Source organism: Cinclus cinclus, chromosome 21, assembly GCF_963662255.1.
Source record: "Cinclus cinclus chromosome 21, bCinCin1.1, whole genome shotgun sequence".
Taxonomy (NCBI): domain Eukaryota; kingdom Metazoa; phylum Chordata; class Aves; order Passeriformes; family Cinclidae; genus Cinclus; species Cinclus cinclus.
Genome location: NC_085066.1, coordinates 11162659 through 11234747, shown reverse-complemented (window position 1 = coordinate 11234747; position 72089 = coordinate 11162659).

Here is a 72089-nt window from a genome sequence, read left to right as displayed (position 1 = left end):
TGAATCATTTGATTCTTGGCCTCCATGGTGTCATAATGGTTCCTTGATTCTATTGTGCCCCATGATTTCACAATTCATCCCTGCCCCTTTTAGGCCCATTGGTGTCACAAGGGATCATTAGATTGTTAGCCTGCATTGGGTCACAATGGTTCCTTGCTTCTCTTAACCTCTGTGGTGTCACAATGCATCCCATGCCCTTTTAGCCCACTTGATGTCACAATGAATCATTTGATTCTTGGCCTCCATGGTGTCATAATGGTTCCTTGTTTCTATTGGGCCCCATGCTGTCGCAATTCATCCCGGGCCCTTTTAGGCCCATTGGCGTCACAAGGGATCATTAGATTGTTATCCTCCATTGGGTCACAATGGATCCTTGCTTCTCTTAACCCCTGTGCTGTCACAATGCATCCCATGCACTTTTAGGCCACTTGATGTCATAATGAATCATTTGATTCTTGGCCTCCACGGTGGCATAATAGATCCTTGCTTCTATTGGTCCCCTTGCTGTAACAATCCATCCCTGGCCCTTTTTATACCCCCTGGTGCCACAAGGGATCATTAGATTGTTAGCCTGCATTGGGTCACAATGGTTCCTTGCTTCTCTTAACCTCTGTGGTGTCACAATGCATTCCAAGCCCTTTTAGGCCACTTGGTCTTACAATGAACCATTTGATTCTTGGCCTTCCTGGTGTCATAATGGTTCCTTGCTTCTATTGGTCCCCTTGATGTCAGAGTTCATCCGTGGCACTTTTGCGCCCCCTGATGTCAAAAGGGATTCTTAGATTGTTAGCCTGCATTGGGTCACAATGGTTCCTTGCTTCTCTTAACCCCTGTGGTGTCACAATGCATCCCATGCCCTTTTAGGCCACTTGATGTCACAATGAATCATTTGATTCTTGGCCTCCATGGTGTCATAATGGTTCCTTGTTTCTATTGGGCCCCATGATTTCACAATTCATCCCTGCCCCTTTTAGGCCCATTGGTGTCACAAGGGATCATTACATGTTTAGCCTGCATTGGGTCACAATGGTTCCTTGCTTCTCTTAACCTCTGTGGTGTCACAATGCATCCCATGCCCTTTTAGGCCACTTGATGTCACAATGAATCATTTGATTCTTGGCCTCCATGGTGTCATAATGGTTCCTTGTTTCTATTGGGCCCCATGCTGTCACAATTCATCCCTGGCCCTTTTAGGCCCATTGGCGTCACAAGGGATCATTAGATTGTTATCCTCCATTGGGTCACAATGGATCCTTGCTTCTCTTAACCCCTGTGCTGTCACAATGCATCCCATGCCCTTTTAGGCCACTTGATGTCACAATGAATCATTTGATTCTTGGCCTCCACGGTGGCATAATAGATCCTTGCTTCTATTGGTCCCCGTGCTGTAACAATCCATCCCTGGTCCTTTTTATACCCCCTGGTGCCACAAGGGATCATTATATTGTTAGCCTGCATTGGGTCACAATGGTTCCTTGCTTCTCTTAACCTCTGTAGTGTCACAATGCATTCCAAGCCCTTTTCGGCCACTTGGTCTTACAATGAACCATTTGATTCTTGGCCTTCATGGTGTCATAATGGTTCCTTGCTTCTATAGGTCCCCATGCTGTCAGAGTTCATCCGTGGTCCTTTTGCGCCCCCTGGTGTCAAAAGGGATTCTTAGATTGTTAGCCTGCATTGGGTCACAATGGTTCCTTGCTTCTCTTAACCCCTGTGGTGTCACAATGCATCCCATGCCCTTTTAGGCCACTTGATGTCACAATGAATCATTTGATTCTTGGCCTCCATGGTGTCATAATGGTTCCTTGATTCTATTGTGCCCCATGATTTCACAATTCATCCCTGCCCCTTTTAGGCCCATTGGTGTCACAAGGGATCATTAGATTGTTAGCCTGCATTGGGTCACAATGGTTCCTTGCTTCTCTTAACCTCTGTGGTGTCACAATGCATCCCATGCCCTTTTAGCCCACTTGATGTCACAATGAATCATTTGATTCTTGGCCTCCATGGTGTCATAATGGTTCCTTGTTTCTATTGGGCCCCATGCTGTCGCAATTCATCCCGGGCCCTTTTAGGCCCATTGGCGTCCCAAGGGATCATTAGATTGTTATCCTCCATTGGGTCACAATGGATCCTTGCTTCTCTTAACCCCTGTGCTGTCACAATGCATCCCATGCACTTTTAGGCCACTTGATGTCATAATGAATCATTTGATTCTTGGCCTCCACGGTGGCATAATAGATCCTTGCTTCTATTGGTCCCCTTGCTGTAACAATCCATCCCTGGCCCTTTTTATACCCCCTGGTGCCACAAGGGATCATTAGATTGTTAGCCTGCATTGGGTCACAATGGTTCCTTGCTTCTCTTAACCTCTGTGGTGTCACAATGCATTCCAAGCCCTTTTAGGCCACTTGGTCTTACAATGAACCATTTGATTCTTGGCCTTCCTGGTGTCATAATGGTTCCTTGCTTCTATTGGTCCCCTTGATGTCAGAGTTCATCCGTGGCACTTTTGCGCCCCCTGATGTCAAAAGGGATTCTTAGATTGTTAGCCTGCATTGGGTCACAATGGTTCCTTGCTTCTCTTAACCCCTGTGGTGTCACAATGCATCCCATGCCCTTTTAGGCCACTTGATGTCACAATGAATCATTTGATTCTTGGCCTCCATGGTGTCATAATGGTTCCTTGTTTCTATTGGGCCCCATGATTTCACAATTCATCCCTGCCCCTTTTAGGCCCATTGGTGTCACAAGGGATCATTACATGTTTAGCCTGCATTGGGTCACAATGGTTCCTTGCTTCTCTTAACCTCTGTGGTGTCACAATGCATCCCATGCCCTTTTAGGCCACTTGATGTCACAATGAATCATTTGATTCTTGGCCTCCATGGTGTCATAATGGTTCCTTGTTTCTATTGGGCCCCATGCTGTCACAATTCATCCCTGGCCCTTTTAGGCCCATTGGCGTCACAAGGGATCATTAGATTGTTATCCTCCATTGGGTCACAATGGATCCTTGCTTCTCTTAACCCCTGTGCTGTCACAATGCATCCCATGCCCTTTTAGGCCACTTGATGTCACAATGAATCATTTGATTCTTGGCCTCCACGGTGGCATAATAGATCCTTGCTTCTATTGGTCCCCGTGCTGTAACAATCCATCCCTGGCCCTTTTTATACCCCCTGGTGCCACAAGGGATCATTAGATTGTTAGCCTGCATTGGGTCACAATGGTTCCTTGCTTCTCTTAACCTCTGTGGTGTCACAATGCATTCCAAGCCCTTTTCGGCCACTTGGTCTTACAATGAACCATTTGATTCTTGGCCTTCATGGTGTCATAATGGTTCCTTGCTTCTATAGGTCCCCATGCTGTCAGAGTTCATCCGTGGTCCTTTTGCGCCCCCTGGTGTCAAAAGGGATTCTTAGATTGTTAGCCTGCATTGGGTCACAATGGTTCCTTGCTTCTCTTAACCCCTGTGGTGTCACAATGCATCCCATGCCCTTTTAGGCCACTTGATGTCACAATGAATCATTTGATTCTTGGCCTCCATGGTGTCATAATGGTTCCTTGATTCTATTGTGCCCCATGCTTTCACAATTCATCCCTGCCCCTTTTAGGCCCATTGGTGTCACAAGGGATCATTAGATTGTTAGCCTGCATTGGGTCACAATGGTTCCTTGCTTCTCTTAACCTCTGTGGTGTCACAATGCATCCCATGCCCTTTTAGGCCACTTGATGTCACAATGAATCATTTGATTCTTGGCCTCCATGGTGTCATAATGGTTCCTTGTTTCTATTGGGCCCCATGCTGTCGCAATTCATCCCGGGCCCTTTTAGGCCCATTGGCGTCACAAGGGATCATTAGATTGTTATCCTCCATTGGGTCACAATGGATCCTTGCTTCTCTTAACCCCTGTGCTGTCACAATGCATCCCATGCACTTTTAGGCCACTTGATGTCATAATGAATCATTTGATTCTTGGCCTCCACGGTGGCATAATAGATCCTTGCTTCTATTGGTCCCCGTGCTGTAACAATCCATCCCTGGCCCTTTTTATACCCCCTGGTGCCACAAGGGATCATTAGATTGTTAGCCTGCATTGGGTCACAATGGTTCCTTGCTTCTCTTAACCTCTGTGGTGTCACAATGCATTCCAAGCCCTTTTAGGCCACTTGGTCTTACAATGAACCATTTGATTCTTGGCCTTCCTGGTGTCATAATGGTTCCTTGCTTCTATTGGTCCCCTTGATGTCAGAGTTCATCCGTGGCACTTTTGCGCCCCCTGATGTCAAAGGGATTCTTAGATTGTTAGCCTGCATTGGGTCACAATGGTTCCTTGCTTCGCTTAACCCCTGTGGTGTCACAATGCATCCCATGCCCTTTTAGGCCACTTGATGTCACAATGAATCATTTGATTCTTGGCCTCCATGGTGTCATAATGGTTCCTTGTTTCTATTGGGCCCCATGATTTCACAATTCATCCCTGCCCCTTTTAGGCCCATTGGTGTCACAAGGGATCATTACATGTTTAGCCTGCATTGGGTCACAATGGTTCCTTGCATCTCTTAACCTCTGTGGTGTCACAATGCATCCCATGCCCTTTTAGGCCACTTGATGTCACAATGAATCATTTGATTCTTGGCCTCCATGGTGTCATAATGGTTCCTTGTTTCTATTGGGCCCCATGCTGTCACAATTCATCCCTGGCCCTTTTAGGCCCATTGGCGTCACAAGGGATCATTAGATTGTTATCCTCCATTGGGTCACAATGGATCCTTGCTTCTCTTAACCCCTGTGCTGTCACAATGCATCCCATGCCCTTTTAGGCCACTTGATGTCACAATGAATCATTTGATTCTTGGCCTCCACGGTGGCATAATAGATCCTTGCTTCTATTGGTCCCCGTGCTGTAACAATCCATCCCTGGCCCTTTTTATACCCCCTGGTGCCACAAGGGATCATTAGATTGTTAGCCTGCATTGGGTCACAATGGTTCCTTGCTTCTCTTAACCTCTGTGGTGTCACAATGCATTCCAAGCCCTTTTCGGCCACTTGGTCTTACAATGAACCATTTGATTCTTGGCCTTCATGGTGTCATAATGGTTCCTTGCTTCTATAGGTCCCCATGCTGTCAGAGTTCATCCGTGGTCCTTTTGCGCCCCCTGGTGTCAAAAGGGATTCTTAGATTGTTAGCCTGCATTGGGTCACAATGGTTCCTTGCTTCTCTTAACCCCTGTGGTGTCACAATGCATCCCATGCCCTTTTAGGCCACTTGATGTCACAATGAATCATTTGATTCTTGGCCTCCATGGTGTCATAATGGTTCCTTGATTCTATTGTGCCCCATGATTTCACAATTCATCCCTGCCCCTTTTAGGCCCATTGGTGTCACAAGGGATCATTAGATTGTTAGCCTGCATTGGGTCACAATGGTTCCTTGCTTCTCTTAACCTCTGTGGTGTCACAATGCATCCCATGCCCTTTTAGGCCACTTGATGTCACAATGAATCATTTGATTCTTGGCCTCCATGGTGTCATAATGGTTCCTTGTTTCTATTGGGCCCCATGCTGTCGCAATTCATCCCGGGCCCTTTTAGGCCCATTGGCGTCACAAGGGATCATTAGATTGTTATCCTCCATTGGGTCACAATGGATCCTTGCTTCTCTTAACCCCTGTGCTGTCACAATGCATCCCATGCACTTTTAGGCCACTTGATGTCATAATGAATCATTTGATTCTTGGCCTCCACGGTGGCATAATAGATCCTTGCTTCTATTGGTCCCCTTGCTGTAACAATCCATCCCTGGCCCTTTTTATACCCCCTGGTGCCACAAGGGATCATTATATTGTTAGCCTGCATTGGGTCACAATGGTTCCTTGCTTCTCTTAACCTCTGTGGTGTCACAATGCATTCCAAGCCCTTTTTGGCCACTTGGTCTTACAATGAACCATTTGATTCTTGGCCTTCATGGTGTCATAATGGTTCCTTGCTTCTATAGGTCCCCATGCTGTCAGAGTTCATCCGTGGTCCTTTTGCGCCCCCTGGTGTCAAAAGGGATTCTTAGATTGTTAGCCTGCATTGGGTCACAATGGTTCCTTGCTTCTCTTAACCCCTGTGGTGTCACAATGCATCCCATGCCCTTTTAGGCCACTTGATGTCACAATGAATCATTTGATTCTTGGCCTCCATGGTGTCATAATGGTTCCTTGATTCTATTGTGCCCCATGATTTCACAATTCATCCCTGCCCCTTTTAGGCCCATTGGTGTCACAAGGGATCATTAGATTGTTAGCCTGCATTGGGTCACAATGGTTCCTTGCTTCTCTTAACCTCTGTGGTGTCACAATGCATCCCATGCCCTTTTAGCCCACTTGATGTCACAATGAATCATTTGATTCTTGGCCTCCATGGTGTCATAATGGTTCCTTGTTTCTATTGGGCCCCATGCTGTCGCAATTCATCCCGGGCCCTTTTAGGCCCATTGGCGTCACAAGGGATCATTAGATTGTTATCCTCCATTGGGTCACAATGGATCCTTGCTTCTCTTAACCCCTGTGCTGTCACAATGCATCCCATGCACTTTTAGGCCACTTGATGTCATAATGAATCATTTGATTCTTGGCCTCCACGGTGGCATAATAGATCCTTGCTTCTATTGGTCCCCTTGCTGTAACAATCCATCCCTGGCCCTTTTTATACCCCCTGGTGCCACAAGGGATTATTAGATTGTTAGCCTGCATTGGGTCACAATGGTTCCTTGCTTCTCTTAACCTCTGTGGTGTCACAATGCATTCCAAGCCCTTTTAGGCCACTTGGTCTTACAATGAACCATTTGATTCTTGGCCTTCCTGGTGTCATAATGGTTCCTTGTTTCTATAGGGCCCCATGATTTCACAATTCATCCCTGCCCCTTTTAGGCCCATTGGTGTCACAAGGGATCATTACATGTTTAGCCTGCATTGGGTCACAATGATTCCTTGCTTCTCTTAACCCCTGTGGTGTCACAATGCATCCCATGACCTTTTAGGCCACTTGGTCTTACAATGAATCATTTGATTCTTGGCCTTCATGGTGTCATAATGGTTCCTTGCTTCTATAGGTCCCCATGCTGTCAGAGTTCATCCGTGGTCCTTTTGCGCCTCCTGCTGTCAAAAGGGATTCTTAGAGTGTTAGCCTGCATTGGGTCACAATGGTTCCTTGCTTCTCTTAACCCCTGTGGTGTCACAATGCATTCCAAGCCCTTTTAGGCCACTTGATGTCACAATGAATCATTTGATTCTTGGCCTCCATGGTGGCATAATTGTACCAGGGTTTACTTGGGCCCCATGCTTTCACAATTCATCCCTGCCCCTATTAGGCCCATTGGTGTCACAAGGGATCATTAGGTTGTTAGCCTCCATTGGGTAACAATGGTTCCTTGCTTCTCTTAACCTCTGTGGTGTCACAATGCATTCCAAGCCCTTTTAGGCCACTTGATGTCACAATGAATCATTTGATTCTTGGCCTTCATGGTGTCATAATGGTTCCTTGCTTCTATAGGTCCCCTTGCTGTCAGAGTTCATCCGTGGTCCTTTTGCGCCTCCTGCTGTCAAAAGGGATTCTTAGATTGTTAGCCTGCATTGGGTCACAATGGTTCCTTGCTTCGCTTAACCCCTGTGGTGTCACAATGCATCCCATGCCCTTTTAGGCCACTTGATGTCACAATGAATCATTTGATTCTTGGCCTCCATGGTGGCATAATTGTACCAGGTTTTACTTGGGCCCCATGCTTTCACAATTCATCCCTGGCCCTTTTAGGCCCATTGGTGTCACAAGGGATCATTAGATTGTTAGCCTGCATTGGGTCACAATGGTTCCTTGCTTCTCTTAACCTCTGTGGTGTCACAATGCATCCCATGCCCTTTTAGGCCACTTGATGTCACAATGAATCATTTGATTCTTGGCCTCCATGGTGTCATAATGGTTCCTTGCTTCTATAGGTCCCCATGCTGTCAGAGTTCATCCGTGGTCCTTTTGCGCCTCTTGGTGTCAAAAGGGATTCTTAGATTGTTAGCCTGCATTGGGTCACAATGGTTCCTTGCATCTCTTACCCTCTGTGGTGTCACAATGCATCCCATGCCCTTTTAGGCCACTTGATGTCACAATGAATCATTTGATTCTTGGCCTCCATGGTGGCGTAATTGTACCAGGTTTTAATTGGGCCCCATGTTTTCACAATTCATCCATGCCCCTTTTAGGCCCATTGGTGTCACAAGGGATCATTAGATTGTTAGCCTGCATTGGGTCACAATGGTTCCTTGCTTCTCTTAACCCCTGTGCTGTCACAATGGATCCCATGCCCTTTTAGGCCACTTGATGTCAAAATGAATCATTTGATTCTTGGCCTCCATGGTGGCGTAATTGTACCAGGTTTTAATTGGGCCCCATGCTTTCACAATACATCCCTGCCCCTTTAAGGACCATTGGTGTCACAAGGGATCATTAGATGTTTAGCCTGCATTGGGTCACAATGGTTCCTTGCTTCTCTGAGCCCCTGTGGTGTCACAATGCATCCCATGCCCTTTTAGGCCACTTGGTGTTACAATGAATCATTTGAGTCTTGGCCTCTATGGTGTCATAATATTTACATGTTTTTACTGGGCACCATGCTTTCACAATGCATCCCTGGCCCTATTACAAGCCCTGGTGTCAAAAGGGCTCATTAGATTGTTAGCCTGCATTGGGTCACAATGGATCCTTGCTTCTCTTAACCCCTGTGGTGTCACAATGCATTACAAGCCCTTTTAGGCCACTTGATGTCACAAAGAATCATTTGATTCTTGGCCTTCATGGTGTCATAATGGTTCCTTGCTTCTATAGGTCCCCTTGCTGTCAGAGTTCATCCGTGGTCCTTTTGCGTCCACGGGTGTCAAATGGGATTCTTAGATTGTTAGCCTGCATTGGGTCACAATGGTTCCTTGCTTCTCTTAACCCCTGTGGTGTCACAATGCATCCCATGCCCTTTTAGGCCACTTGATATCACAATGAATCATTTGATTCTTGGCCTCCATGGTGTCATAATGGTTCCTTGTTTCTATTGGGCCCCATGGTGTCACAATTCATCCCTGGCCCTTTTACGCCCCCTGGTGTCAAATGGGATCCTGGGATTATTAGCCTCCATTGGGTCACAATGGATCCTTGCTTCTCTTAACCCCTGTGCTGTCACAATGCATCCCATGCCCTTTTAGGCCACTTGATGTCACAATGAATCATTTGATTCTTGGCCTCCATGGTGGCGTAATTGTACCAGGTTTTAATTGGGCCCCATGTTTTCACAATTCATCCATGCCCCTTTTAGGCCCATTGGTGTCACAAGGGATCATTAGATTGTTAGCCTGCATTGGGTCACAATGGTTCCTTGCTTCTCTTAACCTCTGTGGTGTCACAATGCATACCATGCCCTTTTATGCCACTTGATGTCACAATGAATCATTTGATTCTTGGCCTCCATGGTGTCATAATGGTTCCTTGTTTCTATTGGGCCCCATGGTGTCACAATTCATCCCTGGCCCTTTTACGCCCCCTGGTGTCAAATGGGATCCTGGGATTATTAGCCTCCATTGGGTCACAATGGATCCTTGCTTCTCTTAACCCCTGTGCTGTCACAATGCATCCCATGCCCTTTTAGGCCACTTGATGTCACAATGAATCATTTGATTCTTGGCCTCCATGGTGGCGTAATTGTACCAGGTTTTAATTGGGCCCCATGTTTTCACAATTCATCCATGCCCCTTTTAGGCCCATTGGTGTCACAAGGGATCATTAGATTGTTAGCCTGCATTGGGTCACAATGGTTCCTTGCTTCTCTTAACCTCTGTGGTGTCACAATGCATACCATGCCCTTTTATGCCACTTGATGTCACAATGAATCATTTGATTCTTGGCCTCCATGGTGTCATAATGGTTCCTTGTTTCTCTTGTGCCCCATGCTGTCACAATTCATCCCTGGCCCTTTTACGCCCCCTGGTGTTAAATGGGATCCTGGGATTATTAGCCTCCATTGGGTCACAATGGATCCTTGCTTCTCTTAACCCCTGTGGTGTCACAATGCATTCCAAGCCCTTTTAGGCCACTTGGTCTTACAATGAACCATTTGATTCTTGGCCTTCATGGTGTCATAATGGTTCCTTGCTTCTATAGGTCCCCATGCTGTCAGAGTTCATCTGTGGTCCTTTTGCGTCCCCGGGTGTCAAATGGGTTTCTTAGATTGTTAGCCTGCATTGGGTCACAATGGTTCCTTGCTTCTCTTAACCTCTGTGGTGTCACAATGCATCCCATGCCCTTTTAGGCCACTTGATGTCACAATGAATCATTTGATTCTTGGCCTCCATGGTGGCATAATTGTACCAGGGTTTACTTGGGCCCCATGCTTTCACAATTCATCACTGCCCCTTTTAGGCCCATTGGTGTCACAAGGGATCATTACATGTTTAGCCTGCATTGGGTCACAATGGTTCCTTGCTTCTCTTAACCTCTGTGGTGTCACAATGCATCCCATGCCCTTTTAGGCCACTTGATGTCACAATGAATCATTTGATTCTTGGCCTCCATGGTGTCATAATGGTTCCTTGTTTCTATTGGGCCCCATGCTGTCACAATTCATCCCTGGCCCTTTTACGCCCCCTGGTGTCAAATGGGATCCTGGGATTATTAGCCTCCATTGGGTCACAATGGATCCTTGCTTCTCTTAACCCCTGTGCTGTCACAATGCATCCCATGCCCTTTAAGGCACGTGATGTCACAATGAATCATTTGATTCTTGGCCTCCACGGTGGCATAATAGATCCTTGCTTCTATTGGTCCCCGTGCTGTAACAATCCATCCCTGGCCCTTTTTATACCCCCTGGTGCCACAAGGGATCATTAGATTGTTAGCCTGCATTGGGTCACAATGGTTCCTTGCTTCTCTTAACCTCTGTGGTGTCACAATGCATTCCAAGCCCTTTTAGGCCACTTGATGTCACAATGAATCATTTGATTCTTGGCCTCCATGGTGGCATAATGGTTCCTTGATTCTATTGGGCTCCAAGCTGTCACAATTCATCCCTGGCCCTTTTACGCCCCCTGGTGTCAAATGGGATCCTGGGATTATTAGCCTCCATTAGGTCACAATGGATCCTTGCTTCTCTTAACCCCTGTGGTGTCACAATGCATCCCATGCCCTTTTAGGCCACTTCATGTCACAATGAATCATTTGATTCTTGGCCTCCAAGGTGGCATAATAGATCCTTGCTTCTATTGGTCACCGTGCTGTAACAATCCATCCCTGGCCCTTTTCATAACCCCTGGTGCCACAAGGGATCATTAGATGGTTAGCCTGCATTGGGTCACAATAGATCCTTGCTTCTCTTAACCTCTGTGGTGTCACAATGCATTCCAAGCCCTTTTAGGCCACTTGATGTCACAATGAATCATTTGATTCTTGGCCTCCATGGTGGCATAATTGTACCAGGGTTTACTTGGGCCCCATGCTTTCACAATTCATCCCTGCCCCTATTAGGCCCATTGGTGTCACAAGGGATCATTAGGTTGTTAGCCTCCAGTGGGTAACAATGGTTCCTTGCTTCTCTTAACCTCTGTGGTGTCACAATGCATCCCATGCCCTTTTAGGCCACTTGATGACACAATGAATCATTTGATTCTTGGCCGCCATGGTGTCATAATGGTTCCTTGTTTCTATTGTGCCCCATGCTGTCACAATTCATCCCTGGCCCTTTTACGCCCCCTGGTGTCAAATGGGATCCTGGGATTATTAGCCTCCATTGGATCACAATGGATCCTTGCTTCTCTTAACCTCTGTGGTGTCACAATGCATTCCAAGCCCTTTTAGGCCACTTGATGTCACAATGAATCATTTGAGTCTTGGCCTCTATTGTGTCATAATATTTCCATGTTTTAATTGTGCCCCATGCTTTCACAATTCATCCCTGGCCCTTTTAGGCCCATTGGTGTCACAAGGGATCATTATGTTGTTAGCCTGCATTGGGTCACAATGGTTCCTTGCTTCTCTTAACCTCTGTGGTGTCACAATGCATCCCATGCCCTTTTAGGCCACTTGATGTCACAATGAATCATTTGATTCTTGGCCTCCATGGTGTCATAATGGTTCCTTGCTTCTATAGGTCCCCATGCTGTCAGAGTTCATCCGTGGTCCTTTTGCGCCTCTTGGTGTCAAAAGGGATTCTTAGATTGTTAGCCTGCATTGGGTCACAATGGTTCCTTGCATCTCTTAACCTCTGTGGTGTCACAATGCATCCCATGCCCTTTTAGGCCACTTGATGTCACAATGAATCATTTGATTCTTGGCCTCCATGGTGGCGTAATTGTACCAGGTTTTAATTGGGCCCCATGTTTTCACAATTCATCCATGCCCCTTTTAGGCCCATTGGTGTCACAAGGGATCATTAGATTGTTAGCCTGCATTGGGTCACAATGGATCCTTGCTTCTCTTAACCCCTGTGCTGTCACAATGCATCCCATGCACTTTTAGGCCACTTGATGTCATAATGAATCATTTGATTCTTGGCCTCCACGGTGGCATAATAGATCCTTGCTTCTATTGGTCCCCGTGCTGTAACAATCCATCCCTGGGCATTTTTATACCCCCTGGTGCCACAAGGGATCATTAGATTGTTAGCCTGCATTGGGTCACAATGGTTGCTTGCTTCTCTGAACCTCTGTGGTGTCACAATTCATTCCAAGCCCTTTTAGGCCACTTGGTCTTACAATGAACCATTTGATTCTTGGCCTTCATGGTGTCATAATGGTTCCTTGCTTCTATAGGTCCCCATGCTGTCAGAGTTCATCCGTGGTCCTTTTGCGCCCCCTGGTGTCAAAAGGGATTCTTAGATTGTTAGCCTGCATTGGGTCACAATGGTTCCTTGCTTCTCTTAACCTCTGTGGCGTCACAATGCATCCCATGCCCTTTTAGGCCACTTGATGTCAAAATGAATCATTTGATTCTTGGCCTCCATGGTGGCGTAATTGTACCAGGTTTTACTTGGGCCCCATGCTTTCACAATTCATACCTGCCCCTTTTAGGGCCATTGGTGTCACAAGGGATCATTAGATGTTTAGCCTGCATTGGGTCACAATCGTTCCTTTCTTCTCTGAGCCCCTGTGGTGTCACAATACATCCCATGCCCTTTTAGGCCACTTGGTGTTACAATGAATCATTTGATTCTTGGCCTCTATGGTGTCAAAATATTTCCATGTATCTATTGGGCTCCATGCTGTCACAATACATCCCTGGCCCTTTTACGCCCCCTGGTGTCAAATGGGATCCAGGGATTATTAGCCTCCATTGGGTCACAATGGTTCCTTGCTTCTCTTAACCTCTGTGGTGTCACAATGCATCCCATGCCATTTTAGGCCACTTGATGTCACAATGAATCATTTGATTCTTGGCCTTCATGGTGTCATAATGGTTCCTTGTTTCTATTGGGCCCCATGCATTCACAATTCATCCCTGCCCCTTTTAGGCCCATTGGTGTCAAAAGGGATTCTTAGATTGTTAGCCTGCATTGGGTCACAATGGTTCCTTGCTTCTCTTAACCCCTGTGCTGTCACAAAGGATCCCATGCCCTTTTAGGCCACTTGATGTCAAAATGAATCATTTGATTCTTGGCCTCCATGGTGGCGTAATTGTACCAGGTTTTAATTGGGCCCCATGCTTTCACAATACATCCCTGCCCCTTTAAGGACCATTGGTGTCACAAGGGATCATTAGATGTTTAGCCTGCATTGGGTCACAATGGTTCCTTGCTTCTCTGAGCCCCTGTGGTGTCACAATGCATCCCATGCCCTTTTAGGCCACTTGGTGTTACAATGAATCATTTGAGTCTTGGCCTCTATGGTGTCATAATATTTACATGTTTTTACTGTGCACCATGCTTTCACAATGCATCCCTGGCCCTATTACAAGCCCTGGTGTCAAAAGGGCTCATTAGATTGTTAGCCTGCATTGGGTCACAATGGTTCCTTGCTTCTCTTAACCTCTGTGGTGTCACAATGCATCCCATGCCCTTTTAGGCCACTTGATGTCACAATGAATCATTTGATTCTTGGCCTCCATGGTGGCATAATGGTTCCTTGTTTCTATTGGGCTCCAAGCTGTCACAATTCATCCCTGCCCCTTTTACGCCCCCTGGTGTCAAATGGGATCCTGGGATTATTAGCCTGCATTGGGTCACAATGGATCCTTGCATCTCTTAACCACTGTGGTGTCACAATGCATCCCATGCACTTTTAGGCCACTTGATGTCACAATGAATCATTTGATTCTTGGCCTCCATGGTGGCATAATAGATCCTTGCTTCTATTGGTCCCCGTGCTGTAACAATCCATCCCTGGCCCTTTTTATACCCCCTCGTGCCACAAGGGATCATTAGATTGTTAGCCTCCCTTGGGTCACAATGGTTCCTTGCTTCTCTTAATCTCTGTGGTGTCACAATGCATCCCATGCCCTTTTAGGCCACTTGATGTCACAATGAATCATTTGATTCTTGGCCTCTATTGTGTCATAATATTTCCATGTTTTTATTGTGCCCCATGCTTTCACAATTCATCCCTGGCCCTATTACAACCCCTAGGTGTCACAATGGATCATTAGATTGTTAGCCTGCATTGGGTCACAATGGTTCTTTGCTTCTCTTAACCTCTGTGGTGTCACAATGCATTCCAAGCCCTTTTAGGCCACTTGGTCTTACAATGAACCATTTTATTCTTGGCCTTCAGGGTGTCATAATGGTTCCTTGCTTCTATAGGTCCCCATGCTGTTACAGTTCATCCGTGGTCCTTTTGCGCCCCCTGGTGTCAAAAGGGATTCTTAGATTGTTAGCCTCCATTGGGTCACAAAGGATCCTTGCTTCTCTTAACCCCTGTGCTGTCACAATGCATCCCATGCCCTTTTAGGCCACTTGATGTCACAATGAATCATTTGATTCTTGGCCTCCATGGTGGCATAATAGATCCTTGCTTCTATTGGTCCCCGTGCTGTAACAATCCATCACTGGGCCTTTTACGACCGCTGGTGTCACAAGGGCTCATTAGATTGTTAGCCTGCATTGGGTCACAATGGTTCCTTGCTTCTCTTAACCCCTGTGGTGTCACAATGCATCCCATGCCCTTTTAGGCCACTTGATGTCACAATGAATCATTTGATTCTTGGCTACCATGGTGTCATAATAGATCCTTGCTTCTATTGGTCCCCGTGCTGTAACAATCCATCCCTGGCCCTTTTTATACACCCTGGTGCCACAAGGGATCATTAGATTGTTAGCCTGCATTGGGTCACAATGGTTCCTTGCTTCTCTTAACCTCTGTGCTGTCACAATGCATTCCAAGCCCTTTTAGGCCACTTGATCATACAATGAACCATTTGATTCTTGGCCCTCATGGTGTCATAATGCTTCCTTGCTTCTATAGGTCCCCTTGCTGTCAGAGTTCATCCGTGGTCCTTTTGCGCCCCCTGGTGACAAAAGGTATTCTAAGATTGTTAGCCTGCATTGGGTCACAATGGTTCCTTGCTTCTCTTAGCCCCTGTGGTGTCACAATGCATCCCATGCCCTTTTAGGCCACTTGATGTCACAATGAACCATTTGATTCTTGGCCTCCATGTTATCATAATAGTTCCATGTTTTTATTGTGCCCCATGCTTTCACAATTCATCCCTGACCGTATTGCAACCCCTGGTGTCACAATGGATCATTAGATTGTTAGCCTGCATTGGGTCACAATGGTTCATTGCTTCTCTTAGCCCCTGTGGGGTCACAATGCTTCCCATGCCCTTTTAGGCCACTTGGTGTTACAATGAATCATTTGAGTCTTGGCCTCTATTGTGTCATAATAGATCCTTGCTTCTATTGGTCCCCGTGCTGTAACAATCCATCCCTGGGCATTTTAGGCCCCCTGGTGTCACAATGGATCATTAGATTGTTAGCCTGCATTGGGTCACAATGGTTCCTTGCTTCTCTTAACCTCTGTGGTGTCACAATGCGTGCCAAGATCTTTTAGGCCACTTGGTCTTACAATGAATCATTTGATTCTTGGCCTCCATGGTGGCATAATTGTACCAGGTTTTAATTGGACCCCATGCTTTCACAATTCATCCCTGGCCCTTTTAGGCCCATTGGTGTCACAAGGGACCATTAGATTGTTAGCCTCCATTGGGTAACAATGGATACTTGCTTCTCTTAACCTCTGTGGAGTCACAATGCATTCCATGCCATTTTAGGCCACTTGATGTCACAATGAATCATTTGATTCTTGGCCTCCATGGTGTCATAATAGTTCCTTGTTTCTATTGTTCCCCATGCTGTCAGAGTTCATCCGTGGTCCTTTTGCGCCCCCTGGTGTCAAAAGGGATTCTCAGATTGTTAGCCTGCATAGGGTCACAATGGATCCTTGCTTCTCTTAACCCCAGTGGTGTCACAATGCACCCCATGCCCTTTTAGGCCACTTGGTGTTACAATGAATCATTTGAGTCTTGGCCTCTATTGTGTCATAATATTTCCATGTTTTTATTGTGCCCCATGCTTTCACAATTCATCCCTGGCCCTATTGCAACCCCTGGTGTCACAATGGATCATTAGATTGTTAGCCTGCATTGGGTCACAATGGTTCCTTGCTTCTCTTCACCTCTGTGGTGTCACAATGCATTCCAAGACCTTTTAGGCCACTTGGTCTTACAATGAATAATTTGATTCTTGGCCTCCATGGTGGCATAATTGTACCAGGTTTTAATTGGACCACATGCTTTCACAATTCATCCCTGGCCCTTTTAGGCCCATTGGTGTCACAAGGGACCATTAGATTGTTAGCCTCCTTTGGGTAACAATGGATCCTTGCTTCTCTTAACCTCTGTGGTGTCACAATGCATTCCATGCCATTTTAGGCCACTTGATGTCACAATGAATCATTTGATTCTTGGCCTCCATGGTGTCATAATAGTTCCTTGTTTCTATTGGGCCCCATGCTGTCAGAGTTCATCCGTGGTCCTTTTGCGCCCCCTGGTGTCAAAAGGGATTCTTAGATTGTTAGCCTGCCTTGGGTCACAATGGTTCCTTGCTTCTCTTAACCCCTGTGGTGTCACAATGCATCCCATGCCCTTTTAGGCCACTTGATGTCACAATGAATCATTTCATTTTTGGCCTCCATGGTGGCATAATTGTAGCAGGTTTTAATTGGGCCCCATGCTTTCACAATTCCTCCCTGGCCATTTTAGGCCCATTGGTGTCACAAGGGACCATTAGATTGTTAGCCTGCATTGGGTAACAATGGTTCCTTGCTTCTCTTAACCTCTGTGGTGTCACAATGCATTCCAAGCCCTTTTAGGCCACTTCATCATACAATGAACCATTTGATTCTTGGCCCTCATGGTGTCATAATGGTTCCTTGCTTCTATAGGTCCCCATGCTGTCACAGTTCATCCGTGGTCCTTTTGTGCCCCCTGGTGTCAAAAGGGATTCTTAGATTGTTAGCCTGCCTTGGGTCACAATGGTTCCTTGCTTCTCTTAACCCCTCTGGTGTCACAATGCATCCCATGCCCTTTTAGGCCACTTGATGTCACAATGAATCATTTGATTCTTGGCCTCCATGGTGGCATAATTGTACCAGATTTTAATTGGGCCCCATGATTTCACAATTCATCCCTGGCCCTTTTACGCCCCCTGGTGTCAAATGGGATCCTGGGATTATTAGCCTCCATTGGGTCACAATGGATCCTTGCTTCTCTTAACCCCTGTGGTGTCACAATGCATCCCATGCCCTTTTAGGCCACATGATGTCACAATGAATCCTTTGATTCTTGGCCTCCATGGTGACATAATAGATCCTTGCTTCTATGGGTCCCCGTGATGTAACAATTCATCCCTGGCCATTTTAGGCCCCCTGGTGTCACGAGGGATCATTATATTGTTAGCCTGCATTGGGTCACAATGGTTCCTTGCTTCTCTTAGCCCCTCTGGTGTCACAATGCATCCCATGCTCTTTTAGGCCACTTGGTGTTACAATGAATCATTTGAGTCTTGGCTTCTATTGTGCCATAATATTTCCATGTTTTTATTGTGCCCCATGCTTTCACAATTCATCCCTGGCCCTATTGCAACCCCTGGTGTCACAATGGATCATTAGATTGTTAGCCTGCATTGGGTCACAATGGTTCCTTGCTTCTCTTAACCCCTGTGGTGTCACAATGCATTCCAAGATCTTTTAGGCCACTTGGTCTTACAATGAACCATTTGATTCTTGGCCTTCATGGTGTCATAATGGTTCCTTGCTTCTATAGGTCCCCATGCTTTCACAATTCATCCCTGGCCCTTTTACGCCCCCTGGAGTCAAATGGGGTCCTGGGATTATTAGCCTGCCTTGGGTCACAATGGTTCCTTGCTTCTCTGAACACCTGTGGTGCCACAATGCATCCCATGACCTTTTAGGCCACTTGATGTCACAATGAATCATTTGATTTTTGGCCTCCATGGTGGCATAATTGTACCAGGTTTTAATTGGGCCCCATGCTTTCACAATACATCCCTGGCCCATTTAGGCCCATTGGTGTCACAAGGGACCATTAGATTGTTAGCCTCCATTGGGTAACAATGGTTCCTTGCTTCTCTTAACCTCTGTGGTGTCACAATGCATTCCATGCCATTTTAGGCCACTTGATGTCACAATGAATCATTTGATTCTTGGCCTCCATGGTGTCACAATCGTTCCTTGTTTCTATTGGGCCCCATGCTGTCAGAGTTCATCCGTGGTCCTTTTGCGCCCCCTGGTGTCAAAAGGGATTCTAAGATTGTTAGCCTGCCTTGGGTCACAATGGATCCTTGCTTCTCTTAACCTCTGTGGTGTCACAATGCATTCCAAGCCCTTTTAGGCCACTTCATCATACAATGAACCATTTGATTCTTGGCCCTCATGGTGTCATAATGGTTCCTTGCTTCTATAGGTCCCCATGATATCACAGTTCATCCGTGGTCCTTTTGCGCCCCCTGGTGTCAAAAGGGATTCTAAGATTGTTAGCCTTCATTGGGTCACAATGGTTCCTTGCTTCTCTTAACCCCTGTGGTGTCACAATGCATCCCATGCCCTTTTAGGCCACTTGATGTCACAATGAATCATTTGATTCTTGGCCTCCATGGTGGCATAATTGTACCAGTTTTTAATTGGGCCCCATGATTTCACAATTCATCCCTGGCACTTTTACGCCCCATGGTGTCAAATGGGATCCTGGGATTATTAGCTTCCATTGGGTCACAATGGATCCTTGCTTCTCTTAACCACTGTGGTGTCACAATGCATCCCATGCCCTTTTAGGCCACATGATGTCACAATGAATCCTTTGATTCTTGGCCTCCATGGTGACATAATAGATACTTGCTTCTATGGGTCCCCGTGATGTAACAATCCATCCCTGGCCATTTTAGGCCCCCTGGTGTCACGAGGGATCATTAGATTGTTAGCCTGCATTGGGTCACAATGGTTCCTTGCTTCTCTTAGCCCCCCTGGTGTCACAATGCATCCCATGCTCTTTTAGGCCACTTGGTGTTACAATGAATCATTTGAGTCTTGGCCTCTATTGTGTCATAATATTTACATGTTTTTATTGTGCCCCATGCTTTCACAATTCATCCCTGGCCCTATTGCAACCCCTGGTGTCACAATGGATCATTAGATTGTTAGCCTGCATTGGGTCACAATGGTTCCTTGCTTCTCTTAACCTCTGTGGTGTCACAATGCATTCCAAGATCTTTTAGGCCACTTGGTCTTACAATGAACCATTTGATTCTTGGCCTTCATGGTGTCATAATGGTTCCTTGCTTCTATAGGTCCCCATGCTTTCACAATTCATCCCTGGCCCTTTTACGCCCCCTGGAGTCAAATGGGGTCCTGGGATTATTAGCCTGCCTTGGGTCACAATGGTTCCTTGCTTCTCTAAACCCCTGTGGTGCCACAATGCATCCCATGACCTTTTAGGCCACTTGATGTCACAATGAATCATTTGATTTTTGGCCTCCATGGTGGCATAATTGTACCAGGTTTTAATTGGGCCCCATGCTTTCACAATACATCCCTGGCTCATTTAGGCCCATTGGTGTCACAAGGGACCATTAGATTGTTAGCCTCCATTGGGTAACAATGGTTCCTTGCTTCTCTTAACCTCTGTGGTGTCACAATGCATTCCATGCCATTTTAGGCCACTTGATGTCACAATGAATCATTTGATTCTTGGCCTCCATGGTGTCATAATCGTTCCTTGTTTCTATTGGGCCCCGTGCTATCAGAGTTCATCCGTGGTCCTTTTGCGCCCCCTGGTGTCAAAAGGGATTCTAAGATTGTTAGCCTGCCTTGGGTCACAATGGATCCTTGCTTCTCTTAACCTCTGTGGTGTCACAATGCATTCCAAGCCCTTTTAGGCCACTTCATCATACAATGAACCATTTGATTCTTGGCCCTCATGGTGTCATAATGGTTCCTTGCTTCTATAGGTCCCCATGCTATCACAGTTCATCCGTGGTCCTTTTGCGCCCCCTGGTGTCAAAAGGGATTCTAAGATTGTTAGCCTGCCTTGGGTCACAATGGTTCCTTGCTTCTCTTAACCCCTCTGGTGTCACAATGCATCCCATGCCCTTTTAGGCCACTTGATGTCACAATGAATCATTTGATTCTTGGCCTCCATGGTGGCATAATTGTACCAGGGTTTAATTGGGTCCCATGCTTTCACAATTCATCCCTGGCCCTTTTACGCCCCCTGGTGTCAAATGGGATCCTGGGATTATTAGCCTCCATTGGGTCACAATGGATCCTTGCTTCTCTTAACCCCAGTGGTGTCACAATGCACCCCATGCCCTTTTAGGCCACTTGGTGTTACAATGAATCATTTGAGTCTTAGCCTCTATTGTGTCATAATATTTCCATGTTTTTATTGTGCCCCATGCTTTCACAATTCATCCCTGGCCCTATTGCAACCCCTGGTGTCACAATGGATCATTAGATTGTTAGCCGGCATTGGATCACAATGGTTCCTTGCTTCTCTTAACCTCTGTGGGGTCACAATGCATTCCAAGCACTTTTATGGCCACTTGGTCTTACAATGAACCATTTGATTCTTGTCCTTCATGGTGTCCTAATGGTTCCTTGCTTCTATAGGTCCCCATGCTGTCACATTTCATCGGTGGTCCTTTTGGGCCCCCGGTGTCAAATGGGATTCTATGATTGTTAGCCTGCATTGGGTCACAATGGTTCCTTGCTTCTCTTAGCCCCTGTGGTTTCACAATGAATCCCATGCCCTTTTAGGCCACTTGATGTAACAATGAATAATTTCATTTTTGGCCTCCATGGTGGCATAATTGTACCAGGTTTTAATTGGACCCCATGCTTTCACAATTCCTCGCAAGCCCTTTTAGGCCACTTGGTGTCACAAGGAACCATAAGAATGTGAGCCTCCATTGGGTCACAATGGATCCTTGCTTCTCTTAACCTCTGTGGTGTCACAATGCATCCCATGCCATTTTAGGCCACTTGATGTCACAATGAATCATTTGATTCTTGGCCTCCATGGTGACATAATAGATCCTTGTTTTTATTGGGCCCCATGCTGTCACAATTCATCCCTGGCCCTTTTACGCCCCCTGGTGTCAAATGGGATCCTGGCATTATTAGCCTCCATTGGGTCACAATGGTTCCTTGCTTCTCTTAACCCCTGAGGTGTCACAATGCTTCCCATGACCTTTTAGGCCACTTGATGTCACAGTGAATCTTTTGATTCTTGGCCTCCATGGTGACATAATAGATCCTTGCTTCTATTGGTCCCAGTGCTGTAACAAGCCATCCCTGGCACTTTTAATACCCCCTGATGGCACAAGGGATCATTAGATTGTTAGCCTGCATTGGGTCACAATGGTTCCTTGCTTCTCTTAGCCTCTGTGGTGTCACAATTGATTCCAAGCCCTTTTAGGCCACTTGGTCTTACAATGAACCATTTGATTCTTGGCCTCTATTGTGTCATAATATTTCCATGTTTTTATTGTGCCCCATGCTTTCACAATCCATCCATGGCCCTATTGCAACCCCTGGTGTCACAATGGATCATTAGATTGTTAGCCTGCATTGGGTCACAATGGTTCCTTGCTTCTCTTAACCTCTGTGGTGTCAGAATGCATTCCAAGTCCTTTTATGCCACTTGGTCTTACAATGAACCATTTGATTCTTGGCCTCCATGGTGTCATAATGGTTCATTGCTTCTATAGGTCCCCATGCTATCACAGTTCATCCGTGGTCCTTTTGCGCCCCCGGTGTCAATAGGGATTCTAAGATTGTTAGCCTGCCTTGGGTCACAATGGTTCCTTGCTTCTCTTAACCCCTGTGCTGTCACAATGCATCCCATGCCCTTTTAGGCCACTTGATGTCACAATGAATCATTTCATTTTTGGCCTCCATGGTGGCATAATTGTACCAGGTTTTAATTGGGCCCCATGCTTTCACAATTCATCACTGGCCCTTTTAGGCCCATTGGTGTCACAAGGGACCATTAGATTGTTAGCCTCCATTGGGTCACAATGGTTCCTTGCTTCTCTTAACCCCTGTGCTGTCACAATGCATCCCATGCCCTTTTAGGCCACTTGATGTCACAATGAATCATTTGATTCTTGGCCTCCATGGTGACGTAATAGATCCTTGCTTCGATAGGTCCCCATGCTGTCACAGTTCATCCGTGGTCCTTTTGTGCCCCCTGGTGTCAAAAGGGATGCTAAGATTGTTAGCCTGCATTGGGTCACAATGGTTCCTTGCTTCTCTTAACCCCTGTGCTGTCACAATGCATCCCATGCCCTTTTAGGCCACTTGATGTCACAATGAATCATTTGATTCTTGGCCTCCATGGTGGCATAATAGATCCTTTCTTCTATTGCTCCCCGTGATGTAAGAATCCATCCCTGACCATTTTAGGCCCCCTGGTGCCACAAGGGATCATTAGATTGTTAGCCTGCCATGGGTCACAATGGTTCCGTGCTTCTCTTAGCCCCTGTGGTGTTACAATGCATCCCATGTCCTTTTAGGCCACTTGCTGTCACAATGAACCATTTGAGTCTTGGCCTCCATGTTATCATAATAGTTCCATGTTTTTATTGTGCCCCATGCTTTCACAATTCATCCCTGGCCCTATTGCAACCCCTGGTGTCACAATGGATCATTAGATTGTTAGCCTGCATTGGGTCACAATGGTTCCTTGCTTCTCTTAACCTCTGTGGTGTCACAATGCATTCCAAGCCCTTTTAGGCCACTTGGTCTTACAATGAACCATTTGATTCTTGGCCTTCATGGTGTCATAATGGTTCATTGCTTCAATAGGTCCCCATGCTGTCACAGTACATCCGTGGTCCTTTTGCGCCCCCGGTGTCCAAAGGGATTCTAAGATTGTTAGCCTGCCTTGGGTCACAATGGTTCCTTGCTTCTCTTAACCCCTGTGGTGTCACAATGCATCCCATGCCCTTTTAGGCCAATTGATGTCACAATGAATCATTTGATTTTTGGCCTCCATGGTGGCATAATTGTACCAGGTTTTAATTGGGCCCCATGCTTTCACAATTCATCCCTGGCCCTTTTAGGCCCATTGGTGTCACAAGGGACCATTAGATTATTAGCCTCCATTGGGTTACAATGGATCCTTGCTTCTCTTAACCCCTGTGCTGTCACAATGCATCCCATGCCCTTTTAGGCCACTTGATGTCACAATGAATCATTTGATTCTTGGCCTCCATGGTGACATAATAGATCCTTGCTTCTATAGGTCCCCATGCTGTCACAGTTCATCCGTGGTCCTTTTGTGCCCCCTGGTGTCAAAAGGGATTCTAAGATTGTTAGCCTGCATTGGGTCACAGTGGTTCCTTGCTTCTCTTAACCCCTGTGCTGTCACAAAACATCCCATGCCCTTTTAGGCCACTTGATGTCACAATGAATCATTTGATTCTTGGCCTCCATGGTGTCATAATGCTTCCTTGTTTCTATTGGGCCCCATGCTTTCACAATTCATCCCTGGCCCTTTTACGCCCCCTCGTGCCAAATGGGATCCTGGGATTGTTAGCCTCCATTGGGTCACAATGGATCCTTGATTCTCTTAACCCCTGTGCTGTCATAATGCATCCCATGCCCTTTTAGGCCACATGATGTCACAATGAATCATTTGATTCTTGGCCTCCATGGTGGCATAATAGATCCTTGCTTCTATTGGTCCCCGTGCTGTAACAATCCATCCCTGGACTTTTTATAACCCCTGATGCCACAAGGGATCATTAGATTGTTAGCCTGCATTGGGTCACAATGGTTCCTTGCTTCTCTTAACATCTGTGGTGTCACAATGCATCCCATTCCCTTTTACGCCACTTGGTGTTGCAATGAATAATTTGATTCTTGGCCTCTGTGGTGTCATAATATTTCCATGTTTTTATTGTGCCCCATACATTCACAATTCATCCCTGGCCCTTTTACAACACCTTGTGTGAAAAGGGATTCTTAGATTGTTAGCCTCCCTTGGGTCACAATGGTTCCTTGATTCTCTTAACCTCTGTGGTGTCACAATGCATCCCATGCCATTTTAGGCCACTTGATGTCACAATGAATCATTTGATTCTTGGCCTTCATGGTGGCATAATTGTACCAGGTTTTACTGGGGGCCCATTCTTTCACAATTCATCCCTGCACCTTTTAGGCCCATTGGTGTCACAAGGGATCATTAGATTGTTAGCCTGCATTGGGTCACAATGGTTCCTTGCTTCTCTTAACCTCTGTGGTGTCACAATGCATCCCATGCACTTTTAGGTCACTTGATGTCACAATGAATCATTTGATTCTTGGCCTCCATGGTGGCATAATCGTACGAGGTTTCTATTGGGCCCCATGCTTTCACAATACATCCCTGGCCCTATTACAACCCCAGGTGTCACAATGGATCATTAGATTGTTAGCCTCCATTGGGTCACAATGGATCCTTGCTTCTCTTAACCCCTGTGCTGTCACAATGCATCCCATGCCATTTTAGGCCACATGATGTCACAATGAATTATTTGATTCTTGGCCTCCATGGTGGCATAATAGATCCTTGCTTCTATTGGTCCCCATGCTGCAACAATTCATCCCTGGCCCTTTTAGGCCCATTGGGGTCACAAGGGATCATTAGATTGTTAGCCTGCATTGGGTCACAATGGTTCCTTGCTTCTCTTAACCTCTGTGGTGTCACAATGCATTCCAAGCCCTTTTAGGCCACTTGATGTCACAATGAACCATTTGATTCTTGGCCTTCATGGTGTCATAATGGTTCCTTGCTTCTATAGGTCCCCATGCTGTCAGAGTTCATCTGTGGTCCCTTTCCGCCCCCTGGTGTCAAAAGGGATTCTTAGACTGTTAGCCTGCATTGGGTCACAATGGTTCCTTGCTTCTCTTAACCCCTGTGCTGTCACAATGCATCCCATGCCCTTTTAGGCCACTTGATGTCACAATGAATCATTTGATTGTTGGCCTCCATGGTGTCATAATGGTTCCTTGTTTCTATTGGGCTCCATGCTGTCACAATTCATCCCTGGCCCTTTTACGCCCCCTGGTGTCAAATGGGATCCTGGGATTATTAGCCTCCATTGGGTCACAATGGATCCTTGCTTCTCTTAACCCCTGTGCTGTCACAATGCATCCCATGCCCTTTTAGGCCACTTGATGTCACAATGAATCATTTGATTCTTGGCCTCCATGGTGGCATAATCGTACGAGGTTTCTATTGGGCCCCATGCTTTCACAATACATCCCTGGCCCTATTACAACCCCAGGTGTCTCACTGGATCATTAGATTGTTAGCCTGCATTGGGTCACAATGGATCCTTGCATCTCTTAACCCCTGTGCTGTCACAATGCATCCCATGCCCTTTTAGGCCACATGATGTCACAATGAATTATTTGATTCTTGGCCTCCATGGTGGCATAATAGATCCTTGCTTCTATTGGTCCCCGTGCTGTAACAATCCATCCCTGGCCCTTTTTATAACCCCTGGTGCCACAAGGGATCATTAGATTGTTAGCCTGCATTGGGTCACAATGCTTCCTTGCTTCTCTTAATCTCTGTGCTGTCACAATGCATTCCAAGCCCTTTTAGGCCACTTGGTCTTGCAATGAACCATTTGATTCTTGGCCTTCATGGTGTCATAATGGTTCCTTGCTTCTATAGGTCCCCATGCTGTCAGAGTTCAACCGTGGTCCTTTTGCGCCCCCTGGTGCCACAAGGGATCATTAGATTGTTAGCCTGCATTGGGTCACAATGGTTCCTTGCTTCTCTTAACCTCTGTGGTGTCACAATGCATCCCATGCCCTTTGAGGCCACTTGATGTCACAACGAATCGTTTGATTCTTGGCCTCCATGGTGGCATAATGATTCCTTGTTTCTATTGGGCCCCATGCTGTAACAATTCATCCCTGGCCCTTTTACGCCCCCTGGTGTCAAATGGGATCCAGGGATTATTAGCCTCCATTGGGTCACAATGGATCCTTGCTTCTCTTAAGCTCTGTGGTGTCACAATGCATTCCAAGCCCTTTTAGGCCACTTGGTCTTACAATGAACCATTTGATTCTTGGCCTTCATGGTGTCATAATGTTTCCTTGCTTCTATAGGTCCCCATGCTGTCAGAGTTCATCCGTGGTCCCTTTCCGCCCCCTGGTGTCAAAAGGGATTCTTAGATTGTTAGCCTGCATTGGGTCACAATGGATCCTTGCTTCTCTTAACCTCTGTGGTGTCACAATGCATCCCATGCCCTTTTAGGCCACTTGATGTCACAATGAATCATTTGATTCTTGGCCTCCATGGTGGCGTAATTATACCAGGGTTTAATTGGGCCCCATGCTTTCACAATACATCCCTGCCCCTTTTAGGCCCATTGGTGTCACAAGGGATCATTAGATTGTTAGCCTGGATTGGGTCACAATGGTTCCTTGCTTCTCTTAACCTCTGTGGTGTCACAATGCATCCCATGACCTTTTAGGCCACTTGATGTCACAATGAATCATTTGATTCTTGGCCTCCATGGTGGCGTAATTATACCAGGGTTTAATTGGGCCCCATGCTTTCACAATACATCCCTGCCCCTTTTAGGCCCATTGGTGTCACAAGGGATCATTAGATTGTTAGCCTGGATTGGGTCACAATGGTTCCTTGCTTCTCTTAACCTCTGTGGTGTCACAATGCATCCCATGCCCTTTTAGGCCACTTGATGTCACAATGAATCATTTGATTCTTGGCCTCCATGGTGGCGTAATTATACCAGGGTTTAATTGGGCCCCATGCTTTCACAATACATCCCTGCCCCTTTTAGGCCCATTGGTGTCACAAGGGATCATTAGATTGTTAGCCTGGATTGGGTCACAATGGTTCCTTGCTTCTCTTAACCTCTGTGGTGTCACAATGCATCCCATGACCTTTTAGGCCACTTGATGTCACAATGAATCATTTGATTCTTGGCCTCCATGGTGTCATAATGGTTCCTTGTTTCTATTGGGCCCCATGCTGTCACAATTCATCCCTGGCCCTTTTACGCCCCCTGGTGTCAAATGGGATCCTGGGATTATTAGCCTCCATTGGGTCACAATGGATCCTTACTTCTCTTAACCTCTGTGGTGTCACAATGCATCCCATGCCCTTTTAGGCCACTTGATGTCACAATGAACCATTTGATTCTTGGCCTCCATGGTGTCATAATGTTTCCTTGCTTCTATAGGTCCCCATGATGTCAGAGTTCATCCATGGTCCTTTTGCGCCCCGTGGTGTCAAAAAGGATTCTTAGATTGTTAGCCTGCATTGGGTCACAATGGTTCCTTGCTTCTCTTAACCTCTGTGGTGTCACAATGCATCCCATGCCCTTTTAGGCCACTTGATGTCACAATGAATCATTTGAGTCTTGGCCTCTATGGTGTCATAATATTTCCATGTTTTTATTGTGCCCCATGCTTTCACAATGCATCCCTGGCCCTATTACAAGCCCTGGTGTCAAAAGGGATCATTAGATTGTTAGCCTGCTTTGGGTCACAATGGTTCCTTGCTTCTCTTAACCTCTGTGGTGTCACAATGCATTCCAAGCCCTTTTAGGCCACTTGATGTCACAATGAATCATTTGATTCTTGGCCTCCATGGTGTCATAATGGTTCCTTGTTTCTATTGGGCTCCATGCTGTCACAATTCATCCCTGGCCCTTTTACGCCCCCTGGTGTCAAATGGGATCCTGGGATTATTAGCCTCCATTGGGTCACAATGGATCCTTGCTTCTCTTAACCCCTGTGCTGTCACAATGCATCCCATGCCCTTTTAGGCCACTTGATGTCACAATGAATCATTTGATTCTTGGCCTCCACGCTGGCATAATAGATCCTTGCTTCTATTGGTCCCCGTGCTGTAACAATCCATCCCTGGCCCTTTTTATACCCCCTGGTGCCACAAGGGATCATTAGATTGTTAGCCTGCATTGGGTCACAATGGTTGCTTGCTTCTCTTAACCTCTGTGGTGTCACAATGCATCCCATGCCCTTTTAGGCCACTTGATGTCACAATGAATCATTTGATTCTTGGCCTCCATGGTGGCATAATTGTACCACGTTTTACTTGGGCCCCATGCTTTCACAATTCTTCCCTGGCCCTTTTAGACCCATTGGTGTCACAAGGGATCATTAGATTGTTAGCCTGCATTGGGTCACAATGGTTCCTTGCTTCTCTTAACCTCTGTAGTGTCACAATGCATCCCATGCCCTTTTAGGCCACTTGATGTCACAATGAATCATTTGATTCTTGGCCTCCATGGTGTCATAATGGTTCCTTGTTTCTATTGGGCTCCATGCTGTCACAATTCATCCCTGGCCCTTTTACGCCCCCTGGTGTCAAATGGGATCCTGGGATTATTAGCCTCCATTGGGTCACAATGGATCCTTGCTTCTCTTAACCCCTGTGCTGTCACAATGCATCCCATGCCCTTTTAGGCCACATGATGTCACAATGAATTATTTGATTCTTGGCCTCCATGGTGGCATAATAGATCCTTGCTTCTATTGGTCCCCGTACAGTAACAATCCATCCCTGGCCCTTTTTATACCCACTGGTGCCACAAGGGATCATTAGATTGTTAGCCTGCATTGGGTCACAATGGTTCCTTGCTTCTCTTAACCTCTGTGGTGTCACAATGCATCCCATGCCCTTTTAGGCCACTTGATGTCACAATGAATCATTTGATTCTTGGCCTCCATGGTGGCATAATTGTACCACGTTTTTCTTTTGCCCCATGCTTTCACAATTCATCCCTGGCCCTTTTAGACCCATTGGTGTCACAAGGGATCATTAAATTGTTAGCCTGCTTTGGGTCACAATGGTTCCTTGCTTCTCTTAACCTCTGTGGTGTCACAATGCATTCCAAGCCCTTTTAGGCCACTTGATGTCACAATGAACCATTTGATTCTTGGCCTTCATGGTGTCATAATGTTTCCTTGCTTCTATAGGTCCCCTTGCTGTCAGAGTTCATCCGTGGTCCTTTAGCGCTCCCTGGTGTCAAAAGGGATTCTTAGATTGTTAGCCTGCATTGGGTCACAATGGTTCCTTGCTTCTCTTAACCTCTGTGGTGTCACAATGCATCCCATGCCCTTTTAGGCCACTTGATGTCACAATGAATCATTTGATTCTTGGCCTCCATGGTGTCATAATGGTTCCTTGTTTCTATTGGGCCCCATGCTGTCACAATTCATCCCTGGCCCTTTTACGCCCCCTGGTGTCAAATGGGATCCTGGGATTATTAGCCTCCCTTGGGTCACAATGGATCCTTGCATCTCTTAACCCCTGTGCTGTCACAATGCATCCCATGCCCTTTTAGGCCACTTGATGTCACAATGAACCATTTGATTCTTGGCCTCCATGGTGTCATAATGTTTCCTTGCTTCTATAGGTCCCCATGATGTCAGAGTTCATCCATGGTCCTTTTGCGCCCCGTGGTGTCAAAAAGGATTCTTAGATTGTTAGCCTGCATTGGGTCACAATGGTTCCTTGCTTCTCTTAACCTCTGTGGTGTCACAATGCATCCCATGCCCTTTTAGGCCACTTGATGTCACAATGAATCATTTGATTCTTGGCCTCCATGGTGGCATAATTGTACCACCTTTTACTTGGGCCCCATGCTTTCACAATTCATCCCTGGCCCTTTTAGACCCATTGGTGTCACAAGGGATCATTAGATGTTTAGCCTGCATTGGGTCACAATGGTTCCTTGCTTCTCTTAGCCCCTGTGGTGTCACAATGCATCCCATGCCCTTTTAGGCCACTTGGTGTTACAATGAATCATTTGAGTCTTGGCCTCTATGGTGTCATAATATTTCCATGTTTTTATTGTGCCCCATGCTTTCACAATGCATCCCTGGCCCTATTACAAGCCCTGGTGTCAAAAGGGATCATTAGATTGTTAGCCTGCATTGGGTCACAAAGGATCCTTGCTTCTCTTAACCCCTGTGCTGTCACAATGCATCCCATGCCCTTTTAGGCCACTTGATGTCACAATGAATCATTTGATTCTTGGCCTCCATGGTGTCATAATAGATCCTTGCTTCTATTGGTCCCCGTGCTGTAACAATCCATCACTGGGCCTTTTACGACCGCTGGTGTCACAAGGGCTCATTAGATTGTTAGCCTGCATTGGGTCACAATGGTTCCTTGCTTCTCTTAACCCCTGTGGTGTCACAATGCATCCCATGCCCTTTTAGGCCACTTGATGTCACAATGAATCATTTGATTCTTGGCTACCATGGTGTCATAATAGATCCTTGCTTCTATTGGTCCCCGTGCTGTAACAATCCATCCCTGGCCCTTTTTATACACCCTGGTGCCACAAGGGATCATTAGATTGTTAGCCTGCATTGGGTCACAATGGTTCCTTGCTTCTCTTAACCTCTGTGCTGTCACAATGCATTCCAAGCCCTTTTAGGCCACTTGATCATACAATGAACCATTTGATTCTTGGCCCTCATGGTGTCATAATGCTTCCTTGCTTCTATAGGTCCCCTTGCTGTCAGAGTTCATACGTGGTCCTTTTGCGCCCCCTGGTGACAAAAGGTATTCTAAGATTGTTAGCCTGCATTGGGTCACAATGGTTCCTTGCTTCTCTTAGCCCCTGTGGTGTCACAATGCATCCCATGCCCTTTTAGGCCACTTGATGTCACAATGAACCATTTGAGTCTTGGCCTCCATGTTATCATAATAGTTCCATGTTTTTATTGTGCCCCATGCTTTCACAATTCATCCCTGACCGTATTGCAACCCCTGGTGTCACAATGGATCATTAGATTGTTAGCCTGCATTGGGTCACAATGGTTCATTGCTTCTCTTAGCCCCTGTGGGGTCACAATGCTTCCCATGCCCTTTTAGGCCACTTGGTGTCACAATGAATCATTTGAGTCTTGGCCTCTATTGTGTCATAATATTTCCATGTTTTAATTGTGCCCCATGCTTTAACAATTCATCCCTGGCCCTATTGCAACACCTGGTGTCGCAATGGATCATTAGATTGTTAGCCTGCATTGGGTCACAATGGTTCCTTGCTTCTCTTAACCTCTGTGGTGTCACAATGCATTCCAAGCCCTTTTAGGCCACATGGTCTTACAATGAACCATTTGATTCTTGGCCTCCATGGTGACATAATAGATCCTTGCTTCTATTGGTCCCCGTGCTGTAACAATCCATCCCTGGGCATTTTAGGACCCCTGGTGTCACAATGGATCATTAGATTGTTAGCCTGCATTGGGTCACAATGGTTCCTTGCTTCTCTTAACCTCTGTGGTGTCACAATGCATTCCAAGCCCTTTTAGGCCACTTGGTCTTACAATGAACCATTTGATTCTTGGCCTTCATGGTGTCATAATGGTTCCTTGCTTCTATAGGTCCCCATGCTGTCACAGTTCATCCGTGGTCCTTTTGCGCCCCCTGGAGTTAAAAGGGATTCTAAGATTGTTAGCCTGCCTTGGGTCACAATGGTTCCTTGCTTCTCTTAACCCCTGTGGTGTCACAATGCATTCCAAGCCCTTTTAGGCCACTTGATGTCACAATGAATCATTTGATTCTTGGCCTTCATGGTGTCATAATGGTTCCTTGCTTCTATAGGTCCCCATGCTGTCACAGTTAATCCCTGGCCCTTTTACGCCCCCTGGTGTCAAACGGGATCCTGGGATTATTAGCCTCCATTGTGTCACAATGGATCCTTGCTTCTCTTAACCCCTGTGGTGTCACAATGCATCCCATGCCCTTTTAGGCCACTTGATGTCACAATGAATCATTTGATTCTTGGCTACCATGGTGTCATAATAGATCCTTGCTTCTATTGGTCCCCGTGCTGTAACAATACATCCCTGGCCCTTTTTATACACCCTGGTGCCACAAGGGATCATTAGATTGTTAGCCTGCATTGGGTCACAATGGTTCCTTGCTTCTCTTAACCCCTGTGGTGTCACAATGCATTCCAAGCCCTTTTAGGCCACTTGATCATACAATGAACCATTTGATTCTTGGCCCTCATGGTGTCATAATGCTTCCTTGCTTCTATAGGTCCCCTTGCTGTCAGAGTTCATCCGTGGTCCTTTTGCGCCCCCTGGTGACAAAAGGTATTCTAAGATTGTTAGCCTGCATTGGGTCACAATGGTTCCTTGCTTCTCTTAGCCCCTGTGGTGTCACAATGCATCCCATGCCCTTTTAGGCCACTTGATGTCACAATGAACCATTTGAGTCTTGGCCTCCATGTTATCATAATAGTTCCATGTTTTTATTGTGCCCCATGCTTTCACAATTCATCCCTGACCGTATTGCAACCCCTGGTGTCACAATGGATCATTAGATTGTTAGCCTGCATTGGGTCACAATGGTTCATTGCTTCTCTTAGCCCCTGTGGTGTCACAATGCTTCCCATGCCCTTTTAGGCCACTTGGTGTCACAATGAATCATTTGAGTCTTGGCCTCTATTGTGTCATAATATTTCCATGTTTTAATTGTGCCCCATGCTTTAACAATTCATCCCTGGCCCTATTGCAACACCTGGTGTCGCAATGGATCATTAGATTGTTAGCCTGCATTGGGTCACAATGGTTCCTTGCTTCTCTTAACCTCTGTGGTGTCACAATGCATTCCAAGCCCTTTTAGGCCACTTGGTCTTACAATGAACCATTTGATTCTTGGCCTCCATGGTGACATAATAGATCCTTGCTTCTATTGGTCCCCGTGCTGTAACAATCCATCCCTGGGCATTTTAGGACCCCTGGTGTCACAATGGATCATTAGATTGTTAGCCTGCATTGGGTCACAATGGTTCCTTGCTTCTCTTAACCTCTGTGGTGTCACAATGCATTCCAAGCCCTTTTAGGCCACTTGGTCTTACAATGAACCATTTGATTCTTGGCCTTCATGGTGTCATAATGGTTCCTTGCTTCTATAGGTCCCCATGCTGTCACAGTTCATCCGTGGTCCTTTTGCGCCCCCTGGAGTTAAAAGGGATTCTAAGATTGTTAGCCTGCCTTGGGTCACAATGGTTCCTTGCTTCTCTTAACCCCTGTGGTGTCACAATGCATTCCAAGCCCTTTTAGGCCACTTGATGTCACAATGAATCATTTGATTCTTGGCCTTCATGGTGTCATAATGGTTCCTTGCTTCTATAGGTCCCCATGCTGTCACAGTTCATCCCTGGCCCTTTTACACCCCCTGGTGTCAAACGGGATCCTGGGATTATTAGCCTCCATTGTGTCACAATGGATCCTTGCTTCTCTTAACCCCTGTGGTGTCACAATGCATCCCATGCCCTTTTAGGCCACTTGATGTCACAATGAATCCTTTGATTCTTGGCCTCCATGGTGACATAATAGATCCTTGCTTCTATTGGTCCCCGTGCTGTAACAATCCATCCCTGGCCCTTTTTATACACCCTGGTGCCACAAGGGATCATTAGATTGTTAGCCTGCATTGGGTCACAATGGTTCCTTGCTTCTCTTAACCCCTGTGGTGTCACAATGCATTCCAAGCCCTTTTAGGCCACTTGATCATACAATGAACCATTTGATTCTTGGCCCTCATGGTGTCATAATGCTTCCTTGCTTCTATAGGTCCCCTTGCTGTCAGAGTTCATCCGTGGTCCTTTTGCGCCCCCTGGTGACAAAAGGTATTCTAAGATTGTTAGCCTGCCTTGGGTCACAATGGTTCCTTGCTTCTCTTAGCCCCTGTGGTGTCACAATGCATCCCATGCCCTTTTAGGCCACTTGATGTCACAATGAACCATTTGAGTCTTGGCCTCCATGTTATCATAATAGTTCCATGTTTTTATTGTGCCCCATGCTTTCACAATTCATCCCTGACCGTATTGCAACCCCTGGTGTCACAATGGATCATTAGATTGTTAGCCTGCATTGGGTCACAATGGTTCATTGCTTCTCTTAGCCCCTGTGGGGTCACAATGCTTCCCATGCCCTTTTAGGCCACTTGGTGTTACAATGAATCATTTGAGTCTTGGCCCCTATTGTGTCATAATAGATCCTTGCTTCTATTGGTCCCCGTGCTGTAATAATCCATCCCTGGGCATTTTAGGCCCCCTGGTGTCACAATGGATCATTAGATTGTTAGCCTGCATTGGGTCACAATGGTTCCTTGCTTCTCTTAACCTCTGTGGTGTCACAATGCATTCCAAGCCCTTTTAGGCCACTTGGTCTTACAATGAACCATTTGATTCTTGGCCTTCATGGTGTCATAATGGTTCCTTGCTTCTATAGGTCCCCATGCTGTCAGAGTTCATCCGTGGTCCTTTTGCGCCCCCTGGTGTCAAATGGGATTCTAAGATTGTTAGCCTGCCTTGGGTCACAATGGTTCCTTGCTTCTCTTAACCTCTGTGGTGTCACAATGCATCCCATGCCCTTTTAGGCCACTTGAAGTCACAATGAATCATTTGATTCTTGGCCTCCATGGTGGCATAATTGTACCAGGTTTTAATTGGGCCCCATGCTTTCACAATTCATCCCTGGCCCTTTTAGGCCCATTGGTGTCACAACGGACCATTAGATTGTTAGCCTGCATTGGGTAACAATGGTTCCTTGCTTCTCTTAACCTCTGTGGTGTCACAATGCATTCCATGCCCTTTTAGGCCACTTGATGTCACAATGAATCATTTGATTCTTGGCCTCCATGGTGTCATAATGGTTCCTTGTTTCTATTGGGCCCCATGCTGTCACAATTCATCCCTGGCCCTTTTACACCCCCTGGTGTCAAATGGGATCCTGGGATTATTAGCCTCCATTGGGTCACAATGGATCCTTGCTTCTCTTAACCCCTGTGGTGACACAATGCATCCCATGCCCTTTTAGGCCACTTGATGTCACAATGAATCCTTTGATTGTTGGCCTCCATGGTGACATAATAGATCCTTGCTTCTATGGGTCCCCGTGAGGTAACAATCCATCCCTCGCCATTTTAGGCCCCCCGGTGTCACGAGAGATCATTAGATTGTTAGCCTGCATTGGGTCACAATGGTTCCTTGCTTCTCTTAACCTCTGTGGTGTCACAATGCGTGCCAAGATCTTTTAGGCCACTTGGTCTTACAATGAATCATTTGATTCTTGGCCTCCATGGTGGCATAATTGTAGCAGGTTTTAATTGGACCCCATGCTTTCACAATTCATCCCTGGCCCTTTTAGGCCCATTGGTGTCACAAGGGACCATTAGATTGTTAGCCTCCATTGGGTAACAATGGATACTTGCTTCTCTTAACCTCTGTGGAGTCACAATGCATTCCATGCCATTTTAGGCCACTTGATGTCACAATGAATCATTTGATTCTTGGCCTCCATGGTGTCATAATAGTTCCTTGTTTCTATTGTTCCCCATGCTGTCAGAGTTCATCCGTGGTCCTTTTGCGCCCCCTGGTGTCAAAAGGGATTCTCAGATTGTTAGCCTGCATAGGGTCACAATGGATCCTTGCTTCTCTTAACCCCAGTGGTGTCACAATGCACCCCATGCCCTTTTAGGCCACTTGGTGTTACAATGAATCATTTGAGTCTTGGCCTCTATTGTGTCATAATATTTCCATGTTTTTATTGTGCCCCATGCTTTCACAATTCATCCCTGGCCCTATTGCAACCCCTGGTGTCACAATGGATCATTAGATTGTTAGCCTGCATTGGGTCACAATGGTTCCTTGCTTCTCTTCACCTCTGTGGTGTCACAATGCATTCCAAGACCTTTTAGGCCACTTGGTCTTACAATGAATCATTTGATTCTTGGCCTCCATGGTGGCATAATTGTACCAGGTTTTAATTGGACCACATGCTTTCACAATTCATCCCTGCCCCTTTTAGGCCCATTGGTGTCACAAGGGACCATTAGATTGTTAGCCTCCTTTGGGTAACAATGGATCCTTGCTTCTCTTAACCTCTGTGGTGTCACAATGCATTCCATGCCATTTTAGGCCACTTGATGTCACAATGAATCATTTGATTCTTGGCCTCCATGGTGTCATAATAGTTCCTTGTTTCTATTGGGCCCCATGCTGTCAGAGTTCATCCGTGGTCCTTTTGCGCCCCCTGGTGTCAAAAGGGATTCTTAGATTGTTAGCCTGCATTGGGTCACAATGGTTCCTTGCTTCTCTTAACCCCTGTGGTGTCACAATGCATCCCATGCCCTTTTAGGCCACTTGATGTCACAATGAATAATTTCATTTTTGGCCTCCATGGTGGCATAATTGTAGCAGGTTTTAATTGGGCCCCATGCTTTCACAATTCCTCCCTGGCCATTTTAGGCCCATTGGTGTCACAAGGGACCATTAGATTGTTAGCCTGCATTGGGTAACAATGGTTCCTTGCTTCTCTTAACCTCTGTGGTGTCACAATGCATTCCAAGCCCTTTTAGGCCACTTCATCATACAATGAACCATTTGATTCTTGGCCCTCATGGTGTCATAATGGTTCCTTGCTTCTATAGGTCCCCATGCTGTCACAGTTCATCCGTGGTCCTTTTGTGCCCCCTGGTGTCAAAAGGGATTCTTAGATTGTTAGCCTGCCTTGGGTCACAATGGTTCCTTGCTTCTCTTAACCCCTCTGGTGTCACAATGCATCCCATGCCCTTTTAGGCCACTTGATGTCACAATGAATCATTTGATTCTTGGCCTCCATGGTGGCATAATTGTACCAGATTTTAATTGGGCCCCATGATTTCACAATTCATCCCTGGCCCTTTTACGCCCCCTGGTGTCAAATGGGATCCTGGGATTATTAGCCTCCATTGGGTCACAATGGATCCTTGCTTCTCTTAACCCCTGTGGTGTCACAATGCATCCCATGCCCTTTTAGGCCACATGATGTCACAATGAATCCTTTGATTCTTGGCCTCCATGGTGACATAATAGATCCTTGCTTCTATGGGTCCCCGTGATGTAACAATTCATCCCTGGCCATTTTATGCCCCCTGGTGTCACGAGGGATCATTATATTGTTAGCCTGCATTGGGTCACAATGGTTCCTTGCTTCTCTTAGCCCCTCTGGTGTCACAATGCATCCCATGCTCTTTTAGGCCACTTGGTGTTACAATGAATCATTTGAGTCTTGGCCTCTATTGTGCCATAATATTTCCATGTTTTTATTGTGCCCCATGCTTTCACAATTCATCCCTGGCCCTATTGCAACCCCTGGTGTCACAATGGATCATTAGATTGTTAGCCTGCATTGGGTCACAATGGTTCCTTGCTTCTCTTAACCCCTGTGGTGTCACAATGCATTCCAAGATCTTTTAGGCCACTTGGTCTTACAATGAACCATTTGATTCTTGGCCTTCATGGTGTCATAATGGTTCCTTGCTTCTATAGGTCCCCATGCTTTCACAATTCATCCCTGGCCCTTTTACGCCCCCTGGAGTCAAATGGGGTCCTGGGATTATTAGCCTGCCTTGGGTCACAATGGTTCCTTGCTTCTCTGAACACCTGTGGTGCCACAATGCATCCCATGACCTTTTAGGCCACTTGATGTCACAATGAATCATTTGATATTTGGCCTCCATGGTGGCATAATTGTACCAGGTTTTAATTGGGCCCCATGCTTTCACAATACATCCCTGGCCCATTTAGGCCCATTGGTGTCACAAGGGACCATTAGATTGTTAGCCTCCATTGGGTAACAATGGTTCCTTGCTTCTCTTAACCTCTGTGGTGTCACAATGCATTCCATGCCATTTTAGGCCACTTGATGTCACAATGAATCATTTGATTCTTGGCCTCCATGGTGTCATAATCGTTCCTTGTTTCTATTGGGCCCCATGCTGTCAGAGTTCATCCGTGGTCCTTTTGCGCCCCCTGGTGTCAAAAGGGATTCTAAGATTGTTAGCCTGCCTTGGGTCACAATGGATCCTTGCTTCTCTTAACCTCTGTGGTGTCACAATGCATTCCAAGCCCTTTTAGGCCACTTCATCATACAATGAACCATTTGATTCTTGGCCCTCATGGTGTCATAATGGTTCCTTGCTTCTATAGGTCCCCATGATATCACAGTTCATCCGTGGTCCTTTTGCGCCCCCTGGTGTCAAAAGGGATTCTAAGATTGTTAGCCTTCATTGGGTCACAATGGTTCCTTGCTTCTCTTAACCCCTCTGGTGTCACAATGCATCCCATGCCCTTTTAGGCCACTTGATGTCACAATGAATCATTTGATTCTTGGCCTCCATGGTGGCATAATTGTACCAGTTTTTAATTGGGCCCCATGATTTCACAATTCATCCCTGGCACTTTTACGCCCCATGGTGTCAAATGGGATCCTGGGATTATTAGCTTCCATTGGGTCACAATGGATCCTTGCTTCTCTTAACCCCTGTGGTGTCACAATGCATCCCATGCCCTTTTAGGCCACATGATGTCACAATGAATCCTTTGATTCTTGGCCTCCATGGTGACATAATAGATCCTTGCTTCTATGGGTCCCCGTGATGTAACAATCCATCCCTGGCCATTTTAGGCCCCCTGGTGTCACGAGGGATCATTAGATTGTTAGCCTGCATTGGGTCACAATGGTTCCTTGATTCTCTTAGCCCCCCTGGTGTCACAATGCATCCCATGCTCTTTTAGGCCACTTGGTGTTACAATGAATCATTTGAGTCTTGGCCTCTATTGTGTCATAATATTTACATGTTTTTATTGTGCCCCATGCTTTCACAATTCATCCCTGGCCCTATTGCAACCCTTGGTGTCACAATGGATCATTAGATTGTTAGCCTGCATTGGGTCACAATGGTTCCTTGCTTCTCTTAACCTCTGTGGTGTCACAATGCATTCCAAGCCCTTTTAGGCCACTTGGTCTTACAATGAACCATTTGATTCTTGGCCTTCATGGTGTCATAATGGTTCCTTGCTTCTATAGGTCCCCATGCTTTCACAATTCATCCCTGGCCCTTTTACGCCCCCTGGAGTCAAATGGGGTCCTGGGATTATTAGCCTGCCTTGGGTCACAATGGTTCCTTGCTTCTCTAAACCCCTGTGGTGCCACAATGCATCCCATGACCTTTTAGGCCACTTGATGTCACAATGAATCATTTGATTTTTGGCCTCCATGGTGGCATAATTGTACCAGGTTTAATTGGGCCCCATGCTTTCACAATACATCCCTGGCTCATTTAGGCCCATTGGTGTCACAAGGGACCATTAGATTGTTAGCCTCCATTGGGTAACAATGGTTCCTTGCTTCTCTTAACCTCTGTGGTGTCACAATGCATTCCATGCCATTTTAGGCCACTTGATGTCACAATGAATCATTTGATTCTTGGCCTCCATGGTGTCATAATCGTTCCTTGTTTCTATTGGGCCCCATGCTATCAGAGTTCATCCGTGGTCCTTTTGCGCCCCCTGGTGTCAAAAGGGATTCTAAGATTGTTAGCCTGCCTTGGGTCACAATGGATCCTTGCTTCTCTTAACCTCTGTGGTGTCACAATGCATTCCAAGCCCTTTTAGGCCACTTCATCATACAATGAACCATTTGATTCTTGGCCCTCATGGTGTCATAATGGTTCCTTGCTTCTATAGGTCCCCATGCTATCACAGTTCATCCGTGGTCCTTTTGCGCCCCCTGGTGTCAAAAGGGATTCTAAGATTGTTAGCCTGCCTTGGGTCACAATGGTTCCTTGCTTCTCTTAACCCCTCTGGTGTCACAATGCATCCCATGCCCTTTTAGGCCACTTGATGTCACAATGACTCATTTCATTCTTGGCCTCCATGGTGGCATAATTGTACCAGGGTTTAATTGGGTCCCATGCTTTCACAATTCATCCCTGGCCCTTTTACGCCCCCTGGTGTCAAATGGGATCCTGGGATTATTAGCCTCCATTGGGTCACAATGGATCCTTGCTTCTCTTAACCCCAGTGGTGTCACAATGCACCCCATGCTCTTTTAGGCCACTTGGTGTTACAATGAATCATTTGAGTCTTGGCCTCTAATGTGTCATAATATTTCCATGTTTTTATTGTGCCCCATGCTTTCACAATTCATCCCTGGCCCTATTGCAACCCCTGGTGTCACAATGGATCATTAGATTGTTAGCCTGCATTGGGTCACAATGGTTCCTTGCTTCTCTTAACCTCTGTGGTGTCACAATGCATTCCAAGACCTTTTAGGCCACTTGGTCTTACAATGAATCATTTGATTCTTGGCCTCCATGGTGGCATAATTGTACCAGGTTTTAGTTGGGCCCCATGCTTTCACAATTCATCCCTGGCCCTTTTAGGCCCATTGGTGTCACAAGGGACCATTAGATTGTTAGCCTCCATTGGGTCACAATGGATCCTTGCTTCTCTTAACCCCTGTGGTGTCACAATGCAACCCATGCCCTTTTAGGCCATTTGGTGTTACAATGAATCATTTGAGTCTTGGCCTCTATTGTGTCATAATATTTCCATGTTTTTATTGTGCCCCATGCTTTCACAATTCATCCCTGGCCCTATTGCAACCCCTGGTGTCACAATGGATCATTAGATTGTTAGCCGGCATTGGATCACAATGGTTCCTTGCTTCTCTTAACCTCTGTGGGGTCACAATGCATTCCAAGCACTTTTATGGCCACTTGGTCTTACAATGAACCATTTGATTCTTGTCCTTCATGGTGTCCTAATGGTTCCTTGCTTCTATAGGTCCCCATGCTGTCACATTTCATCGGTGGTCCTTTTGGGCCCCCGGTGTCAAATGGGATTCTATGATTGTTAGCCTGCATTGGGTCACAATGGTTCCTTGCTTCTCTTAGCCCCTGTGGTTTCACAATGAATCCCATGCCCTTTTAGGCCACTTGATGTAACAATGAATAATTTCATTTTTGGCCTCCATGGTGGCATAATTGTACCAGGTTTTAATTGGACCCCATGCTTTCACAATTCCTCGCAAGCCCTTTTAGGCCACTTGGTGTCACAAGGAACCATAAGAATGTGAGCCTCCATTGGGTCACAATGGATCCTTGCTTCTCTTAACCTCTGTGGTGTCACAATGCATCCCATGCCATTTTAGGCCACTTGATGTCACAATGAATCATTTGATTCTTGGCCTCCATGGTGACATAATAGATCCTTGTTTTTATTGGGCCCCATGCTGTCACAATTCATCCCTCGCCCTTTTACGCCCCCTGGTGTCAAATGGGATCCTGGAATTATTAGCCTCCATTGGGTCACAATGGTTCCTTGCTTCTCTTAACCCCTGAGGTGTCACAATGCTTCCCATGACCTTTTAGGCCACTTGATGTCACAGTGAATCTTTTGATTCTTGGCCTCCATGGTGACATAATAGATCCTTGCTTCTATTGGTCCCAGTGCTGTAACAAGCCATCCCTGGCACTTTTAATACCCCCTGATGGCACAAGGGATCATTAGATTGTTAGCCTGCATTGGGTCACAATGGTTCCTTGCTTCTCTTAGCCTCTGTGGTGTCACAATTGATTCCAAGCCCTTTTAGGCCACTTGGTCTTACAATGAACCATTTGATTCTTGGCCTCTATTGTGTCATAATATTTCCATGTTTTTATTGTGCCCCATGCTTTCACAATCCATCCATGGCCCTATTGCAACCCCTGGTGTCACAATGGATCATTAGATTGTTAGCCTGCATTGGGTCACAATGGTTCCTTGCTTCTCTTAACCTCTGTGGTGTCAGAATGCATTCCAAGTCCTTTTATGCCACTTGGTCTTACAATGAACCATTTGATTCTTGGCCTCCATGGTGTCATAATGGTTCATTGCTTCTATAGGTCCCCATGCTATCACAGTTCATCCGTGGTCCTTTTGCGCCCCCGGTGTCAATAGGGATTCTAAGATTGTTAGCCTGCATTGGGTCACAATGGTTCCTTGCTTCTCTTAACCCCTGTGCTGTCACAATGCATCCCATGCCCTTTTAGGCCACTTGATGTCACAATGAATCATTTCATTTTTGGCCTCCATGGTGGCATAATTGTACCAGGTTTTAATTGGGCCCCATGCTTTCACAATTCATCACTGGCCCTTTTAGGCCCATTGGTGTCACAAGGGACCATTAGATTGTTAGCCTCCATTGGGTCACAATGGTTCCTTGCTTCTCTTAACCCCTGTGGTGTCACAATGCATCCCATGCCCTTTTAGGCCACTTGATGTCACAATGAATCATTTGATTCTTGGCCTCCATGGTGACGTAATAGATCCTTGCTTCGATAGGTCCCCATGCTCTCACAGTTCATCCGTGGTCCTTTTGTGCCCCCTGGTGTCAAAAGGGATGCTAAGATTGTTAGCCTGCATTGGGTCACAATGGTTCCTTGCTTCTCTTAACCCCTGTGCTGTCACAATGCATCCCATGCCCTTTTAGGCCACTTGATGTCACAATGAATCATTTGATTCTTGGCCTCCATGGTGGCATAATAGATCCTTTCTTCTATTGCTCCCCGTGATGTAAGAATCCATCCCTGGCCATTTTAGGCCCCCTGGTGCCACAAGGGATCATTAGATTGTTAGCCTGCATTGGGTCACAATGGTTCCTTGCTTCTCTTAACCTCTGTGGGGTCACAGTGCATTCCAAGCCCTTTTAGGCCACTTGGTCTTACAATGAACCATTTGATTCTTGGCCTTTCTGGTGTCATAATGGTTCCTAGCTTCTATAGGTCCCCATGCTGTCACAGTTCATCCGTGGTCCTTTTGCGCCCCCTGGTGTTAAAAGGGATTCTAAGATTGTTAGCCTGCCATGGGTCACAATGGTTCCTTGCTTCTCTTAGCCCCTGTGGTGTTACAATGCATCCCATGTCCTTTTAGGCCACTTGATGTCACAATGAACCATTTGAGTCTTGGCCTCCATGTTATCATAATAGTTCCATGTTTTTATTGTGCCCCATGCTTTCACAATTCATCCCTGGCCCTATTGCAACCCCTGGTGTCACAATGGATCATTAGATTGTTAGCCTGCATTGGGTCACAATGGTTCCTTGCTTCTCTTAACCTCTGTGGTGTCACAATGCATTCCAAGCCCTTTTAGGCCACTTGGTCTTACAATGAACCATTTGATTCTTGGCCTTCATGGTGTCATAATGGTTCATTGCTTCAATAGGTCCCCATGCTGTCACAGTACATCCGTGGTCCTTTTGCGCCCCCGGTGTCCAAAGGGATTCTAAGATTGTTAGCCTGCCTTGGGTCACAATTGTTCCTTGCTTCTCTTAACCCCGGTGGTGTCACAATGCATCCCATGCCCTTTTAGGCCAATTGATGTCACAATGAATCATTTGATTTTTGGCCTCCATGGTGGCATAATTGTACCAGGTTTTAATTGGGCCCCATGCTTTCACAATTCATCCCTGGCCCTTTTAGGCCCATTGGTGTCACAAGGGACCATTAGATTATTAGCCTCCATTGGGTTACAATGGATCCTTGCTTCTCTTAACCCCTGTGCTGTCACAATGCATCCCATGCCCTTTTAGGCCACTTGATGTCACAATGAATCATTTGATTCTTGGCCTCCATGGTGACATAATAGATCCTTGCTTCTATAGGTCCCCGTGCTGTAACAATCCATCCCTGGCCCTTTTTATAACCCCTGGTGCCACAAGGGATCATTAGATTGTTAGCCTGCATTGGGTCACAATGCTTCCTTGCTTCTCTTAATCTCTGTGCTGTCACAATGCATTCCAAGCCCTTTTAGGCCACTTGGTCTTGCAATGAACCATTTGATTCTTGGCCTTCATGGTGTCATAATGGTTCCTTGCTTCTATAGGTCCCCATGCTGTCAGAGTTCAACCGTGGTCCTTTTGCGCCCCCTGGTGCCACAAGGGATCATTAGATTGTTAGCCTGCATTGGGTCACAATGGTTCCTTGCTTCTCTTAACCTCTGTGGTGTCACAATGCATCCCATGCCCTTTGAGGCCACTTGATGTCACAATGAATCGTTTGATTCTTGGCCTCCATGGTGGCATAATGATTCCTTGTTTCTATTGGGCCCCATGCTGTAACAATTCATCCCTGGCCCTTTTACGCCCCCTGGTGTCAAATGGGATCCAGGGATTATTAGCCTCCATTGGGTCACAATGGATCCTTGCTTCTCTTAAGCTCTGTGGTGTCACAATGCATTCCAAGCCCTTTTAGGCCACTTGGTCTTACAATGATCCATTTGATTCTTGGCCTTCGTGGTGTCATAATGTTTCCTTGCTTCTATAGGTCCCCATGCTGTCAGAGTTCATCCGTGGTCCCTTTCCGCCCCCTGGTGTCAAAAGGGATTCTTAGATTGTTAGCCTGCATTGGGTCACAATGGATCCTTGCTTCTCTTAACCTCTGTGGTGTCACAATGCATCCCATGCCATTTTAGGCCACTTGATGTCACAATGAATCATTTGATTCTTGGCCTCCATGGTGGCGTAATTATACCAGGGTTTAATTGGGCCCCATGCTTTCACAATACATCCCTGCCCCTTTTAGGCCCATTGGTGTCACAAGGGATCATTAGATTGTTAGCCTGCATTGGGTCACAATGGTTCCTTGCTTCTCTTAACCTCTGTGGTGTCACAATGCATCCCATGAGCTTTTAGGCCACTTGATGTCACAATGAATCATTTGATTCTTGGCCTCCATGGTGTCATAATGGTTCCTTGTTTCTATTGGGCCCCATGCTATCACAATTCATCCCTGGCCCTTTTACGCCCCCTGGTGTCAAATGGGATCCAGGGATTATTAGCCTCCATTGGGTCACAATGGATCCTTACTTCTCTTAACCTCTGTGGTGTCACAATGCATCCCATGCCCTTTTAGGCCACTTGATGTCACAATGAACCATTTGATTCTTGGCCTCCATGGTGTCATAATGTTTCCTTGCTTCTATAGGTCCCCATGATGTCAGAGTTCATCCATGGTCCTTTTGCGCCCCGTGGTGTCAAAAAGGATTCTTAGATTGTTAGCCTGCATTGGGTCACAATGGTTCCTTGCTTCTCTTAACCTCTGTGGTGTCACAATGCATCCCATGCCCTTTTAGGCCACTTGATGTCACAATGAATCATTTGAGTCTTGGCCTCTATGGTGTCATAATATTTCCATGTTTTTATTGTGCCCCATGCTTTCACAATGCATCCCTGGCCCTATTACAAGCCCTGGTGTCAAAAGGGATCATTAGATTGTTAGCCTGCTTTGGGTCACAATGGTTCCTTGCTTCTCTTAACCTCTGTGGTGTCACAATGCATTCCCACCCCTTTTAGGCCACTTGATGTCACAATGAACCATTTGATTCTTGGCCTTCATGGTGTCATAATGTTTCCTTGCTTCTATAGGTCCCCTTGCTGTCAGAGTTCATCCGTGGTCCTTTAGCGCCCCCTGGTGTCAAAAGGGATTCTTAGATTGTTAGCCTGCATTGGTTCACAATGGTTCCTTGCTTGTCTTAACCTCTGTGGTGTCACAATGCATCACATGCCCTTTTAGGCCACTTGATGTCACAATGAATCATTTGATTCTTGGCCTCCATGGTGTCATAATGGTTCCTTGTTTCTATTGGGCTCCATGCTGTCACAATACATCCCTGGCCCTTTTACGCCCCCTGGTGTCAAATGGGATCCTGGGATTATTAGCCTCCATTGGGTCACAATGGATCCTTGCTTCTCTTAACCCCTGTGCTGTCACAATGCATCCCATGCCCTTTTAGGCCACTTGATGTCACAATGAATCATTTGATTCTTGGCCTCCACGCTGGCATAATAGATCCTTGCTTCTATTGGTCCCCGTGCTGTAACAATCCATCCCTGGCCCTTTTTATACCCCCTGGTGCCACAAGGGATCATTAGATTGTTAGCCTGCATTGGGTCACAATGGTTGCTTGCTTCTCTTAACCTCTGTGGTGTCACAATGCATCCCATGCCCTTTTAGGCCACTTGATGTCACAATGAATCATTTGATTCTTGGCCTCCATGGTGGCATAATTGTACCACGTTTTACTTGGGCCCCATGCTTTCACAATTCTTCCCTGGCCCTTTTAGACCCATTGGTGTCACAAGGGATCATTAGATTGTTAGCCTGCATTGGGTCACAATGGTTCCTTGCTTCTCTTAACCTCTGTAGTGTCACAATGCATCCCATGCCCTTTTAGGCCACTTGATGTCACAATGAATCATTTGATTCTTGGCCTCCATGGTGTCATAATGGTTCCTTGTTTCTATTGGGCTCCATGCTGTCACAATTCATCCCTGGCCCTTTTACGCCCCCTGGTGTCAAATGGGATCCTGGGATTATTAGCCTCCATTGGGTCACAATGGATCCTTGCTTCTCTTAACCCCTGTGCTGTCACAATGCATCCCATGCCCTTTTAGGCCACATGATGTCACAATGAATTATTTGATTCTTGGCCTCCATGGTGGCATAATAGATCCTTGCTTCTATTGGTCCCCGTACAGTAACAATCCATCCCTGGCCCTTTTTATACCCCCTGGTGCAACAAGGGATCATTAGATTGTTAGCCTGCATTGGGTCACAATGGTTCCTTGCTTCTCTTAACCTCTGTGGTGTCACAATGCATCCCATGCCCTTTTAGGCCACTTGATGTCACAATGAATCATTTGATTCTTGGCCTCCATGGTGGCATAATTGTACCACGTTTTACTTTTGCCCCATGCTTTCACAATTCATCCCTGGCCCTTTTAGACCCATTGGTGTCACAAGGGATCATTAGATTGTTAGCCTGCTTTGGGTCACAATGGTTCCTTGCTTCTCTTAACCTCTGTGGTGTCACAATGCATTCCAAGCCCTTTTAGGCCACTTGATGTCACAATGAACCATTTGATTCTTGGCCTTCATGGTGTCATAATGTTTCCTTGCTTCTATAGGTCCCCTTGCTGTCAGAGTTCATCCGTGGTCCTTTAGCGCCCCCTGGTGTCAAAAGGGATTCTTAGATTGTTAGCCTGCATTGGTTCACAATGGTTCCTTGCTTGTCTTAACCTCTGTGTTGTCACAATGCATCACATGCCCTTTTAGGCCACTTGATGTCACAATGAATCATTTGATTCTTGGCCTCCATGGTGTCATAATGGTTCCTTGTTTCTATTGGGCCCCATGCTGTAACAATTCATCCCTGGCCCTTTTACGCCCCCTGGTGTCAAATGGGATCCTGGGATTATTAGCCTCCATTGGGTCACAATGGATCCTTGCATCTCTTAACCTCTGTGCTGTCACAATGCATCCCATGCCCTTTTAGGCCACATGATGTCACAATGAATTATTTGATTCTTGGCCTCCATGGTGGCATAATAGATCCTTGCTTCTATTGGTCCCCGTGCTGTAAGAATCCATCCCTGGCCCTTTTTATACCGCCTGGTGCCACAAGGGATCATTAGATTGTTAGCCTGCATTGGGTCACAATGGTTCCTTGTTTCTCTTAACCTCTGTGCTGTCACAATGTATTCCAAGCCCTTTTAGGCCACTTGGTCTTGCAATGAACCATTTGATTCTTGGCCTTCATGGTGTCATAATGGTTCCTTGCTTCTATAGGTCCCCATGCTGTCAGAGTTCAACCGTGGTCCTTTTGCGCCCCCTGGTGCCACAAGGGATCATTAGATTGTTAGCCTGCCTTGGGTCACAATGGTTCCTTGCTTCTCTTAACCTCTGTGGTGTCACAATGCATCCCATGCCCTTTGAGGCCACTTGATGTCACAATGAATAATTTCATTTTTGGCCTCCATGGTGGCATAATTGTACCAGGTTTTAATTGGACCCCATGCTTTCACAATTCCTCGCAAGCCCTTTTAGGCCACTTGGTGTCACAAGGAACCATAAGAATGTGAGCCTCCATTGGGTCACAATGGATCCTTGCTTCTCTTAACCTCTGTGGTGTCACAATGCATCCCATGCCATTTTAGGCCACTTGATGTCACAATGAATCATTTGATTCTTGGCCTCCATGGTGACATAATAGATCCTTGTTTTTATTGGGCCCCATGCTGTCACAATTCATCCCTGGCCCTTTTACGCCCCCTGGTGTCAAATGGGATCCTGGCATTATTAGCCTCCATTGGGTCACAATGGTTCCTTGCTTGTCTTAACCCCTGAGGTGTCACAATGCTTCCCATGACCTTTTAGGCCACTTGATGTCACAGTGAATCTTTTGATTCTTGGCCTCCATGGTGACATAATAGATCCTTGCTTCTATTGGTCCCAGTGCTGTAACAAGCCATCCCTGGCACTTTTAATACCCCCTGATGGCACAAGGGATCATTAGATTGTTAGCCTGCATTGGGTCACAATGGTTCCTTGCTTCTCTTAGCCTCTGTGGTGTCACAATTGATTCCAAGCCCTTTTAGGCCACTTGGTCTTACAATGAACCATTTGATTCTTGGCCTCTATTGTGTCATAATATTTCCATGTTTTTATTGTGCCCCATGCTTTCACAATCCATCCATGGCCCTATTGCAACCCCTGGTGTCACAATGGATCATTAGATTGTTAGCCTGCATTGGGTCACAATGGTTCCTTGCTTCTCTTAACCTCTGTGGTGTCAGAATGCATTCCAAGTCCTTTTATGCCACTTGGTCTTACAATGAACCATTTGATTCTTGGCCTCCATGGTGTCATAATGGTTCATTGCTTCTATAGGTCCCCATGCTATCACAGTTCATCCGTGGTCCTTTTGCGCCCCCGGTGTCAATAGGGATTCTAAGATTGTTAGCCTGCATTGGGTCACAATGGTTCCTTGCTTCTCTTAACCCCTGTGCTGTCACAATGCATCCCATGCCCTTTTAGGCCACTTGATGTCACAATGAATCATTTCATTTTTGGCCTCCATGGTGGCATAATTGTACCAGGTTTTAATTGGGCCCCATGCTTTCACAATTCATCACTGGCCCTTTTAGGCCCATTGGTGTCACAAGGGACCATTAGATTGTTAGCCTCCATTGGGTCACAATGGTTCCTTGCTTCTCTTAACCCCTGTGGTGTCACAATGCATCCCATGCCCTTTTAGGCCACTTGATGTCACAATGAATCATTTGATTCTTGGCCTCCATGGTGACGTAATAGATCCTTGCTTCGATAGGTCCCCATGCTCTCACAGTTCATCCGTGGTCCTTTTGTGCCCCCTGGTGTCAAAAGGGATGCTAAGATTGTTAGCCTGCATTGGGTCACAATGGTTCCTTGCTTCTCTTAACCCCTGTGCTGTCACAATGCATCCCATGCCCTTTTAGGCCACTTGATGTCACAATGAATCATTTGATTCTTGGCCTCCATGGTGGCATAATAGATCCTTTCTTCTATTGCTCCCCGTGATGTAAGAATCCATCCCTGGCCATTTTAGGCCCCCTGGTGCCACAAGGGATCATTAGATTGTTAGCCTGCATTGGGTCACAATGGTTCCTTGCTTCTCTTAACCTCTGTGGGGTCACAGTGCATTCCAAGCCCTTTTAGGCCACTTGGTCTTACAATGAACCATTTGATTCTTGGCCTTTCTGGTGTCATAATGGTTCCTAGCTTCTATAGGTCCCCATGCTGTCACAGTTCATCCGTGGTCCTTTTGCGCCCCCTGGTGTTAAAAGGGATTCTAAGATTGTTAGCCTGCCATGGGTCACAATGGTTCCTTGCTTCTCTTAGCCCCTGTGGTGTTACAATGCATCCCATGTCCTTTTAGGCCACTTGATGTCACAATGAACCATTTGAGTCTTGGCCTCCATGTTATCATAATAGTTCCATGTTTTTATTGTGCCCCATGCTTTCACAATTCATCCCTGGCCCTATTGCAACCCCTGGTGTCACAATGGATCATTAGATTGTTAGCCTGCATTGGGTCACAATGGTTCCTTGCTTCTCTTAACCTCTGTGGTGTCACAATGCATTCCAAGCCATTTTAGGCCACTTGGTCTTACAATGAACCATTTGATTCTTGGCCTTCATGGTGTCATAATGGTTCATTGCTTCAATAGGTCCCCATGCTGTCACAGTACATCCGTGGTCCTTTTGCGCCCCCGGTGTCCAAAGGGATTCTAAGATTGTTAGCCTGCCTTGGGTCACAATTGTTCCTTGCTTCTCTTAACCCCTGTGGTGTCACAATGCATCCCATGCCCTTTTAGGCCAATTGATGTCACAATGAATCATTTGATTTTTGGCCTCCATGGTGGCATAATTGTACCAGGTTTTAATTGGGCCCCATGCTTTCACAATTCATCCCTGGCCCTTTTAGGCCCATTGGTATCACAAGGGACCATTAGATTATTAGCCTCCATTGGGTTACAATGGATCCTTGCTTCTCTTAACCCCTGTGCTGTCACAATGCATCCCATGCCCTTTTAGGCCACTTGATGTCACAATGAATCATTTGATTCTTGGCCTCCATGGTGACATAATAGATCCTTGCTTCTATAGGTCCCCATGCTGTCACAGTTCATCCGTGGTCCTTTTGTGCCCCCTGGTGTCAAAAGGGATTCTAAGATTGTTAGCCTGCATTGGGTCACAGTGGTTCCTTGCTTCTCTTAACCCCTGTGCTGTCACAAAACATCCCATGCCCTTTTAGGCCACTTGATGTCACAATGAATCATTTGAGTCTTGGCCTCTCTGGTGTCATAAGGTTTCCATGTTTTTCTTGGGCCCCATGCTGTCACAATTCATCCCTGGGCCTTTTACAACCCCTGGTGTCACAAAGGATCATTAGATTGTTAGCCTGCATTGGGTCACAGTGGTTCCTTGCTTCTCTTAACCCCTGTGCTGTCACAATGCATCCCATGCCCTTTTAGGCCACTTGATGTCACAATGAATCATTTGATTCTTGGCCTCCATGGTGTCATAATGCTTCCTTGTTTCTATTGGGCCCCATGCTGTCACAATTCATCCCTGGCCCTTTTACGCCCCCTCGTGCCAAATGGGATCCTGGGATTGTTAGCCTCCATTGGGTCACAATGGATCCTTGATTCTCTTAACCCCTGTGCTGTCATAATGCATCCCATGCCCTTTTAGGCCACATGATGTCACAATGAATCATTTGATTCTTGGCCTCCATGGTGGCATAATAGATCCTTGCTTCTATTGGTCCCCGTGCTGTAACAATCCATCCCTGGACTTTTTATAACCCCTGATGCCACAAGGGATCATTAGATTGTTAGCCTGCATTGGGTCACAATGGTTCCTTGCTTCTCTTAACATCTGTGGTGTCACAATGCATCCCATTCCCTTTTACGCCACTTGGTGTTGCAATGAATAATTTGATTCTTGGCCTCTGTGGTGTCATAATATTTCCATGTTTTTATTGTGCCCCATACATTCACAATTCATCCCTGGCCCTTTTACAACACCTTGTGTGAAAAGGGATTCTTAGATTGTTAGCCTCCCTTGGGTCACAATGGTTCCTTGATTCTCTTAACCTCTGTGGTGTCACAATGCATCCCATGCCATTTTAGGCCACTTGATGTCACAATGAATCATTTGATTCTTGGCCTTCATGGTGGCATAATTGTACCAGGTTTTACTGGGGCCCCATTCTTACACAATTCATCCCTGCCCCTTTTAGGCCCATTGGTGTCACAAGGGATCATTAGATTGTTAGCCTGCATTGGGTCACAATGGTTCCTTGCTTCTCTTAACCTCTGTGGTGTCACAATGCATCCCATGCCCTTTTAGGTCACTTGATGTCACAATGAATCATTTGATTCTTGGCCTCCATGGTGGCATAATCGTACGAGGTTTCTATTGGGCCCCATGCTTTCACAATACATCCCTGGCCCTTTTACAACCCCAGGTGTCACAATGGATCATTAGATTGTTAGCCTCCATTGGGTAATAATGGATCCTTGCTTCTCTTAACCCCTGTGCTGTCACAATGCATCCCATGCCCTTTTAGGCCACATGATGTCACAATGAATTATTTGATTCTTGGCCTCCATGGTGGCATAATAGATCCTTGCTTCTATTGGTCCCCGTGCTGCAACAATTCATCCCTGGCCCTTTTAGGCCCATTGGGGTCACAAGGGATCATTAGATTGTTAGCCTGCATTGGGTCACAATGGTTCCTTGCTTCTCTTAACCTCTGTGGTGTCACAATGCATTCCAAGCCCTTTTAGGCCACTTGATGTCACAATGAACCATTTGATTCTTGGCCTTCATGGTGTCATAATGGTTCCTTGCTTCTATAGGTCCCCATGCTGTCAGAGTTCATCTGTGGTCCCTTTCCGCCCCCTGGTGTCAAAAGGGATTCTTAGACTGTTAGCCTGCATTGGGTCACAATGGTTCCTTGCTTCTCTTAACCCCTGTGGTGTCACAATGCATCCCATGCCCTTTTAGGCCACTTGATGTCACAATGAATCATTTGATTGTTGGCCTCCATGGTGTCATAATGGTTCCTTGTTTCTATTGGGCTCCATGCTGTCACAATTCATCCCTGGCCCTTTTACGCCCCCTGGTGTCAAATGGGATCCTGGGATTATTAGCCTCCATTGGGTCACAATGGATCCTTGCTTCTCTTAACCCCTGTGCTGTCACAATGCATCCCATGCCCTTTTAGGCCACTTGATGTCACAATGAATCATTTGATTCTTGGCCTCCATGGTGGCATAATCGTACGAGGTTTCTATTGGGCCCCATGCTTTCACAATACATCCCTGGCCCTATTACAACCCCAGGTGTCTCACTGGATCATTAGATTGTTAGCCTCCATTGGGTCACAATGGATCCTTGCATCTCTTAACCCCTGTGCTGTCACAATGCATCCCATGCCCTTTTAGGCCACATGATGTCCCAATGAATTATTTGATTCTTGGCCTCCATGGTGGCATAATAGATCCTTGCTTCTATTGGTCCCCGTGCTGTAACAATCCATCCCTGGCCCTTTTTATAACCCCTGGTGCCACAAGGGATCATTAGATTGTTAGCCTGCATTGGGTCACAATGCTTCCTTGCTTCTCTTAATCTCTGTGCTGTCACAATGCATTCCAAGCCCTTTTAGGCCACTTGGTCTTGCAATGAACCATTTGATTCTTGGCCTTCATGGTGTCATAATGGTTCCTTGCTTCTATAGGTCCCCATGCTGTCAGAGTTCAACCGTGGTCCTTTTGCGCCCCCTGGTGCCACAAGGGATCATTAGATTGTTAGCCTGCATTGGGTCACAATGGTTCCTTGCTTCTCTTAACCTCTGTGGTGTCACAATGCATCCCATGCCCTTTGAGGCCACTTGATGTCACAATGAATCGTTTGATTCTTGGCCTCCATGGTGGCATAATGATTCCTTGTTTCTATTGGGCCCCATGCTGTAACAATTCATCCCTGGCCCTTTTACGCCCCCTGGTGTCAAATGGGATCCAGGGATTATTAGCCTCCATTGGGTCACAATGGATCCTTGCTTCTCTTAAGCTCTGTGGTGTCACAATGCATTCCAAGCCCTTTTAGGCCACTTGGTCTTACAATGATCCATTTGATTCTTGGCCTTCATGGTGTCATAATGTTTCCTTGCTTCTATAGGTCCCCATGCTGTCAGAGTTCATCCGTGGTCCCTTTCCGCCCCCTGGTGTCAAAAGGGATTCTTAGATTGTTAGCCTGCATTGGGTCACAATGGATCCTTGCTTCTCTTAACCTCTGTGGTGTCACAATGCATCCCATGCCCTTTTAGGCCACTTGATGTCACAATGAATCATTTGATTCTTGGCCTCCATGGTGGCGTAATTATACCAGGGTTTAATTGGGCCCCATGCTTTCACAATACATCCCTGCCCCTTTTAGGCCCATTGGTGTCACAAGGGATCATTAGATTGTTAGCCTGCATTGGGTCACAATGGTTCCTTGCTTCTCTTAACCTCTGTGGTGTCACAATGCATCCCTTGCCCTTTTAGGCCACTTGATGTCACAATGAATCATTTGAGTCTTGGCCTCTATGGTGTCATAATATTTCCATGTTTTTATTGTGCCCCATGCTTTCACAATGCATCCCTGGCCCTATTACAAGCCCTGGTGTCAAAAGGGATCATTAGATTGTTAGCCTGCATTGGGTCACAATGCTTCCTTGCTTCTCTTAACCTCTGTGGTGTCACAATGCATTCCAAGCCCTTTTAGGCCACTTGATGTCACAATGAACCATTTGATTCTTGGCCTTCATGGTGTCATAATGTTTCCTTGCTTCTATAGGTCCCCTTGCTGTCAGAGTTCATCCGTGGTCCTTTAGCGCCCCCTGGTGTCAAAAGGGATTCTTAGATTGTTAGCCTGCATTGGTTCACAATGGTTCCTTGCTTGTCTTAACCTCTGTGGTGTCACAATGCATCCCATGCCCTTTTAGGCCACTTGATGTCACAATGAATCATTTGATTCTTGGCCTCCATGGTGTCATAATGGTTCCTTGTTTCTATTGGGCTCCATGCTGTCACAATTCATCCCTGGCCCTTTTACGCCCCCTGGTGTCAAATGGGATCCTGGGATTATTAGCCTCCATTGGGTCACAATGGATCCTTGCTTCTCTTAACCCCTGTGCTGTCACAATGCATCCCATGCCCTTTTAGGCCACATGATGTCACAATGAATTATTTGATTCTTGGCCTCCATGGTGGCATAATAGATCCTTGCTTCTATTGGTCCCCGTACAGTAACAATCCATCCCTGGCCCTTTTTATACCCCCTGGTGCAACAAGGGATCATTAGATTGTTAGCCTGCATTGGGTCACAATGGTTCCTTGCTTCTCTTAACCTCTGTGGTGTCACAATGCATCCCATGCCCTTTTAGGCCACTTGATGTCACAATGAATCATTTGATTCTTGGCCTCCATGGTGGCATAATTGTACCACGTTTTACTTTTGCCCCATGCTTTCACAATTCATCCCTGGCCCTTTTAGACCCATTGGTGTCACAAGGGATCATTAGATTGTTAGCCTGCTTTGGGTCACAATGGTTCCTTGCTTCTCTTAACCTCTGTGGTGTCACAATGCATTCCAAGCCCTTTTAGGCCACTTGATGTCACAATGAACCATTTGATTCTTGGCCTTCATGGTGTCATAATGTTTCCTTGCTTCTATAGGTCCCCTTGCTGTCAGAGTTCATCCGTGGTCCTTTAGCGCCCCCTGGTGTCAAAAGGGATTCTTAGATTGTTAGCCTGCATTGGTTCACAATGGTTCCTTGCTTGTCTTAACCTCTGTGGTGTCACAATGCATCACATGCCCTTTTAGGCCACTTGATGTCACAATGAATCATTTGATTCTTGGCCTCCATGGTGTCATAATGGTTCCTTGTTTCTATTGGGCCCCATGCTGTAACAATTCATCCCTGGCCCTTTTACGCCCCCTGGTGTCAAATGGGATCCTGGGATTATTAGCCTCCATTGGGTCACAATGGATCCTTGCATCTCTTAACCTCTGTGCTGTCACAATGCATCCCATGCCCTTTTAGGCCACATGATGTCACAATGAATTATTTGATTCTTGGCCTCCATGGTGGCATAATAGATCCTTGCTTCTATTGGTCCCCGTGCTGTAAGAATCCATCCCTGGCCCTTTTTATACCCCCTGGTGCCACAAGGGATCATTAGATTGTTAGCCTGCATTGGGTCACAATGGTTCCTTGTTTCTCTTAACCTCTGTGCTGTCACAATGTATTCCAAGCCCTTTTAGGCCACTTGGTCTTGCAATGAACCATTTGATTCTTGGCCTTCATGGTGTCATAATGGTTCCTTGCTTCTATAGGTCCCCATGCTGTCAGAGTTCAACCGTGGTCCTTTTGCGCCCCCTGGTGCCACAAGGGATCATTAGATTGTTAGCCTGCCTTGGGTCACAATGGTTCCTTGCTTCTCTTAACCTCTGTGGTGTCACAATGCATCCCATGCCCTTTGAGGCCACTTGATGTCACAATGAATCGTTTGATTCTTGGCCTCCATGGTGGCATAATGATTCCTTGTTTCTATTGGGCCCCATGCTGTAACAATTCATCCCTGGCCCTTTTAAGCCCCCTGGTGTCAAATGGGATCCAGGGATTATTAGCCTCCCTTGGGTCACAATGGATCCTTGCTTCTCTTAAGCTCTGTGGTGTCACAATGCATTCCAAGCCCTTTTAGGCCACTTGGTCTTACAATGAATCATTTGATTCTTGGCCTTCATGGTGTCATAATGTTTCCTTGCTTCTATAGGTCCCCATGCTGTCAGAGTTCATCCGTGGTCCCTTTCCGCCCCCTGGTGTCAAAAGGGATTCTTAGATTGTTAGCCTGCATTGGGTCACAATGGATCCTTGCTTCTCTTAACCTCTGTGGTGTCACAATGCATCCCATGCCCTTTTAGGCCACTTGATGTCACAATGAATCATTTGATTCTTGGCCTCCATGGTGGCGTAATTATACCAGGGTTTAATTGGGCCCCATGCTTTCACAATACATCCCTGCCCCTTTTAGGCCCATTGGTGTCACAAGGGATCATTAGATTGTTAGCCTGCATTGGGTAACAATGGTTCCTTGCTTCTCTTAACCTCTGTGGTGTCACAATGCATCCCATGCCCTTTTAGGCCACTTGATGTCACAATGAATCGTTTGATTCTTGGCCTCCATGGTGTCATAATGGTTCCTTGTTTCTATTGGGCTCCATGCTGTCACAATTCATCCCTGGCCCTTTTACGCCCCCTGGTGTCAAATGGGATCCTGGGATTATTAGCCTCCATTGGGTCACAATGGATCCTTGCTTCTCTTAACCCCTGTGCTGTCACAATGCATCCCATGCCCTTTTAGGCCACATGATGTCACAATGAATTATTTGATTCTTGGCCTCCATGGTGGCATAATAGATCCTTGCTTCTATTGGTCCCCGTACAGTAACAATCCATCCCTGGCCCTTTTTATACCCCCTGGTGCAACAAGGGATCATTAGATTGTTAGCCTGCATTGGGTCACAATGGTTCCTTGCTTCTCTTAACCTCTGTGGTGTCACAATGCATCCCATGCCCTTTTAGGCCACTTGATGTCACAATGAATCATTTGATTCTTGGCCTCCATGGTGGCATAATTGTACCACGTTTTACTTTTGCCCCATGCTTTCACAATTCATCCCTGGCCCTTTTAGACCCATTGGTGTCACAAGGGATCATTAGATTGTTAGCCTGCTTTGGGTCACAATGGTTCCTTGCTTCTCTTAACCTCTGTGGTGTCACAATGCATTCCAAGCCCTTTTAGGCCACTTGATGTCACAATGAACCATTTGATTCTTGGCCTTCATGGTGTCATAATGTTTCCTTGCTTCTATAGGTCCCCTTGCTGTCAGAGTTCATCCGTGGTCCTTTAGCGCCCCCTGGTGTCAAAAGGGATTCTTAGATTGTTAGCCTGCATTGGTTCACAATGGTTCCTTGCTTGTCTTAACCTCTGTGGTGTCACAATGCATCACATGCCCTTTTAGGCCACTTGATGTCACAATGAATCATTTGATTCTTGGCCTCCATGGTGTCATAATGGTTCCTTGTTTCTATTGGGCCCCATGCTGTAACAATTCATCCCTGGCCCTTTTACGCCCCCTGGTGTCAAATGGGATCCTGGGATTATTAGCCTCCATTGGGTCACAATGGATCCTTGCTTCTCTTAACCCCTGTGCTGTCACAATGCATCCCATGCCCTTTTAGGCCACTTGATGTCACAATGAATCATTTGATTCTTGGCCTCCACGCTGGCATAATAGATCCTTGTTTCTATTGGGCCCCATGCTGTAACAATTCATCCCTGGCCCTTTTAAGCCCCCTGGTGTCAAATGGGATCCAGGGATTATTAGCCTCCCTTGGGTCACAATGGATCCTTGCTTCTCTTAAGCTCTGTGGTGTCACAATGCATTCCAAGCCCTTTTAGGCCACTTGGTCTTACAATGAATCATTTGATTCTTGGCCTTCATGGTGTCATAATGTTTCCTTGCTTCTATAGGTCCCCATGCTGTCAGAGTTCATCCGTGGTCCCTTTCCGCCCCCTGGTGTCAAAAGGGATTCTTAGATTGTTAGCCTGCATTGGGTCACAATGGATCCTTGCTTCTCTTAACCTCTGTGGTGTCACAATGCATCCCATGCCCTTTTAGGCCACTTGATGTCACAATGAATCATTTGATTCTTGGCCTCCATGGTGGCGTAATTATACCAGGGTTTAATTGGGCCCCATGCTTTCACAATACATCCCTGCCCCTTTTAGGCCCATTGGTGTCACAAGGGATCATTAGATTGTTAGCCTGCATTGGGTAACAATGGTTCCTTGCTTCTCTTAACCTCTGTGGTGTCACAATGCATCCCATGCCCTTTTAGGCCACTTGATGTCACAATGAATCGTTTGATTCTTGGCCTCCATGGTGTCATAATGGTTCCTTGTTTCTATTGGGCTCCATGCTGTCACAATTCATCCCTGGCCCTTTTACGCCCCCTGGTGTCAAATGGGATCCTGGGATTATTAGCCTCCATTGGGTCACAATGGATCCTTGCTTCTCTTAACCCCTGTGCTGTCACAATGCATCCCATGCCCTTTTAGGCCACTTGATGTCACAATGAATCATTTGATTCTTGGCCTCCACGGTGGCATAATAGATCCTTGCTTCTATTGGTCCCCGTGCTGTAACAATCCATCCCTGGCCCTTTTTATACCCCCTGGTGCCACAAGGGATCATTAGATTGTTAGCCTGCATTGGGTCACAATGGTTGCTTGCTTCTCTTAACCTCTGTGGTGTCACAATGCATCCCATGCCCTTTTAGGCCACTTGATGTCACAATGAATCATTTGATTCTTGGCCTCCATGGTGGCATAATTGTACCACGTTTTACTTGGGCCCCATGCTTTCACAATTCTTCCCTGGCCCTTTTAGACCCATTGGTGTCACAAGGGATCATTAGATTGTTAGCCTGCATTGGGTCACAATGGTTCCTTGCTTCTCTTAACCTCTGTGGTGTCACAATGCATCCCATGCCCTTTTAGGCCACTTGATGTCACAATGAATCATTTGATTCTTGGCCTCCATGGTGTCATAATGGTTCCTTGTTTCTATTGGGCTCCATGCTGTCACAATTCATCCCTGGCCCTTTTACGCCCCCTGGTGTCAAATGGGATCCTGGGATTATTAGCCTCCATTGGGTCACAATGGATCCTTGCTTCTCTTAACCCCTGTGCTGTCACAATGCATCCCATGCCCTTTTAGGCCACATGATGTCACAATGAATTATTTGATTCTTGGCCTCCATGGTGGCATAATAGAACCTTGCTTCTATTGGTCCCCGTACAGTAACAATCCATCCCTGGCCCTTTTTATACCCCCTGGTGCCACAAGGGATCATTAGATTGTTAGCCTGCATTGGGTCACAATGGTTCCTTGCTTCTCTTAACCTCTGTGGTGTCACAATGCATCCCATGCCCTTTTAGGCCACTTGATGTCACAATGAATCATTTGATTCTTGGCCTCCATGGTGGCATAATTGTACCACGTTTTACTTTTGCCCCATGCTTTCACAATTCATCCCTGGCCCTTTTAGACCCATTGGTGTCACAAGGGATCATTAAATTGTTAGCCTGCATTGGGTCACAATGGTTCCTTGCTTCTCTTAACCCCTGTGGTGTCACAATGCATCCCATGCCCTTTTAGGCCACTTGATGTCACAATGAACCATTTGATTCTTGGCCTTCATGGTGTCATAATGTTTCCTTGCTTCTATAGGTCCCCTTGTTGTCAGAGTTCATCCGTGGTCCTTTAGCGCCCCCTGGTGTCAAAAGGGATTCTTAGATTGTTAGCCTGCATTGGGTCACAATGGTTCCTTGCTTCTCTTAACCTCTGTGGTGTCACAATGCATCCCATGCCCTTTTAGGCCACTTGATGTCACAATGAATCATTTGATTCTTGGCCTCCATGGTGTCATAATGGTTCCTTGTTTCTATTGGGCCCCATGCTGTCACAATTCATCCCTGGCCCTTTTACACCCCCTGGTGTCAAATGGGATCCTGGGATTATTAGCCTCCCTTGGGTCACAATGGATCCTTGCATCTCTTAACCCCTGTGCTGTCACAATGCATCCCATGCCCTTTTAGGCCACTTGATGTCACAATGAACCATTTGATTCTTGGCCTCCATGGTGTCATAATGTTTCCTTGCTTCTATAGGTCCCCATGATGTCAGAGTTCATCCATGGTCCTTTTGCGCCCCGTGGTGTCAAAAAGGATTCTTAGATTGTTAGCCTGCATTGGGTCACAATGGTTCCTTGCTTCTCTTAACCTCTGTGGTGTCACAATGCATCCCATGCCCTTTTAGGCCACTTGATGTCACAATGAATCATTTGATTCTTGGCCTCCATGGTGGCATAATTGTACCACGTTTTACTTGGGCCCCATGCTTTCACAATTCATCCCTGGCCCTTTTAGACCCATTGGTGTCACAAGGGATCATTAGATGTTTAGCCTGCATTGGGTCACAATGGTTCCTTGCTTCTCTTAGCCCCTGTGGTGTCACAATGCATCCCATGCCCTTTTAGGCCACTTGGTGTTACAATGAATCATTTGAGTCTTGGCCTCTATGGTGTCATAATATTTCCATGTTTTTATTGTGCCCCATGCTTTCACAATGCATCCCTGGCCCTATTACAAGCCCTGGTGTCAAAAGGGATCATTAGATTGTTAGCCTGCATTGGGTCACAATGGTTCCTTGCTTCTCTTAACCTCTGTGGTGTCACAATGCATTCCAAGCCCTTTTAGGCCACTTGATGTCACAATGAACCATTTGATTCTTGGCCTTCATGGTGTCATAATGTTTCCTTGCTTCTATAGGTCCCCTTGCTGTCAGAGTTCATCCGTGGTCCTTTAGCGCCCCCTGGTGTCAAAAGGGATTCTTAGATTGTTAGCCTGCATTGGGTCACAATGGTTCCTTGCTTGTCTTAACCTCTGTGGTGTCACAATGCATCCCATGCCCTTTTAGGCCACTTGATGTCACAATGAATCATTTGATTCTTGGCCTCCATGGTGTCATAATGGTTCCTTGTTTCTATTCGGCCCCATGCCGTAACAATTCATCCCTGGCCCTTTTACGCCCCCTGGTGTCAAATGGGATCCTGGGATTATTAGCCTCCATTGGGTCACAATGGATCCTTGCATCTCTTAACCCCTGTGCTGTCACAATGCATCCCATGCCCTTTTAGGCCACATGATGTCACAATGAATTATTTGATTCTTGGCCTCCATGGTGGCATAATAGATCCTTGCTTCTATTGGTCCCCGTGCTGTAACAATCCATCCCTGGCCCTTTTTATACCCCCTGGTGCCACAAGGGATCATTAGATTGTTAGCCTGCATTGGGTCACAATGGTTCCTTGCTTCTCTTAACCTCTGTGGTGTCACAATGCATCCCATGCCCTTTTAGGCCACTTGATGTCACAATGAATCATTTGATTCTTGGCCTCCATGGTGGCATAATTGTACCACGTTTTACTTTTGCCCCATGCTTTCACAATTCATCCCTGGCCCTTTTAGACCCATTGGTGTCACAAGGGATCATTAGATTGTTAGCCTGCATTGGGTCACAATGGTTCCTTGCTTCTCTTAACCTCTGTGGTGTCACAATGCATTCCAAGCCCTTTTAGGCCACTTGATGTCACAATGAACCATTTGATTCTTGGCCTTCATGGTGTCATAATGTTTCCTTGCTTCTATAGGTCCCCTTGCTGTCAGAGTTCATCCGTGGTCCTTTAGCGCCCCCTGGTGTCAAAAGGGATTCTTAGATTGTTAGCCTGCATTGGGTCACAATGGTTCCTTGCTTGTCTTAACCTCTGTGGTGTCACAATGCATCCCATGGCTTTTTAGGCCACTTGATGTCACAATGAATCATTTGATTCTTGGCCTCCATGGTGTCATAATGGTTCCTTGTTTCTATTGGGCCCCATGCTGTAACAATTCATCCCTGGCCCTTTTACGCCCCCTGGTGTCAAATGGGATCCTGGGATAATTAGCCTCCTTTGGGTCACAATGGATCCTTGCATCTCTTAACCCCTGTGCTGTCACAATGCATCCCATGCCCTTTTAGGAAACTTGACGTCACAATGAACCATTTGATTCTTGGCCTCCATGGTGTCATAATGTTTCCTTGCTTCTATAGGTCCCCATGATGTCAGAGTTCATCCATGGTCCTTTTGCGCCCCGTGGTGTCAAAAAGGATTCTTAGATTGTTAGCCTGCATTGGGTCACAATGGTTCCTTGCTTCTCTTAACCTCTGTGGTGTCACAATGCATCCCATGCCCTTTTAGGCCACTTGATGTCACAATGAATCATTTGATTCTTGGCCTCCATGGTGGCATAATTGTACCACGTTTTACTTGGGCCCCATGCTTTCACAATTCATCCCTGGCCCTTTTAGACCCATTGGTGTCACAAGGGATCATTAGATGTTTAGCCTGCATTGGGTCACAATGGTTCCTTGCTTCTCTTAGCCCCTGTGGTGTCACAATGCATCCCATGCCCTTTTAGGCCACTTGGTGTTACAATGAATCATTTGAGTCTTGGCCTCTATGGTGTCATAATATTTCCATGTTTTTATTGTGCCCCATGCTTTCACAATGCATCCCTTGCCCTATTACAAGCCCTGGTGTCAAAAGGGATCATTAGATTGTTAGCCTGCATTGGGTCACAATGGTTCCTTGCTTCTCTTAACCTCTGTGGTGTCACAATGCATTCCAAGCCCTTTTAGGCCACTTGATGTCACAATGAACCATTTGATTCTTGGCCTTCATGGTGTCACAATGTTTCCTTGCTTCTATAGGTCCCCTTGCTGTCAGAGTTCATCCGTGGTCCTTTAGCGCCCCCTGGTGTCAAAAGGGATTCTTAGATTGTTAGCCTGCATTGGGTCACAATGGTTCCTTGCTTGTCTTAACCTCTGTGGTGTCACAATGCATCCCATGCCCTTTTAGGCCACTTGATGTCACAATGAATCATTTGATTCTTGGCCTCCATGGTGTCATAATGGTTCCTTGTTTCTATTGGGCCCCATGCTGTAACAATTCATCCCTGGCCCTTTTACGCCCCCTGGTGTCAAATGGGATCCTGGGATTATTAGCCTCCATTGGGTCACAATGGATCCTTGCATCTCTTAACCCCTGTGCTGTCACAATGCATCCCATGCCCTTTTAGGCCACTTGATGTCACAATGAACCATTTGATTCTTGGCCTCCATGGTGTCATAATGTTTCCTTGCTTCTATAGGTCCCCATGATGTCAGAGTTCATCCATGGTCCTTTTGCGCCCCGTGGTGTCAAAAAGGATTCTTAGATTGTTAGCCTGCATTGGGTCACAATGGTTGCTTGCTTCTCTTAACCTCTGTGGTGTCACAATGCATCCCATGCCCTTTTAGGCCACTTGATGTCACAATGAATCATTTGATTCTTGGCCTCCATGGTGGCATAATTGTACCACGTTTTACTTGGGCCCCATGCTTTCACAATTCATCCCTGGCCCTTTTAGACCCATTGGTGTCACAAGGGATCATTAGATGTTTAGCCTGCATTGGGTCACATTGGTTCCTTGCTTCTCTTAGCCCCTGTGGTGTCACAATGCATCCCATGCCCTTTTAGGCCACTTGGTGTTACAATGAATCATTTGAGTCTTGGCCTCTATGGTGTCATAATATTTCCATGTTTTTATTGTGCCCCATGTTTTCACAATGCATCCCTGGCCCTATTACAAGCCCTGGTGTCAAAAGGGATCATTAGATTGTTAGCCTGCATTGGGTCACAATGGTTCCTTGCTTCTCTTAACCTCTGTGGTGTCACAATGCATTCCAAGCCCTTTTAGGCCACTTGATGTCACAATGAACCATTTGATTCTTGGCCTTCATGGTGTCACAATGTTTCCTTGCTTCTATAGGTCCCCTTGCTGTCAGAGTTCATCGGTGGTCCTTTAGCGCCCCCTGGTGTCAAAAGGGATTCTTAGATTGTTAGCCTGCATTGGGTCACAATGGTTCCTTGCTTGTCTTAACCTCTGTGGTGTCACAATGCATCCCATGCCCTTTTAGACCACTTGATGTCACAATGAATCATTTGATTCTTGGCCTCCATGGTGTCATAATGGTTCCTTGTTTCTATTGGGCCCCATGATGTAACAATTCATCCCTGGCCCTTTTACGCCCCCTGGTGTCAAATGGGATCCTGGGATTATTAGCCTCCATTGGGTCACAATGGATCCTTGCATCTCTTAACCCCTGTGCTGTCACAATGCATCCCATGCCCTTTTAGACCACATGATGTCACAATGAATTATTTGATTCTTGGCCTCCACGCTGGCATAATAGATCCTTGCTTCTATTGGTCCCCGTGCTGTAACAATCCATCCCTGGCCCTTTTTATACCCCCTGGTGCCACAAGGGATCATTAGATTGTTAGCCTGCATTGGGTCACAATGGTTCCTTGCTTCTCTTAATCTCTGTGCTGTCACAATGCATTCCAAGCCCTTTTAGGCCACTTGGTCTTGCAATGAACCAATTGATTCTTGGCCTTCATGGTGTCATAATGGTTCCTTGCTTCTATAGGTCCCCATGCTGTCAGAGTTCAACCGTGGTCCTTTTGCGCCCCCTGGTGCCACAAGGGATCATTAGATTGTTAGCCTGCCTTGGGTCACAATGGTTCCTTGCTTCTCTTAACCTCTGTGGTGTCACAATGCATCCCATGCCCTTTTAGGCCACTTGATGTCACAATGAATCGTTTGATTCTTGGCCTCCATGGTGGCATAATGATTCCTTGTTTCTATTGGGCCCCATGCTGTAACAATTCATCCCTGGCCCTTTTACGCCCCCTGGTGTCAAATGGGATCCAGGGATTATTAGCCTCCATTGGGTCACAATGGATCCTTGCTTCTCTTAAGCTCTGTGGTGTCACAATGCATTCCAAGCCCTTTTAGGCCACTTGGTCTTACAATGAACCATTTGATTCTTGGCCTCCATGGTGTCATAATGTTTCCTTGCTTCTATAGGTCCCCATGCTGTCAGAGTTCATCCGTGGTCCCTTTCCGCCCCCTGGTGTCAAAAGGGATTGTTAGATTGTTAGCCTGCATTGGGTCACAATGGATCCTTGCTTCTCTTAACCTCTGTGGTGTCACAATGCATCCCATGCCCTTTTAGGCCACTTGATGTCACAATGAATCATTTGATTCTTGGCCTCCATGGTGTCATAATGGTTCCTTGTTTCTATTGGGCTCCATGCTGTCACAATTCATCCCTGGCCCTTTTACGCCCCCTGGTGTCAAATGGGATCCTGGGATTATTAGCCTCCATTGGGTCACAATGGATCCTTGCTTCTCTTAACCCCTGTGGTGTCACAATGCATCCCATGCCCTTTTAGGCCACTTGATGTCACAATGAATCATTTGATTCTTGGCCTCCACGGTGGCATAATAGATCCTTGCTTCTATTGGTCCCCGTGCTGTAACAATCCATCCCTGGCCCTTTTTATACCCCCTGGTGCCACAAGGGATCATTAGATTGTTAGCCTGCATTGGGTCACAATGGTTCCTTGCTTCTCTTAACCTCTGTGGTGTCACAATGCATTCCAAGCCCTTTTAGGCCACTTGGTCTTGCAATGAACCATTTGATTCGTGGCCTTCATGGTGTCATAATGGTTCCTTGCTTCTATAGGTCCCCATGCTGTCAGAGTTCATCCGTGGTCCTTTTGCGCCCCCTGGTGTCACAAGGGATTCTTAGATTGTTAGCCTGCATTGGGTCACAATGGATCCTTGCTTCTCTTAACCTCTGTGGTGTCACAATGCATCCCATGCCCTTTTAGGCCACTTGATGTCACAATGAATCATTTGATTCTTGGCCTCCATGGTGGCATAATTGTACCAGGTTTTAATTGGGCCCCATGCTTTCACAATTCATCCCTGGCCCTTTTAGGCCCATTGGTGTCACAAGGGATCATTAGATTGTTAGCCTGCATTGGGTCACAATGGTTCCTTGCTTCTCTTAACCTCTGTGGTGTCACAATGCATCCCATGCCCTTTTAGGCCACTTGGTGTTACAATGAAACATTTGATTCTTGGCCTCCATGGTGCCATAATGATTCCTTGTTTCTATTGGGCCCCATGCTGTAACAATTCATCCCTGGCCCTTTTACGCCCCCTGGTGTCAAATGGGATCCAGGGATTATTAGCCTCCATTGGGTCACAATGGATCCTTGCTTCTCTTAACCTCTGTGGTGTCACAATGCATTCCAAGCCCTTTTAGGCCACTTGGTCTTACAATGAACCATTTGATTCTTGGCCTTCATGGTGTCATAATGTTTCCTTGCTTCTATAGGTCCCCATGCTGTCACAGTTCATCGGTGGTCCTTTTGCGCCCCCTGGTGTCAAAAGGGATTCTTAGATTGTTAGCCTGCATTGGGTCACAATGGTTCCTTGCTTGTCTTAACCTCTGTGGTGTCACAATGCATCCCATGCCCTTTTAGGCCACTTGATGTCACAATGAATCATTTGATTCTTGGCCTTCATTGTGTCATAATGGTTCCTTGCTTCTATAGGTCCCCATGCTGTCACAGTTCATCCGTGGTCCTTTTGCGCCCCCTGGTGTCAAAAGGGATTCTTAGATTGTTAGCCTGCATTGGGTCACAATGGTTCCTTGCTTCTCTTAACCCCTGTGGTGTCACAATGCGTCCCATGCCCTTTTAGGCCACTTGATGTCACAATGAATCATTTGATTCTTGGCCTCCATGGTGGCGTAATTGTACCAGGTTTTAATTGGGCCCCATTCTTTCACAATGCATCCCTGCCCCTTTTAGGCCCATTGGTGTCACAAGGGATCATTAGACTGTTAGCCTGCATTGGGTCACAATGGTTCCTTGCTTCTCTTAACCTCTGTGGTGTCACAATGCATCCCATGCCCTTTTAGGCCACTTGATGTCACAATGAATCATTTGATTCTTGGCCTCCATGGTGTCATAATGGTTCCTTGTTTCTATTGGGCCCCATGCTGTCACAATTCATCCCTGGCCCTTTTACGCCCCCTGGTGTCAAATGGGATCCTGGGATTATTAGCCTCCATTGGGTCACAATGGATCCTTGCATCTCTTAACCCCTGTGCTGCCACAATGCATCCCATGCCCTTTTAGGCCACTTGATGTCACAATGAATCATTTGATTCTTGGCCTCCATGGTGTCATAATGTTTCCTTGCTTCTATAGGTCCCCATGATGTCAGAGTTCATCCATGGTCCTTTTGCGCCCCGTGGTGTCAAAAAGGATTCTTAGATTGTTAGCCTGCATTGGGTCACAATGGTTCCTTGCTTCTCTTAACCTCTGTGGTGTCACAATGCATCCCATGCCCTTTTAGGCCACTTGATGTCACAATGAATCATTTGATTCTTGGCCTCCATGGTGGCATAATTGTACCACCTTTTACTTGGGCCCCATGCTTTCACAATTCATCCCTGGCCCTTTTAGACCCATTGGTGTCACAAGGGATCATTAGATGTTTAGCCTGCATTGGGTCACAATGGTTCCTTGCTTCTCTTAGCCCCTGTGGTGTCACAATGCATCCCATGCCCTTTTAGGCCACTTGGTGTAACAATGAATCATTTGAGTCTTGGCCACTATGGTGTCATAATATTTCCATGTTTTTATTGTGCCCCATGCTTTCACAATGCATCCCTGGCCCTATTACAAGCCCTGGTGTCAAAAGGGATCATTAGATTGTTAGCCTGCATTGGGTCACAATGGTTCCTTGCTTCTCTTAACCTCTGTGGTGTCACAATGCATTCCAAGCCCTTTTAGGCCACTTGATGTCACAATGAATCATTTGATTCTTGGCCTTCATGGTGTCATAATGTTTCCTTGCTTCTATAGGTCCCCTTGCTGTCAGAGTTCATCCGTGGTCCTTTAGCGCCCCCTGGTGTCAAAAGGGATTCTTAGATTGTTAGCCTGCATTGGGTCACAATGGTTCCTTGCTTGTCTTAACCCCTGTGGTGTCACAATGCATCCCATGCCCTTTTAGGCCACTTGCTGTCACAATGAATCATTTGATTCTTGGCCTCCATGGTGTCATAATGGTTCCTTGTTTCTATTGGGCCCCATGCTGTAACAATTCATCCCTGGCCCTTTTACGCCCCCTGGTGTCAAATGGGATCCTGGGATTATTAGCCTCCATTGGGTCACAATGTATCCTTGCATCTCTTACCCCCTGTGCTGTCACAATGCATCCCATGCCCTTTTAGGCCACATGATGTCACAATGAATTATTTGATTCTTGGCCTCCATGGTGGCATTATAGATCCTTGCTTCTATTGGTCCCCGTGCTGTAACAATCCATCCCTGGCCCTTTTTATACCCCCTGGTGCCACAAGGGATCATTAGATTGTTAGCCTGCATTGGGTCACAATGGTTCCTTGCTTCTCTTAACCTCTGTGGTGTCACAATGCATCCCATGCCCTTTTAGGCCACTTGATGTCACAATGAATCATTTGATTCTTGGCCTCCATGGTGGCATAATTGTACCACGTTTTACTTTTGCCCCATGCTTTCACAATTCATCCCTGGCCCTTTTAGACCCATTGGTGTCACAAGGGATCATTAGATTGTTAGCCTGCTTTGGGTCACAATGGTTCCTTGCTTCTCTTAACCTCTGTGGTGTCACAATGCATTCCAAGCCCTTTTAGGCCACTTGATGTCACAATGAACCATTTGATTCTTGGCCTTCATGGTGTCATAATGTTTCCTTGCTTCTATAGGTCCCCTTGCTGTCAGAGTTCATCCGTGGTCCTTTAGCGCCCCCTGGTGTCAAAAGGGATTCTTAGATTGTTAGCCTGCTTTGGGTCACAATGGTTCCTTGCTTGTCTTAACCTCTGTGGTGTCACAATGCATCCCATGCCCTTTTAGGCCACTTGATGTCACAATGAATCATTTGATTCTTGGCCTCCATGGTGTCATAATGGTTTCTTGTTTCTATTGGGCCCCATGTTTTCACAATTCATCTCTGGCCCTTTTACGCCCCCTGGTGTCAAATGGGATCCTGGGATTATTAGCCTCCATTGGGTCACAATGGATCCTTGCATCTCTTAACCCCTGTGCTGTCACAATGCATCCCATGCCCTTTTAGGCCACTTGATGTCACAATGAACCATTTGATTCTTGGCCTCCATGGTATCATAATGTTTCCTTGCTTCTATAGGTCCCCATGATGTCAGAGTTCATCCATGGTCCTTTTGCGCCCCTGGTGTCAAAAAGGATCATTAGATTGTTAGCCTGCATTGGGTCACAATGGTTCCTTGCTTGTCTTAACCTCTGTGGTGTCACAATGCATCCCATGCCCTTTTAGGCCACTTGATGTCACAATGAATCATTTGATTCTTGGCCTCCATGGTGGCATAATTGTACCACCTTTTACTTGGGCCCCATGCTTTCACAATTCATCCCTGGCCCTTTTAGACCCATTGGTGTCACAAGGGATCATTAGATGTTTAGCCTGCATTGGGTCACAATGATTTCTTGCTTCTCTTAGCCCCTGTGGTGTCACAATGCATCCCATGCCCTTTTAGGCCACTTGGTGTTACAATGAATCATTTGAGTCTTGGCCTCTATGGTGTCATAATATTTCCATGTTTTTATTGTGCCCCATGCTTTCACAATGCATCCCTGGCCCTATTACAAGCCCTGGTGTCAAAAGGGATCATTAGATTGTTAGCCTGCATTGGGTCACAATGGTTCCTTGCTTCTCTTAACCTCTGTGGTGTCACAATGCATTCCAAGCCCTTTTAGGCCACTTGATGTCACAATGAACCATTTGATTCTTGGCCTTCATGGTGTCACAATGTTTCCTTGCTTCTATAGGTCCCCTTGCTGTCAGAGTTCATCCGTGGTCCTTTAGCACCCCCTGGTGTCAAAAGGGATTCTTAGATTGTTAGCCTGCATTGGGTCACAATGGTTCCTTGCTTGTCTTAACCTCTGTGGTGTCACAATGCATCCCATGCCCTTTTAGGCCACTTGATGTCACAATGAATCATTTGATTCTTGGCCTCCATGGTGTCATAATGGTTCCTTGTTTCTATTGGGCCCCATGTTTTCACAATTCATCCCTGGACCTTTTACGCCCCCTGGTGTCAAATGGGATCCTGGGATTATTAGCCTCCATTGGGTCACAATGGTTCCTTGCTTCTCTTAACCCCTGTGCTGTCACAATGCATCCCATGCCCTTTTAGGCCACTTGATGTCACAATGAACCATTTGATTCTTGGCCTCCATGGTGTCATAATGTTTCCTTGCTTCTATAGGTCCCCATGATGTCAGAGTTCATCCATGGTCCTTTTGCGCCCCGTGGTGTCAAAAAGGATTCTTAGATTGTTAGCCTGCATTGGGTCACAATGGTTCCTTGCTTCTCTTAACCTCTGTGGTGTCACAATGCATCCCATGCCCTTTTAGGCCACTTGATGTCACAATGAATCATTTGATTCTTGGCCTCCATGGTGGCATAATTGTACCACGTTTTACTTGGGCCCCATGATTTCACAATTCATCCCTGGCCCTTTTAGACCCATTGGTGTCACAAGGGATCATTAGATGTTTAGCCTGCATTGGGTCACATTGGTTCCTTGCCTCGCGTAGCCCCTGTGGTGTCACAATGCATCCCATGCCCTTTTAGGCCACTTGGTGTTACAATGAATCATTTGAGTCTTGGCCTCTATGGTGTCATAATATTTCCATGTTTTTATTGTGCCCCATGCTTTCACAATGCATCCCTGGCCCTATTACAAGCCCTGGTGTCAAAAGGGATCATTAGATTGTTAGCCTGCATTGGGTCACAATGGTTCCTTGCTTCTCTTAACCTCTGTGGTGTCACAATGCATTCAAAGCCCTTTTAGGCCACTTGATGTCACAATGAACCATTTGATTCTTGGCCTTCATGGTGTCACAATGTTTCCTTGCTTCTATAGGTCCCCTTGCTGTCAGAGTTCATCCGTGGTCCTTTAGCGCCCCCTGGTGTCAAAAGGGATTCTTAGATTGTTAGCCTGCATTGGGTCACAATGGTTCCTTGCTTGTCTTAACCTCTGTGGAGTCACAATGCATCCCATGCCCTTTTAGGCCACTTGATGTCACAATGAATCATTTGATTCTTGGCCTCCATGGTGTCATAATGGTTCCTTGTTTCTATTGGGCCCCATGCTGTAACAATTCATCCCTGGCCCTTTTACGCCCCCTGGTGTCAAATGGGATCCGGGGATTATTAGCCTCCATTGGGTCACAATGGATCCTTGCATCTCTTAACCCCTGTGCTGTCACAATGCATCCCATGCCCTTTTAGGCCACTTGATGTCACAATGAACCATTTGATTCTTGGCCTTGAGGGTGTCATAATGTCTCCTTGCTTCTATAGGTCCCCATGAGGTCAGAGTTCATCCATGGTCCTTTTGCGCCCCGTGGTGTCAAAAAGGAATCTTAGATTGTTAGCCTGCATTGGGTCACAATGGTTCCTTGCTTCTCTTAACCTCTGTGGTGTCACAATGCATCTCATGCCCTTTTAGGCCACTTGATGTCACAATGAATCATTTGATTCTTGGCCTCCATGGTGGCATAATTGTACCACGTTTTACTTGGGCCCCATGCTTTTACAATTCATCCCTGGCCCTTTTAGACCCATTGGTGTCACAAGGGATCATTAGA